The following is a 72,089-nucleotide window of genomic DNA, read 5'->3' as shown; positions in this document are numbered from 1 at the left end:
GCTCCGCTGCTGACCTGGCTCCTCGTACCGGTCCAGCCGAGTATCTAGTTGTCCTTTGGACTCCGTATTGTCGATTTTCCATGTGGCTTGGTTGTGACTGCTGTTAAAAATAGTTGTTCTTAGATTTGGTTGTGCACAGAGGCGAGGTGGACCCTCCACCTACTTCTCCATCTTGGCGGAAGTCCTTGACCATTCTTTTGAAACATTTTATTCTCTAAGCTTTCCTGAAACTACTTTCATATTTTCCTTTTTCTTCACTGGCTGCTCCTTCTCACTCTCCTTTGCAGTACCCATTGCTTTCTCTGACCATCCTCCAAATCTTTGCACACTCTAGAATTGGGTCCTTGATACTCTTCCAGGAGTGTCCAACCTGCAGCCTGCAGGCCACATGTGGTTGGTTTGGGTTGGCTATGAATGTAGCCCAACACAAACTAGTAAATTTGCTTAAGACATTATGAGATTTTTTGTGTGTGATTACATGTCAATCTATTTAATATGTGGCCCGAGACAACTCTTCTTCTTCCAGTGTAGCCCAGAGACATCAAAAGTTGGACACCCTTTTCCTGTAACTCTAACCAGTCCCATGGCTTTATGACGACTATATGTCACAGAGTCCCGAACGTATATCCTGTTTTATCCCCAACTCCGGATTAACATATCCAATTGCCTTTTTTGACTTTTCCACTTGTATGCTGAAAAAGGCACTCAAATTTAACATACTCTAAAGATAACTTTGTCTCTCCCTCCCAAACCTTGCTTCTTCTGCATTCATTGCTATCTCAGTAAAAGGTGCCGCCCTGCTGCTTCAGCCAAAACCAGAAAATCCAAGTAGTCTTCCTGATTTGTCTCTTATTTCACTACAACTTATTTCCCAGAACAGGGTACTCCACACAGTCTCAAAAACAACTGTTTCCTATTTGTACCTTTAAACCAATGAAATATATTTCACGTACAGAAGAATATAGACACTGTATTATGATGTAAATACCCACATACAGCTTTAGAAATGGAACACTAGATGCAAAAGAATTACATTGGACTCTCTACCTCGCACTATATACAGAAAGTAACTAAAAAATTGATCAATGATCTGCACTAGAAAGTATAAAACTTTTTGAAGAAAATATAGGAATCTTTGTGTTCATGGATTTAGCAAAAACTTCTTAAATATGACACCAAAAGCACAAGCAACCAAAGAAACAAGTTGAACTTCATCAAAATTAAAACCTTTTGTGCTTCATAGAAATGGAACATTTTCAGTGTCTCATATTCTCCCCCCTTCAAGTGGAGATATGGCAATCCTTTTATTTTTTTAAATTCTTTCACTTTACTTCAGGTTTCCAACACACACACACACACCAAGCAATGTATGAGGGGGACCTAAAAAAAAAGGGAATTATCTTCTGGTGGGTGTGCCCCTTTTAGTACAGCGGTCCCCCAGTCTATGTGAGTGTTCTAGGAACCCACTGGCATCAATGCACCAGCTGATATTGTTGTGAGATGTTGTGTTCCACTTCTGCCAATTTTTTTGAAGATTCTTCAACATGTTTGCCCATTTCATGATGGATGATTTACATGTGCACCTGCCCACGCCATGCTGAGCAGTGAGCACTCGACAAAAAACAACATGACCCCTCTGCCCCATCCTCCCTATTCACCCAATCTGACCCCTCACCCCAGAGTGATTTTTTTCTGTTTCACCAGATGAAAAATGTCCTCAAAGGGAAATGTTTTGCTGATGTGGAAGCACTGAAACAAAAAACAGCAGAAGCACTAAAAGGCATCAAAATCAACAAGTTCAAAAACTGTCTTGTATATTGGAAAAAAGTTTTGATAGACGCATTTCATCAGATGGAGAGTACTTTGAGGTGACTAAAGTTTAAACATGTAAGAATGAATACACAATTTTCATAAATAAATTCCATGTTTCTTTGTGTCCCCTTCATAATTTAGTTTTATCAGTCTTGAAATTATATGAATGGAGTCCCACTGTATATATTTTTTGTGACTTGTTTCTTTTTGCTCAATGTATGTTTGTGAACTTCATCCATACTGAAGGATGTAACAGTAGCTCTATATAAAATTTCATAATATATCATAATTAATGCAATTAGATTACACTATTTATGGACTAGGGGATGTTTTCAATTTCTAGAGCTACAATGAACATTCTGATACATGCCTTCTTGGTACTCACATGGAAGAGTTTCTCTAAGACACATACCCAGGAGGATGTAATATTGGACTGTCTAATAAACGTGAAGGTGGGTATGCTGAATTTTCCAAAATGGGTATACCAGTTTACCACTCTGACCCCTAGCGGGTGATTTGTCATTGGTATTGACAAAGTTCTTTGGTATTGTTATACATATTTTTTTCACTTTTTTCAATCTGGTGGCTTATACAGGAATTTTATTGTGGTTTAAATTGTATTTCCCTGGTTGATTAATGAGATTGAATATTTATTGTGTTTATTGGTCATCTGGATTTCTTCTTTTGGGAAACTGCCTACTTAAATGTTTGGCTAATTTTTCATTTTTTTGTTTTTATCATATTAATTTGTAAAAGTACTTTTCATACTCTGGACACTAGTCTCCGCTAGTTATTTGCGTCACAGATATTTACCCCAAATTTATGGCTCCATATTTATCTGTTCAAAATGCTTATCAAACCTTACATTCTTGCTTAAAGACTTCCAGTGGCTTCCATTGCGGTCACCTGTAAACGTTTATGATCCTCAAGGCCCCATATAACCTAGTCCCTGCCTACCTCTTTGTCCTTATCTCCTTTCTCCCTAAGCTCCAACAATACTGTCCCTTTTTTCTGGTCCTCAGTTACGTATGTGAGACAGACTTGAGCTCCCTCTCTTGTGCAACTTGGAAAAGTGCCAGTTCTTGGCATATATTCACTTGTAGTTAGAAAGGCCCACCTGCGAGATGAATAACACTAGCTCTGTTAAAAAAATATTTTCTTATAGCTGTGTAACACCAGAAAACAACAATAACAAAAACAATTGCAACTACAAAAGAGGAAGACAGAAATAAATTTGGGTAATATCTATTGTTAAAGTTTATATCCAATGAAAAATTATCAGTTTAATTAGTGGACCAGATGTACATGTAAGAAAAATTATAGAAATCACAAAATAAGGCCCTGCCTGGTGTAGCTCAGTGGATTGAGTGTGGGCTGTGAACCAAAGGGTCAACGTTTGATTCACAGTCGGAGCACAGGTTTGGGTTGCAGGCCAGGTCCCCATTGGGGGCCACGTGAGAGGCAACCACACATTGATGTTTCTCTCCCTCTCTTTCTCCCTCCTTCCCCCTCTCTCTAAAAATAAATAAATTATTTTTTAAAAATCACAAAATAAGCCCTTCAGATGAGACAAGATCCTACCTACTAGGGGCTGAAGGTCTGTTGGTGGCCGTACATGTTGAGTGGCTTGTAGCCTAGGAAAAATGTGCATTCCTGGGAGAGAAAGAAACAGGGACTATCACACCTGAAGATACAGTGTATTCCTCTATCTTTTATTAGAAGTTCTGGAATTGAGTTTTATACCCTTTGTTAATACATGAACTATCACTAAGGTCTGCTGTGAGAATTATCCACTGAATCTGACCCACTGAATTAAAAAACTCTTGTGATTCATACCAAGTTTGTCTAGACCCAAGGCATTTGCATGTACTGTTATTTTAAAAAAAAAACAGCTTTGAGATATCATTCATCTATTATACAATTCACCCACTAAAGTATATAGATTTTTAGTATATTCACAGAGGTGTAAAACCATCACCACAGTAAATTTTAAAACATTTTTATCACCCCCAAGGGACCTCGTTTCCATAAGCAGTACTTTCGCTCTTCTTTACATTTGGAATGTGAGTCCCCAAATTTCCTAAGACTGGCAACTACTTCTTGAACAAGACTCAAGTAAAACATGACCATCTCTAGTGATATCACCCTACAACCCCTTTTAATTATTCCCTGACTCTCCATGGATGGCAGTATTTATTGCTTACAGTCATTTCCTCTTGCCTTGAGATCAAGGACCATCTCTTGTTTGCTACTGCACCTGAAGTATCTTAGACAGTACCTGGGATCTTGTCAATAGACAATAACTATTAGTTGAAAATGAATGAATGAACAATTCTTTGCTTTCTCTTTCTCTCACTTCCAATCCTTTGGTAAATCTATTGGTTCAGTCTTCAAAATATATCTAGTCTAACCATCTCTGGGCTACCATCAGTGCATGTCCAGGTTGGAAATGTTGTCTCACCTTCCTGTTCACCTGGTAAATTTCTCACTTCCCTTCTTCTTATCATTTATTCCACTTCTATGGAGGTGCATGCAGGATACTGGGCTGCCCTCATGAACCATACTCTAGCGGAGGAAGTGGGAGAAGTATACTGATACAGATTACTACTGTGCAAGAAATGGGAGGTGCACAGGTGGCTATGTATGGTGGTTTGGGCAGATGGAGATCCACAGTCTTTACTTCAGTTGTTCAGTACACTAGATGAGAAACGAGAAGCCACTCTATGCTCTGTGCATGGGTGGAGCATTGGGGTGGGTAGAGAAGGGGCCAAGCAAACCCTTGTATCTGTTCTTCCCCTCAAGTGATACTACAGACAAAAATAACCCCTCAGTCCAGAGTGAGTATGCATTGTCATAATCTCTCCTCTTGTATATTTAGGTGGGAGGGATAAGCCAGCCCCAGTTGACAGAGACATTGAGACTCCACAAGGAGAAGCCAGCGTGCATCATTCATAGTAAGGCTACAAGCAAACCAAATACTTTTCTGCTCAGGAGCATTTCACATTTCATCTTTCTAGAGCAGAGGCTCAATAAATAAGAGTTGCTTTCTCACCTCCCTTTCTGGTCTCTTCTGAGAGGCTTTCCTGTTAGAGATGGGGAAACTGAGAAATGACTTGCAAGGAATGACAGAGCAGACAGGCTGACCCGCCTGAGGACCTCTGATTCTCTTCATAATAATGGCCAATATTTATGGAACATTTCCTATGAACTAAATCCTGTCCCAAGCCCTTTACACATAGTATCTTTCTCCATCTTCTAGAAACCCTATTATCGGGATGGGCAGGGTAGGACAAAATGGCGGCTGAACTACAACCCGGAAAAGATGGCTGACGTCAAACCAGGGAGCCGAAGCCAACGGGCTTTGCCAAAACGGATATCCGCATAGCAACCTGAGCCCGAGGAAAGCCACCAATGATATATTGCTGCTTTGTTCAAAGGGGACCAATCCCCAGCTCGCACGGACAGCCAACAAAAATAAACCCCCACCACATTCCCTGCTTTGGCACGGCTTCTTCAGCCGCACTTTATGGACCTGAGAACCTCACCTGGGTGTGCAAACCCCAATAAAGCTCTGTACTGTCTAACTTTGTGGTTGATTGGCACTTCTTCCTTGGTGGAGCCTAAGAAAACCTTTCACCTATATGGTCAATTTCTTACCTATACTTGGAAGTCCCCAAATCTCTGAAAACCAATAGGCTTTCCCCATTATTTGCTCCCCAGACTCTTTTGGTAACAAAATTTTTGTCCTGAATGGATGTGAGATTATTTAAGTTATTTATAATTTGTAAAGAATTTTTTATTCATAAAATTAAAAAATCAGGACATAAAGGCATGAATATCCATTATTTCCTATTGCTGTGTAACAACATTACCATAAACTTAGTGACTTAAACCATTATGCATGTACTATCTCTAAGATTCTGTTGGTCAGGAGTCCAAGCAGCATTCCTCTGCTTAGGGTCTTGCAAGGCTTCAAAGTGTCAGCTGGGACTGCTGTCTCATCTGGGTTTAAATGAGGAAGTATCCACTTCCAAGCACACTCATGTTACCAGCAGAACAAAAAGATCAAGGGGAGGGGGTTAAAAAGTTCTCTACGTTCAGACAAGCACAGTCCATTCTGATAAGGCAAGTGATGGTCCAGTGTGCATTATCCTGGTTTAGTCATCCTGGCTGCACGTCATCCCAGCTCCGTGTTTGAAGTTCAGCAAATCTCCCAGAGCTGAGATGCCTGAAGGTTGAAGTCTGTATCTCTTGGAGTTAGTTCTTAGGATTCTTATACAAACATGCTGTTTATCTCTAAGCTACATATTAGTCAGTCAGATTTATAGAAAAAATGTCAAAAGAGGAATGGTGGGGTAAGTTACAATTCCCCACTGTTACAGAATGGTTGAACAAATGGCCAGAACAACAGACAGCTAGCTAATAAATCACAACACCCTATGCTCCTGAACTGAAGATGCCTAAGAGTGGATGATTTAAACCACCATTGTCAGGGAGGAAGATAAAAAAAAAGTAAGATCCAGATTAATCCAAGAAAGAGGTAAAATTAACCAGAGAATGACCCCAAAGCTCATTATACCATCATTATAATAAAAATTGACACCACAAGTAGAAAGGGAGCCATGGGGGACAAACACCAAGACATTTCCAGAATGGATCATTTTAGGAAGAAGACCCCCTCCCAACCAGAAGGCTAAGTCAGAATTTGGTGCCACAAAGCTTGGAGACAACCCTCCCCACCCTGGAAACACTTAAAATCTCAAGAACTAACTGACCAGGTGTGCAATTCAGGTGAGTTGGCCCACGTCCACTCAGACGCATACTTTTGGCTTCTTTCACAGTGGCGCCTGTTCTCTCTCACATCTTTCTTCTTCTCTACCTGAATAAAAGTTTCTTTGTTCTCACTCCAACCTGTCCTTGGAATTTTTCTTGGATGAGTCAAGAACCCAGAGGTTCTTGGTTCTTGGGTTCAAAGGCCCTGGATCAGACCAGACCAGATGAGACCATACCAGGCAGGGCTGATAACAGTACTGTATATTATCATTTGACAGATGAAAAAACTGAATTACCAAGAAGTGATTCAGTCTGAGGAAAACCTACCACCATGTGTTTCCCCTCTATTCTCAATACTTCACGACTATACTACTTCACTTCTGACACCAGCCGTGTGGGTCTTCCACACGTTACCGAGCACATGTTTTGCTTCAGAGTCTTAATCTTCCTTCTCTCCTAGGTCTCTGGCGGTTAGCTCCTTTTTATCCTTCGTATTTGTTAAATTAATTAAATAAGGAGGTGATTAGACAGCTCTAATGCCATGGCGGCCTACATAAGTAAAATAACATCTAAGCCTGTAAATGCCTCAAGGTTACAATATCAAAACACTTAGGGCAAGCAATCACAAATAGCCAAATAGGCTTGAACTCAATTCTGACACTGTCTACCTGGAGATAGCATCAAATCTACCTGGAGATAGTAGTTCAGTCCCACAGGTCCCCTCCCCACCCTGTCCCTACTTCAGATGCCAATCACAAGCCCAGGTTGTTACCAGCCTTCTAACCTACTGTCTAAAAATTGGAGGTTCCCATGAACCCCTCCTCAGGTTCAATTTATTTGATAGAGCAGCTCACAGATCTCAAGAAAGCATTTTACTTAGTAAATTACCAGTTTATTATAAAAGAATATATCTCAGCAACAGCCAGATGGAAGAGATGCACAAGGCAAGTTTTGTAGAAAGGGGCACAGAACTTCCAGGCCCTGTCCGGACACACCATTCTCCCCAAATTTCCAAGTATTCACCAAACCCTAGAAGCTCTCCAAACCCTGTCCTTTGAGATGTTTATGGAGGCCTCACTACAGAGGCCTGATCGATCAAATCATTGGCCATTGGTGAAAGACCTAACATCCATCTCCTCTCTGCAGAGGTGAAGGATGAGACTGAAACTTCTAACCCTCTAATCACAAGGTTGGTTTTCCTAGCAACAAGCCCCTGCCATCCCTAGGGGTTCTCCAAAAGTCACCTCATTAACATAAACTCTGGTTTGGCTGAAAGGGGTTTGTTATGAATAACAAGACACTCCTTTAACATTAATGGCTCTGGAGCTATTTCAGGAACCAAGGACAAAAGGCCAAATACCATAACAAAAGATGTTCCCATTGCTCTTAGGAAAGTCCCAAAGTTTTAGGAGCTCTGTGCCAGAAACAAGATGACCAAATATATATTTATCATAAATAACATCACACTCACCTTAGGCAAAAATAAGGGTTCAACTTTCAGGTCAGAGTCCAAGATTTCGGCCACATGAAGTTTCCATGATTCTGACATTTAGGAGTCTGTGATGCAGGGATTCCAAGAGCTATTGTTGCCATGACAACAGCTGAGGATTGAACGCATCAGGGTCCCAGGTAAGGAGGTCCTATAGACGTACTTGCTGCTTACCACCAGTCCAGAGAATTCTTTCCCTGGAGGGTGCCTTCCACCTGCTCATGAAGTGGGCTGAGGATGCTAGATGGGAGCTAAAGAGAGGTATAGCTTTGGGGGAGGCCACCACCAACCAGGCTCAGCTCTCTTTAACACATGCTGTGAGTCATTCCCCACAGCCCCCTCCATTCTTAGCACTGCAGCCCAAGTGATATCAATCCCCTTTAAATTTTCAATATTTTCTATCTCATTCTGAATAACATTTAAACTCAGACCTTTGATCATCAAGGTTTTACCTGATCTGGCTTTTCTAATCCTACTTCCTACTATTTACCTTTCATTCAGCCACACATAACCACCTTCAATCCTTCAAATTTTACCAAGCACATGTTTTGCTTCAGAGTCTTAATCTTCCTTCTCTCCTGGGTCTCTGGAGATTAGCTCCTTTTTATCCTTCGTATTTGTTAAATTAATTAAATAAGGAGGTGATTAGACTGAGGCGGCTCTATGCCATGGCGGGCTACATAAGTAAAATAACATCTACGCCTGTAAATGCCTCAAGGTTACAATATCAAACCACTTAGGGCAAGCAATCACAAATAGCCAAATAGGCTTGAAGTTACAGCCAACCAAATAATTTCCTTTCTTTGCTTCTACACTTTATACTTCTCCTTCTCCTTTACCCCCACCTCACAACATTGTCTTTGCAGAGTGCCCCCACTTTAGGTTTACAAGGGAATTCCACTCAAGCCAAAGTGTGGGTGTACCTCTGAGATACTGCGCGTGCAATCCCAGACTGCTGCGGTAAAGCAAGTATCACAATGAAGCCGGTCATAATCTTGTTGCTGGTGGAGGATCTTGCCTTCAGCTTATAAAAAAAACCCTAAACACCTGTAAAATGCAATGAAGCAAAGTCCAAGAAAACAAGATACACCTGTAATCCCTCTCCATCTCTTCCCTTCCCCCTCTCTCCCCAATCCTATCTTTTTCTTTATAATCCTCATCTCCACATAGTTTTGTTTGTATGGTTGTTTTTCTGTAATATCTCTCACACTAAAACGTAAACTCCAAGAGGACATGTTATTATTTTGGCTCAGAGTAAGCTATTGTTCTAATTTTCAAAATGTTCGTCATATTTAATTGCTTTATCTAAAACTCAGTGTCCTGTTTGGAAAATTTTCACTCTTGTCCCTTTTTATTCTGGGCCCTAATGGACTAACTTTATAAACTGCATAAACTGGGGATCCTTGACCTTTAACTTCTCATTGGATTGAAGCTCTAAGAGGCACCAGCAGGTCAGCAAGAGGAGGATGGAAAAGGGATTATAGTATTTGTCCTTCAAGCTCCCTCCTGGCTGGTTTGCCACAGACTGGCTATGTCCCTTTACTGACCCAAAAGCCATAGCTCCTTTCAGGTGGCCACTCTCCCCAGGTTTTGGTAACTACTCCCTCCTCATTCTTTCAGAACCAGGAGGCATAAGTGTTACCGAACGAGAGGTCCGAGGGAGGGGCAATACAATATTTGGGCCACCTAGGGATGCCAGAAACTGCTAAAGAACAGGGGCCCCTCCCAAGGACAGAATACTAATATCTACTGGGGCCTTCTGTCTGCCGCCAGTTGGAAAGACATCTCTCTATGCCAGAGATTTGTGAAAAGGAAACAAAATGTTTATCTAATGCTATTCAGGCCTAATGCCTCCACTAAAATATCAAAATCCTTTAGGGTATACACCTACACCCACACAGCACTCCCTTCTCCCACTGTCCCAACTCCGGGTACCGTAAATCAGGAAAAGAGCACACATCTTTGTTACAGGCTGCTGGCACCGTCAGCTGTGTCACTGTGCAGGATCTCTAGCTAATCCAAAGTACTGTGGTACCCTCTCATGGTCCACTGGCAAGAGTCCTTTGTACCCAGTTCCAATCAAAGTCTCTCTTGCTTTTCAGGCCCCGCGGCCAAAGGGGGCACCCCAAAGCCGTGTGGGCCTCTTCTACCAAAGCTGCAGGGGTTCGCACTCCACCAAAAGCATGTGGCTTTCTTCTTCACCTGGCTGCAGGGATCTCCATTCTGGCAAAGCTGCGTGGTTTTCCCTTTCACCTGTGCAGTTATTCCCTCTTGTCCCGGAGCCAGTCTTTTCCAAGCTCTCACACAGGCCTTCTCACTCAGGAGCACAGCCCCTAGAGTTTCATCCTGGGTCCCAGCCACTACCTTCTCTCTGGCTCAAAACTTGGCCACAGCTATTTAACATATCTATGAAATTAGTTAAAGGTTATAGATATGTTAAATAATCATTCCAGAGGTTAGCTGCAAAACTGTTGCTATGCAAAATAGCTCTCAATGGCCCTGGCTCTATTCATCCCTCCCCCCTGGGGGAGGGGGGTGAGGACATCCTATATGTCTCTCCAATATTCCTATACACTTTGAATTCTGGACACCATTCCAAATATTTTTTTGCCCCCCGCCCCTTGGCTGCACCCTGTATCATAAGGGCTCCCTTCTATTGCTATATAGATCCGTCCCTACCCCTACTTTCCCTTAGTTCTGCCCATCCCTTGGTAAACAGCCTCTTTATTAATGTCCTTGCTTAACCTATTTGAACTTGGCCAGCTTTCTCTTGCTTGGATTTTGAGTCATACTGTTGTGGGAAATGAAGCGACCAAACACCGAGGGATTTTGGAGTACGAGGTTTACTGTTTAACGTGCACGGGCCCAGAGGAATCATTTCCAAATTCTGAGCAATGAACAAAGGATTCTTGGGGTTTTTATAGTTTACAGGGTCTTCTTGTCTACGTGGCAAGGCGGGATACAGAAGCGGAATGCGGAAGTTAGTTCTAGCTAAGGGGCAGAAGCAGGGGACAAAGGCCAAACTTGAAGGTCAGTTTTTAACAGCAGGGGTGTTAATCTCAGTCCTAGCTAATGCACTGTTGTTTACTTATCCTAGACAGCCCCATCATTCTCCCCAGGGCGCCTGGGGCCTGGGCAAATAAAGGTTAAACAGAGGTTTTTCAAAGTTTCCCATATCATTCCCCCCTTTTATGCTAAACAATACGTTGCACAAACTCTTGACAATTTGAATACATGGGTCTGTAGTGAAGGAAACCAAAGTTTTGCCACCCTGAGGCTGCTTTTTGGGATATTGGTTTTAAGTTGGTTATTAAGAAACAAGACTCAGAACCTTTGAACTACCCTCTTCTTGCCTAAGAGATTCCAATGGTAAGACCTACTCCAGGCAGGGACATCTTAGGATGTTCTCCTTAGCCTGAATAGCCTGATTTGGTTGAAGTATGGTAAATAGGAGGGCTTTGGGAGGAGCCTGTTAGCTAGATAACCCCTGTGTCCCATTGTTTCTGGGTTGCCTAACAAGGGTTTGCTGCCATGTAGTTCTGTTCTTCCTCAACTACTTGTAATCACCCATTTTCACTTTTGAAATATAATACCTTACCCCCCTTTTTCCTTTGTTCAAAAATGTCATATATACCCAATGTTGCTTCACTGTCTTTGGAATTTTCTTGTTTATGTGAATTCATCATGCACATGTATTAAAATTTGTTTTTCTTCTGCTAATCTGTCTTTGTTCATTTAATTTTTAGCCCAGTAGAAGAACTTAGAAGGTGGGAGAAAAATTAAGTTGTTTAGCCCCCACAATAGCCTAGAATCAAATTAAATCAAGGACCCAGCCAATGAAAAATTTTAACAATGCACAAGAATTCATGAGCATGGACACTACAGTTTCCAATTTAGAGTAAAACATAATATGAGATATTTAAAAAACTAAATAAAAAGAGCATGTGTTATCTTCACATCAGCACAAGTTAAGGACACTACCACTTGGAAATAACCTGTACATTCTGGCTTACCTTTTCTGTTTATCTTCAGCACTCCTCAGAGTTATAACCTAAAGTTATAACCTAAAGATGAACTTTAAAATTATATATGGACCAAGAGATTGGAAAACCAAGGTTCTAGTCCCCTCTTTGCCATTTGCACACATCTTGAAAAATCAATCAACGTTTTCTGAAAGTTTCTCAAACTGTGATATCAAGTTGTTGGAATAAATTATAGCCAAGATATCTATTAGCTCTAAATCTTTGATATCTACTGGTGCATTTTATAATTGTGAAGATGGTCCAGTATTTGATCTAAAAACATAAAGGTAGCAATATTCATAGACGTGCTTAAGAACCCAGCTCTGCATCCTAATTGTTTGGTTTTCAATCGCAGCTCTACAACTGACTAGCCACGTGAGCTTGGGCATGTTTCTTAATCACATTGCACCTCTGCTTTCTCATCTGGAAAATGGGCGATAATGGTAAAAATACCTACCAATCAGGGTTACTTTGAGGATTAAATAAATTAGAACTTTTAAAATGCTTACTGTGTGCAAGACATTATTCTAATCGCTCAGTAAATGTTCACAACTATCCTTGATAACTGTCGAAAAAAATTTCCACAGACAATTTACTAATCTAGTAGGATTTTATTCAGCGATTCATAATAAGACAGCATCTAATCCAGCAGATAGAAAGGAGCTCTGAAGTACTGTACAAGCCATGAAATGTTTACAGACTTAAGAGAGAAGGAAATTATACTGGGCATTTGCTGATTGGTTAAAGCAGGGTTACTTTCCTTATATGGAGCAAAGGGAAGTGTAGAAGTGGAACCAGGTAAATTATGCTGAGCAGGCAAGCATTGATTGGTTGCCTAAAGACTTCCTTTTCTAGGAGAGCAGGAGCACAGAAATTTAGTCTGTTCCAGTTTGCAGATTCGGGGAATAGTATAAGTGACTCTGGCCTAGTCTGGGCACTTAACAAAACCCCACTGAAATGATTTGTGATTAGTAATAGATGATGATGTATATGTTATACTGAATTGAAAATTCATATTAGAAGAGCAATTGCTATTTTGAATCAAAATACGAACAGTATGGCTTAAGAGTGAAGAACCTTACTTGTAGCTTGTTCTCATGTTTTCAGATATGATATATAAAGTTGATTCGAACAACAATTTTTGCCATCTACTTGTGTGTACACACATTCTTATTGACCTAAGATTGTATATATGTAATATATATATAGTGTAAGAAATATACTTAGTATACTTAATATATACCTTTCTTATATACTTTTATATACACAAACACACACTAGGAATGAGCAGCATTATTTAAGAAAAGTAATTCAGAGGAACAAACTATAATAAAGTTTTCTTTGCTTAGTACCCAGCGTAGAAAATGGAGAAGGTTCTGAGCTAGAGAAAAATACAGTAAAGTGGGAACAGCAAGCAAAGAAGTGAGAAAGGAAAAATGACATCCTGCCCTTAGCCTTGCCCTGTCCACAAATCACTTACCATGTAGCAGAAAAGACTTTTGCTCTTAACCTTGCATTCCAAGATAAACCATGAATAACAGGAACTTCCTAAAAGTCTTGACTAACAGGAAATCCCAAAAGCTTTGCCTCCCATGATAAGCCACAAGAATAATAACATCCTGTTTTCCTTTCCAGAAGACAGGAACATCTTGTTCTTAGCCAATCTGAACTGTCAACTGCCATATCTGAGCTGTAAATATCTGTCCTATCATGTGATCTATAAATTCCTCTTATTCTATTTAATGAGCCACTACTTCTGAAAGCCTGGTTCCCTGAAACAGCTAGTCAAAGTGTTTTCCTATATTCATATCTGAATTTTATTTGGACAGAGAGTTCCTGAACAGTCAGTAGTTGGAACTGGTTGTCTTTGAGAAGTCCTGACCTTGGATGCACCAACAGCCATCCTTAGGGGTGGGCCACTTGTGCAGCTGCACAGGGCCCTGCTTTGGCTTAGTGCTCTGCTGTCACCATCTTGAAATTCTTCATAACTCTTTAAAAGGGGGCTCTGCAAGTTATATTTCTGGTCTCGGAGGCACCATAAACTCCTCTCCTGAGCACCCAAAATGGGCTAGAAAGCACATGGTCTTTGGAGTCTGACAGATTCTTCTCAGCATGAGTCTGAATAGAAGCAGTAATTCATTTGCACAAGTATTTATTGTATGAGGCTACTTATTTTTTCATTTTCTCGCTTCCCATTCATTCTTCCCGTTACAATAAGACTGCATCCTCCACCACCACCTCAATGACTACCAATGACTTCCTTGTTGCTAAATCACCTTCAAGTGTTATCTTACCTGCCTTCTCCACAGTATACATGTTGATCGTGTTTATCTTCTGTAGTACCCTAATATTTCTTCCCTACCTCTTTGGGTGCTTCTTCTCAATGTCAATCGCCAGCCAATTGCTGTTCCTCAGCTCTCTCATCCAAGGTGGTTGTCCTCACTTTACATACACCTGTTGGGTGAGCTCATCTATTCCTATACCTTCAATTTCCATCTATATGCTGGTGACTCCTGCTCTGAATTTGTAATTGTTAGGGTGTTTTTGATTGCTAGATACAGAAAATTCAAATCCGCTGATTTTACAACAATGAAGGAGATTAACTGCATTATATAACAGAAAGTAGTGTTGAAATACATTTCTCGGCCCATAATGGAGCTGCCTCTGCCTAGGGTGCCATGTCAGCAAACCAAACCTTGGACAAGTTTCGCGTCCCAGTAAATGCTCTGCTTGACCAGAGGTACAGTATATTTAGCCAGCCAATACCCAACTGCCAAGAATCCATGATTTCCTTATTCTCAGATTTGCAGCCCCAGTCTATTAGCTTCAGCCAAAAACTATTTGCTTATTCCCCAACTAACCTGCTAGCCTTTTGTGGAAACTTCCAACCTCCTAGCCAGTCATGCGTTTCCTCATTGCTTCATTCTGTAAAACCTGCTCTTGCCCAAACATCCCTCAAGAAGAGTGCTCCAGTGCTTGTGAGACACTATACTCCCAGTCCATGAATTGTTTGCCCTTGAGTAGAGGATATCAAACTTGTGGCTGAAGTGTTTTATTTTTGTTGTTTGACAGTAGAGAGGAGGGGGGTTTTCACGAATAGTTCAATCAGAGCTGTTCTCCCGAAATTCTCCCGAATTTCTCTTTCTGTTTTCCTCTGCTTAACATCATTCAACATGACGATGCTGAGAAAAGACAGTGTGCTGTTTCACAAAACAGTGTCATAAATTTGAGGAAACTTCTTTCCCAGAAATCTTCAGCAAAACTTTTTCTGCTTCTTACTGGTCCCAAAAGGGTCACATGCCTACATGTGCCCTGTCTTGAACCCATCCTTGTGGCTGAGGAAATATTACGACTTCCCGATTGGTTTAGGCCCGTCACTCCCTGTATCCATCACTGCAGCAATCACTGATTAGCTTAATCTTATCCCACCTTTGAAGATGGGGTCAGTTCCCCAAACTATAAGACTGCTATAAAATAAGGAAGGAATGAAATGAGCATGGCAAGGCAACCACAACATACATCAGATGTATCTTATTCAGTGGCAAAAGACTCAAAGTAAATTCTTTTTTTAAACAAAACAAAACAAAACAAAACATTTTATTTATTTAGAGGCACACTCCTAACTGGAGACTTGGCCCACAACCTCGGTATGTGCCCTGACCAGAAATTGAACTGACGATCCTTCAGCAACCCAGTGTGCCACACCAGTGAGGGCTTGAAGTAAATTCTTGAAACAGTTATGCTAAGTATGCTGGTGTGTAGACATCACTGGCCCTAAAACCTGCACGCAATCATTGTAAAACAAGTTCTAAGAATTGTAATATCATGAGGGCTTACACATCTTTGACCTTTGAAATAATTGGCTAGAAATGATGAGGACTTACATTGTTATATAACTGATATTTTTTTTAAATGAAAAAACACCCAGCCATGATTACTTTTTTTGGCTATTGAGAAGAATACATGCACTCGAAGCTGAACAACTCATAATATCAGGGTAAGTGACCTGGATTTTTTTGGCCTTGAAGAATCAAGTAATCAATGGGAAGATCAAGATAGACAGCTGGGCAGCACTCAAGCAGGCAGCATTCAATGGATAGGAAGGACCGTGAAGTTCTGCCCTTATCTGCTCTGTCAAGGTCATCCATGGTCTTCCAAGGTATAATTTGTTCCCAGAGCAACAGAGGATTCTTTAAAAAAAATTACTGTATTCATAAGTAAATTCATGTACGGTCACTACTATTTCACCAAACCAGCACAATTTCCAGATCTATAGTCCCAAGACTTTGTTTTCCACAGACACTTCAATATCCATATGTCCAAATTTTAAATAATACCCCCCCTTCTAAAAACATCCCTTTAATCCTCTTAGCTCAGTAAACGGCACCATCATATGATACCCAATTCTCCAAAGCCAAAACCTAGAAATTAGCCTTGACTCTTCAGTTTCCCCAACCCAAACCGAATCAATTTCTAAATCCTATCAGTTCTACTTCCATTACCTCTTGAATCTGTCCATTCCAGTGCTATTACTTTAGATACCATCAAAGACTCCCAGGGGGGTCTCTGAACCTCCACCTGTGATCTCTACAATTCCCTAACCACTGAAGAGCTTTAAATTTCTTTCTAAAACTCATCTATCCTATGCATGCTCTATCCTTGCTTAAAATCTATCTATGACTCTGCCCAAAGTCCTCTAAATAAAGCCCAAATTGTTTTACATAACACAGACCAGCAGGCCCTATTTTAGCTTTCCAGATCAGGAGAGGGCAAACTGCCAGGCAGCCAAATTCAGCCCACTGCCTATTTTTATACAATTTAAGGTTGTTACATTTTTAAGTGGTTGAAAGAAATTAAAAAATGAATATTCTATGACATTGCAAACTATAAAAGTCAAACTTCTGTGTCCATAAATCAAGTTTTATTGGAACACAGCCCCTCCCATTCATGCTGTCTATAGCTGCTTTTGATGTATAAGCTGATTAGTAATGGCTAAACCAGTATGGCCTACAAAACCTAAAATATTTATCATCTGGCCCTGTATAGAGAAAGTTTGGCAACCCATGCTCTATGCTCATCTCTCACCACTCTCCACTGCAGCCATCCCAAACTATTTGAAGTCCCTAACAGGTCACCCTTTTCTCTTTGACTTGCTTGTCACACCCCTCCATTGGTGCTCTCATAGAACTAACTCTACCTTAGCACTTAACAATTATTCTGATTGGCCTTTTACCTGTCTGGTGTAAGTGTTCACCACCAAATCCTCAGCACCCAGCATAATCCCTGCTCTCCTTCAGTGATTCATAAACGTGTGTTGATGAATGAATAAGCAGCATCCTGAAGAGGTGAACAGCCCTGGCTGGTGTAGCTTAGAGGATTGAGTGTGGACTGCTCAATCCACTAAGGGTCACCGATTCAATTACCAGTCTGGGGGCATGCCTGAGTTGCAGGCCAGGTCCCCCCGTGGTGGCAACATGAAAGACAACCACACATTGATGTTTCTCTCTCTCTCTTTCTCCCTCCCTTCCTCTCTCTCTAAAAATAAATAAATAAAATTAAAGAAAAGAGAGATGAACCAGACTGGATTCCAACTTTCAAGAAAGGGAAATCAGTAATAAAAATAACAAATTAATCTACAAGGAAAGATGAAAAAGCACTAAAAAGTAGCATGTACGCTGCAGCATATCCAAGGACTAGGGAAAGCTGCCCCTCCTTATGAGGAAAGACTAAAGAAATAAAATGGAATCACTATGGTCAAGTTGCTAAATTTTAAAATCAAGTAGGTTGAGGTATGACAAACAACACTGTTCTTGCTTTAACTAGCCTGGGAACTTAAATGTTTGAACTTTTCCATTGTGTCTGAAGATAAATATATATATAATACTTTATATTTACTATTTTATAATAAACACAAATATTTAACATCGAATATTATATAGTTAATTATTTATATTTGTTATTTTATAATATAAAGATTTATAATGAATAGTTATATTTATTGTATATATTATATATGATATATAAATATACACAAATATATATTTATATATAAAATATAAAGTACATTTCTTTTGGTGAAAGAACATCCAGCCTAAAAGAAAGTCATATAGGAGGTTTTTTGTACTAAATCGACAATTGCCAGGAAGCTAAATCTCAACAGATTGAGAAAATGCTCCAGAGAATGGTACTTACGCAGCTTTATTTTATACATTAGAATCAAAGGAGAAGTCATAAGGAGGGTTAGGGAGGCAGGAGAAAGCAAAGTGGGGAATCTCTGAGATGGGATAAAAAGCAAAACATAGAGATACAAACTTCTTTTATGCTGGTGGGTGCACAATAATTAGCAGTCCCAGCACACAGAGATGGTGTGTGGGCAGTAAGACAACAAGGGGTTCAGTGGTCTCTGGCTCTGGTGCCCAATGTTGTGCCTTTGAGAGGTCTGGAAAAATGCTATTCTGACATTTCAAAGGTATTTTATCTTAGATACACAAAGACAATAGACAGTTTCAAAGGCAAGGATTGACCTTTGTCAAGGAAGCTACAGGCCAAAGGTGCAACCACCCACCATGACCCGCTTTTAACTAGGAATTTTTACATTCAGACCACCCTGTGTGGTTACCACCAGTCTCTGGGTTTGTGAGGCCTGCGTGGGCCTCCCCTGAGCTTGTCAGGTTTGCTAAGTGGCCCCTTCTATATTCAAACCCTCTGAAGAATTTAGGAAAGAATGTTCACATCTCCAGACCACCTGACATCCATCACCCAGACCACTTGACAGCTGATTACCATCTTGAACAAATCCAAAGGCTGAGAATGCAGGGCTGTTTCTTCTCAAGAATGTGATTTATTATCATAAAACCTTCAGCTTAAGATTGCAATAATTTGGCACAGTGACAGATGGTTTCTAGACTTAATGTGGTGATCATATCATAAGGTACATAAATGTCAAATCACTATGCACACCTAAAACTAATATATCGAATGACAACTATAATAAAAACATTTAAAATATAAAACTTTCAGCTTTTCTTCTTCACATCACTATGGGTAATGCCTAGTTTTGTTTCTGACTTGACTGTTTATCATATATTTCTAGTCAAATCCTCCTGACTGTACTGGGTGGACATTTAGAAACCTTTCTGATTTGAACATAAAATTCCTGCCTCCATGATGAAATTCTTACAGATCTTTTTTTTTTTTTGAGCATATAATGTCCTCATTTGTAAAATTAGGCTCAATGATTCCAACTTCACGGGATTAAATGAATAGTGTTAATTATCGAAGGCACGTAGGGCAGGGTGCACTTCACCGAAAGTGCTCGGCAAAACGGCAAAACGCAGTCCTCCTGCGATACTACAATGCTCCATTTAACGGTAATGGAGCCTGGGTCCAAGGGGCTTCCCAGAGTGCACTGCCAAACATATGGCCCAGCATCAAATGCATCCTTGTAGTGAGTGCAGCGATTTCTCAGTAATGCGTGCAAATAAGACTAGAAACATCTCAGCAGTGCGCGACTGAAGATGCACCGGGCTAGGCTGGGCGTGGGGCTGGAACTGCCAGGAAACCGCCCAGAGATACAACCCGCCAGGTGGAAGAACTACAACTCCCATAGTGCTTCACGCGAGCTTAGGGCTACTCTTTCTTTATCATTTCAGCCCCCAACGTGGAGCTCTCAAAGACTCCGCCCCAAGGGTTCTCTCATTGCCTATTCAGTCCGGAGCGGGTCGTCCCAATCACCGGAAGAAACTGTATAACGTCACGAGGCCCTAGGCGTGTGTGGGGAGGAGTTGAAGGGCGGTCTCTGCCTGGTTCCGGCGGCCCTGGAACCGCGGAAGAGGCTCTTGAGGACCGTCGCGATGCGGCGGGTCCATAAGCTCCTGGATCTGTGAGTCAGCCCTGTCCCCGCCTCCTCTTCACCCCGGCTCCACCACCTCCCCCAGCCCGGCCAGGTGCTGTGGCTCTCCCTCTCCCTTCCCACCTCCTGGGTTCCTGAGGTGTCGTCTGCTCGTGGCTGACCGTTGTTTCCGGGCCGGCTGCTGGGTAGGTTTGCCGCGGTGTCCCCTGCCCGGAACGTCCCCTGCCCGGGACGTCCCCTCGATGGGTGTCCGCTCGACGTCCGGTAGTTCCTGGCCGCGGCCCGTTTGTGAGGGGAGTTGAAAACCTTGGCAGAACAAAACACAAGATGGGGCTGTCAGAAGCCTTCAGCCACGGTCCAGCCAGTGACAGTAACTGGGATAAACATGGGTTCTTTGAGGCGGCGTGGATTCTTGACCGCGATAACTGGGTGCCGATAACTGGGCGCCGCTCTCGCCTCTGCCATTCACCGGCTACGTGAGCGTGGGAGAGCGGCGGCCTCTCTGTGCGCCACCCCAGGGCTCGGTCAACAAAATTAGTATAACACTACCGGCCTAGTGCAGTTGTAGTGAGGAAGAAATCTGACGTGTATAAAGTCCCTGGAAGTCCCTAGAAGGATACCCGGTGTTAAAAGAAATTTCAGGGAGCCTTACTTGATACGAATATTTTTTTTTGAAGGAGAAACAAGGCGCTCAGAGACAGGTAGTTAGGATGGCTTATAAAGTGAGAGTGAGGAAGCTGTTCAAACTTCAGGATGGTTTTTACAATGCAGTGAGACACGGGATTGAATAAAAGTGATATACTGTTTCATTCATTTTAAGTTTATTTTTACTTATTTTTAAAATATGTTTTATTTGTTTATTTTTAGAGGGTAAGGGAAGGAGAAACAGTGGAAGAGAAACATCAATGCGTGGTTGCCTCTCATGTGTCCCCAACTGGGGACCTGGCCTGCAACCCAGGCAGGCATGTGCCCTGACTGGGAATCGAACCAGCGACCCTTTGCTTCACAGGCCCGCGCTCAATCCACTGAGCTACACCAGCCAGGCCTTTAATTTATTTTTAGAAAGCAGGGAAAGGAAGGGAAGGAGAAAGAGATGAAGAGAAACATTGATGTTAGAGAGAAACATCTTGGAATAGAATCAGTGACCTTTCACCTTATGGAAGGATGCCCAACTAAGCCACAGGGCTAATAAACTAGGTTCTGATGTGTGCAGCACATTGTCTTCTTTTGGAGGGGAATCACAGAACCTTTTTGGACCTAGTGAAAATAAGCCTTTCAGTATTGCATTAGTGCCTATCATGTTGAACTATGTCATGATTACTTAGGATAAACATGAGGATGACTTATTTCAATAGGAGGCAGTGTTAGCAGTAAGTTCCCATTTAAGTTAGGCCTTTACATGGTATAAGCAATTAGGTATTTAATAAAAAAGAACTTCTATGAAACAAAAAAAGGACAAAGATTAATAGTTAGTGCAATTATAAACTCAGATCCAGAGTTGAGAGCAGCCAGTCAAGAAAATTTCTGAATTTGAGCTTGAATCTTTTAAGTAATAGAATGAGGATGACAATTTTAATCTGCTGGATTTTCCTGATTTGCAGTTTGAATGTCTTTGATGATGTCAGGTGTTCTGGTGAGCTTTCTGAGTGGTCCACACAGAAGTAGATATGAATATTATTTACACTCAATCTGTTGTGGTCTCAGCTCTGCCATTATAGTGTGAAAGCAGCTATAGACATGGCTGTGTTCAAAGAAAACTATTTACAAACACAGGCAATAGGCTGGATTTGGCTGATGGGCCAGAGTTTTCTTAGCCCTGGTCTAACATAAGGATAACAGCTTTCACATTGCTCTGATCAGCCCATACTGCAGTCTCATTGTATCTTCCAAAATTCTGATTCAGCTGGACACCCATTGAATACCATCAGCTTTCAACTGGGTGTTCCCTTTCAGACATTTAGGGAAACTTCTGTGAATCAAGGGCCCTACTGAGCCAATGGCTTTGCTTCAGGTGGTACGAGTGGTAGATAAAGTGCCCCCCAAAGCTGTTACTTTTCCACAAAAAGCAAAGATCCCTCTAGAGCCAGGCCAACTGTGATTAAAAAAAATTTGTAACATTAATCATATTTGTTTCAGGTGTACAACATAGTGACTTGACACCTGTATACCTTACAAAGTGACCACCACGAAAAATCTAATAACTGTCAATGTACAAAGTTATTACTATAGTATTGACTATATTCCCTATGCTATACATTACATCCCTATGACTTACTGATTTTATAACTAGAAGTTCGTACCTCAATCCTCTTCACCTTTTTGTCCTTCCTTTTACTAACCCCCCCTTTGGTAACTACCAGTTCTCTATCTCTGAGTCTGTTTCTGTTTTTATGTGTTTGTTCATTTCCTGTTTTTTAAATTCTACATAGAGGTGAAATCATAGAGTATTTGACTTATTTCACTTAGCATAATACCATCCATGTTGTCCCATAGATGAGTAAATATTACATTGTGTGTATATATGTATGTATGTATGTATATATATATGTGTATGCTGTATCTTATATATCCATTTACCAATGGACAACTAGGTTGTTTCCATATCTTACCTTTTGTAAATAATCCTGCAGTGAACATGGGGGTGCATATATGTTTTCAAAAGAGTGTTACTATTTTCTCTGAATAAATACCCAGAAATAAAATTGCTGGGTTGTATTGTAGTTCTGTTTTTAATTTTTTTCTATAGTGGCCATACCAGTTTATCAACTTGAATATACCATTTCCATATGATCAGCAAGTCCTTTAGGTCCTTCTCATATCAGTTACAGAGTCTAAGTTGGTCCATGTCAAATTAAGGATATCAGGTCATATAGTCAATCAGAAGATCTCATTCTCAGGCATTCAACAAGAGCTTATTAACAGGTTAATAGCTGCCTTAAAAAATATGTGGTAGCAGCTGCATCAGGCTGGTAGTAATGTTATATAGGCATACCTCATTTCATTGCCCTCTATTTTATTGTTCTTTGCAGTTTTTACAAATCAAAGGTTTGTGACACCCCTTTGCTGAGCAAGTCTGTCAGTGCCATTTTCCCAACATTTTCTCACTTCGTGTTTCTGTGTCACATTTTGTTCAAACTCACAATATTTCAAATTTTATTATTATTATATTTATCATGGTGATCTATGATATTTGATGATACTATTGTAATTGTTTGGGTCCTTGACAAACCACATCCAGATAAGACGGCAAACTTGATTGATAAATGTGTGTAGTCTGACTGTTCCACTAACTAGCTGGTCCCCCTTCTCTTTCCCTCTCCCTGGGCCTCCCTATTTCTTGAGACCCAGTAGTATTGACATTAGGCCAGTTAATAATCCTCTAGTGGCCTCTAAGTGTTCAAGTGAAAGGAAAAGTTACATGTCTCACTTTAAATCAAAAACTAGAAATGATTAAGCTTAGTGAGAAAGGCATGTCAAGAGCCAAGATAGGTCAAAAGCTAGGCCTCTTGCTCCAAACAGCCAAGTTGTGAATCCAAAGGAAACATTCTTGAATGAAATTTAAAGTGCTACTCCAGTGAATACATGAATGCAAAGAGAGTGAAACAGCCTTATTGCTGGATGGAGAAAGTTTTAGTGGTCTGGCTAGAAGATTAAGACAGCTACAACATTCCCCTACACCAAAGCTAATCTAGAGCAAGGCTATAACTCTCTTTAATTTTATGGAGGCTGAGAGAGGTCAGAAACCTGCAGAAGGAAAGTTTGAGACTAGCAGATGTTGGTTCATGGGGCTTAAGGAGAGAAGCCAAATCCATACAAGGTAAAGCAGCAAATGCTAATGTAGAAGCTACAGCAAGTTATCTAGAACACCTAGCTAAGATAATTAATGAAGGTGGCTACACTAAACAACAAATTTTCAATGTAGGCAAAACAGCCTTCTATGGAAGAAAATGTCATTTAGGACTTTCATGGTTACAGAGGAGAAATCAATGCCTGCCTCCAATGCTTCAAAGGACAAGTTGACTCTTTTGTTAGAGGCTAATGCAAATGGTGCTTCCAAGTAAAAGCCCCTGCTCATTTACCATTCCAAAAATCCTAGGGTCCTTGAGGATTATGTTCAGTTTTCTCTGCCTGTGCTCAATAAATGGAACAACAAAGCCTGGATGACAGCACATCTGTTTACAACGTGGTTTATCAAATATTTTAAACGCACTGTTGAAACCTACTGCTCAGGAAAAGAAAGTCCTTTTGAAATATTACTGCACATTGACAGTGTACCTGGTCACCCAAATTCTGTGATGGAGATGTACATGAGATTAATGTTGTTTCATGCCTGGTAACACAACATCCATTCTGCAGCCCATGGGTTAGGAGTAATTTAGACTCTCAAGTCTTATTTAAGAAATACATTTTGTAAGGCTATAGCTGCCGTAGATAGTGATGGTAGATGGTAAATTATACATGGATCTGGGCAGAGTAAGTTGAAAACCTTCTGGAAAGGATTCACCATTCTAAATCTATTCATGATTTGTGAGAAGTCAAAATATCAACAACAGGAGTTTGGAAGTTTATGGATGACTTCAAGGGGTTCAAGACTTTGGTGGTGGCAATAACTGCAGTGGGGTAGAAATAGCAAGAGAACTAGAATTTTTATTTATTTATGCATATATTTATTTTTGAGAGACAGAGAGAAACATCGATATGAGAGAAACATTAATTCTTTTCCTCCCACACACATCCTGACCAGAGATCAAATCCACAACCCAGGTATGTGCCCCTACTAGGGATGAAACCCATAGTTTTTTGGTGCATGTGACAAATGCTCCAACCAGCGGAGCCTCCTAGCCAGGGCAAGAGAACTAAGATTTTAAGTGGAATCTGAAGATATGACTGAATCGCTGCAATCTCATTAAAAATAACTTCTACAGATGAGGATTTGCTTCATATGGAAGAGCAAAGAAAATAGGCATTGAGATGCCTATTTGAGATGGCATTGACTCCTGGTGAAGATGCAGTGAAGATTACTGAAATGCACATTTTTTTTTTAATTTTAAGGAATTACCTATGCTCACTGCTTCAGCAGCACATATACTAAAATTGGAATGATACATAGAAGATTAGCATGACCTCTGCACAAGAATGACATGCAAATTCATGAAGTGTTGCATATTTTAAAAGAAAGAAATAACTCGCTGAAGCCACCTCAGTCTTTAGTGACCGCCACCCTGAGCAGTCAGCAGCCATCAACATCAAAGCAAAACCCTTCAGCAGCAAAAAAAAAAGTTACAGTCCACTGAAGGCCCAGATGATGGTTAGTGTTTCTTTTAACAATAAGGTACTTTTATACTAAGGTGCGTAAATTTTTAGACATAATATTACTGCACAGTTAATAAACTACATTATAGTATAAAGTTTTATATGCACCGAGAAACCAACAAAATTCATGTGACTCACTTTATTGCAATATTCATTCTATTGTGGTGGTCTGGAACTGAGCCTGCAATATCCGCAGGGTTTGCCTGTACTTGAAAAAGGCTTCTCTGAATGCTCTGGTAGCTTTAAAGTTTTTAAAGCTGTGATTTCTCTTTCTCTTCTGATTCTATATTGTTTCTGCTGTACTCTTCAGCAGAGGACAGAGAGGTAAGTAGGTGAGGAAGCTACTTACATGTTCCATATTACACCTCTACATGTGACTGTTCTAAACAGGAGAATCAGCTCTGATGCTTATGTACTAGGGAAATATAACCATGTAACACATTTATATCAATTATACATGCAGTAGCATAAGCTGCATAACAATTTATTGATAGAACCAAAGGGCTCCACCCATAAGATCACTTTAGCTTCTCTTCCTCACTGAGAACTTTACCCAAACTCCATCAGTTGAATTTGGGTGCCTTTTCAGGTGCCTTTCTCTGATACCGAAGGTATCAGAGACCAGAAGCTTTTTAAAAAGATTTTATTTATTTTTTTAGAGAGGAGAAGGGAGGGAGAAAGAAAGAAAGAGAAACACTGATGTGCAAGAGAAACAGCAATTGGTCACCTCTAGCATGCCCCAGCTAGGGACCTGGCCCACAACCCAGGTATGTACCCTGACTGGGAATGAGATCTGCGACCTTTTGGTTCACAGACTGTCGGTGACCTCACTCAGCCACACAAGCCAGGGCAGAGACCAGAAGCTTAATGTGTAAGTCATGAATTACAGCAATAGTCAACAGGAGACTGTTATTCCATGGCTATCAGTGTGAGGAGTGCAGAGTGGTCGGAGAAGCTAGCTCACAGGGAATCTTTGGAATGTCGAGGCTGCCTTTTTTCTCCCTTGGCTGCCTAGTCTATAATTGGTACCACAGCATAGGCACTGCTTCCTCCTCTGGGTACCTCCCAGGGATCATTCCAGCTCAGAGGTCCCTTTCTTTATGCTCCACTGGATACCACTGCATTTTATCTTACAGTCCTTGGTAATGTTGGCCATCTTTATGCTCAGCACACCATGATCCTCACCAGTAACAATGGACTGTGGTAGGAGCAAGATACACAAGCAGCTGGCTTTGCACTATTTGGCAAGGATTTGTTATTTCCTTATGTGTTTATTATTTCCACAGGCTGTTCCCTGTGGCTCAACAAGATAAACTTCTAATGGTTTTGATTCACACAAAACTGTCAAATAGCAAGATCCTCACTACTGACACCATTTATTTCAGCTTACTTCAGAAGCCACAATGATGTTGCCATTTAACTAAAGCCACAGAGTTTGCTGCCCTAATTGTCATAATAACATTCCTTCCTCGTCTCATATAGAGGAGAGTGAGCAACAACCAAACACCACTCAGGTGGCTTATTTCAATCCTATTTCTCATCACTCAGCCGTATCAACACGGAGGACAGTGGACAACTCTTACTCCTTTTGCATTTACCCACCAGTGGGGTGAGAGCATTTGCTTCCAAACCTCAGAGAGTCTTCTCGTATCCCCAAATCTTCCTGACAGGACTTTTCCCCTTCCTTTTCTATAAAGCTATGTTTTGGTCAGCATCCAATTTCATTACCAAACTGTCAGATCTAGGGTTTGATTTTACTTCACTTACATACTAACAAATTAGACTGCTACTGTGTCATGGATGCTAGCAGAAGACACTAGATTCCTGGGCTAGAGACAAAGGACTTTGTTACAGTATAGTAAGTAGCATGAGCATTAACATGTTTGCCTCTGTTCCCCTTCCCTAAATCCCATGGGGGTTACACAGAGGTCTCAGGTGGATGCTTGCAGCATATCTGTGGGTGCATTACAGAAAAGGAACACAGAGCTTGGATAATATACTGTTTTATAGCAAACAATATGCATACTTGCTCTTTGTCCTGGAGGAAGACAACACCTAATCTCTCAGAATTGCTTGTTGCAAACACAACCAACCTGAGAAATGACCGAAACAAAGAGCAATCAGGGCCTTTCATTTGTGGCATACTCACAGAAATGTGAAAGACCTAACTGTGACCAAAAGGCAAAATCTGGGAAATTATCTCACTTCAGTTTTTAACCCAGTTTAACAATTTATAGGGTTTTTAAAATATACATCAGTATGTCTCTCCCCCATGCCTCCCTCCCTCCCTCTCTCTCTCTTTCACATATACACACACAAACACATCCTTTCCAAAAATTGTTTAGAACCTTAATGAGATGGAAGAACTTTGTACTCAAAAGTCAGCAAACTTAAAATGACCATTTGAAAAGAAATTGAGTATGTATTTGAAATAAAAGGAATCACAGCATTTCCTATTAATGGGATTCAGATTTCTGTTAAATGGATGAGAAGGTTGATGATATTTGGAAGACTTATAAAATGGCAGAATGAGAAAGTTCTATGAACCTGCTCCCCAGTAAAATAAGCATGAAGTTGAAAGTTACAAAACAAAAATTACCACTTTACCTCTCTGGAAATCCTCCTGAGAGCATGCAGCAAATAAAGAAACATTCATTCAGGATAATCGATTAAAATTCAGAACAGTGAGACTCTGGCATTTCAACTATACCTGCTCCCGCCCTGCAGCACCTCCCCCACCCCAACTTGACTGGAAACTTCACTCCAGGTGAGTGTACTTCAGATAATGAGGCTACCTCTCCTCTAAGTTCCCAGTTGAAACGGTTCAATGTCTTCCTGAGAAGGGCAGGATGCCAGTGCTTCTCATCATCTCCCACCCCAGGTACATTTTCTCAGGCTAAATTTTAGTTAAGTATGGCTAAGAGGTTGGGGGTGGAGGGTGCTACTTCCACCTACCCCACACTCATAGGGCAGAGGCATATCTCAGCATGTTATCCTGAGTATACTTGAGGTCTTAGTTTCCCTCATCTGAGCTCACTCATGGGTGAAGTTCCCATCCTAGGAGAGGCAAGCCAAGACCAGAGGTTATTGCTCAACATCCTGCTCCTAAACCAGGGTGTCACTCACAGAGAAGCAGTCATTATCTATTAAGGTGGTCAGTGACACGGGCTGTGAAAGAATTCACAAAGAGAAGAAATTATAGAGAGTAAAGTTTTTATTCACTCTCCAAGAAAGGAGAGGGATGTGGTGTGGAGAGATATGCCAGCCTGGAGAAGTAGGGGCTTTGAGCTTTTATTGTATTATAACTGGATTATAAAAGGGTGGTGGTTGCTATTGTAAGGCCCCTGGGCTATTGAGAGTATTGTAACAAGAGGCTGCAGTTTGTTTTCTTTTGCCTGTGGCTGTAGAGAGTGGTTAGTCACATTCTGTTCTTGCTTTTCAGTAATTTCCAGTCCTGGGGATAAAAGCTCAGAGGGGTAAAATGGCAGTCATGTTTACCAAGGTTATAGGCCTGCTAGGCAAATGGTGCCAGGACTTTATTCTTTCATTATCCCTGTACTCAGCTCTGAGATTGTGGCTCAGAGCTTTTTTTTCCAGAGGGAGAAGCTGGCTGCAAAACAAAATACCAAAGCTCCCAAGAAACTGACTTTATTTGAACAGAGGGTGGGTGAAGTTCAAGCCTAAGAGCACACAGAAAATCAATGGAGATTTTGGCATTAAGTAATTGCAAAGAAACTGATAGCTTCATGTGAGATACAAGATAAACATAGGCCAACAAGTTTATTAGAGAAAACCTAGGAAAGAGACATCTTACAAGAGTCTGCCTGGAGTCAGAACAAACCTTAGAAAGTAACACTGCAAAGGAGTCCAAAGTGAATTAGATGACATTGTGGAACAATTTTTGCTCCAGGCATTGTTGAAAACATTAGAGCAATCTGCAATAAGTGAATGCTAACAGTTGGCTTAACAAAATAATGAAAGAAAGAGATAGTCAAAGAGAGCCCTGCCAGAATCACAGTCATTCCAGCGTGACAGTACTTACATCCAAGGCTATGCATCACAATACAAACAACACAAGAATACTGCAAAACTACTTGTGCAGAAAGAAGAGTTAACAATCAAAACTTACAAGGCATGAAAAAAAGGCAAGAAAAAAATAGCATGAAAGAGACTCAACGGAATAAGAGAATTGATTTTAGGGACAGTGGATGATAAAACAATTTGAAAGATATTTTAAAACAAATAGAAATGTTAAACCACACCTAAAACAAAAGCAAATTAAGAGGACAGCTAGATCAGGAGTGAACCATAGAAATGAAGATCACGTGGAGGGTTAGCAACAGGGGAGTGGGAGAAGGAGAAGAGGGGAGAAGGCACAGAAAATAAGTAGCATAGACAGTAGATAGAAAATAGATAGGGGGGAGGGTAAGAATAGTAGGGGAAATACAGAATCTAAAGAACGTGAGGCACGTGTTCATGAACTAAAGGGGGGGAATGGTGGGGGAGGGGTGTGTAGGGTGGAGGAGAACGGAGGGGGGGAATAGAGCAAATGTAATAGCATAATCGATAAAAAGGAAGGAAAAAAATTATAAACCCCTTGCAAAAAAAGTTAAAAAACAAAGGAATAGTTATTTTTTAGGGAAGAACACAAATAAAAGAAGATTTAAAAAAATTAGAAGCCCTATGAAGAAAAAATACAGTTTTTCAAATAATATGTAAATTACCTTGTATGTCTCATAATGGATCATAGACTGGACTTTGATACATCCTATCTATCTAAAATAAGACCTACTGGTTCCCCTTTCTTTTATACTTACGCATATATGATAAGATGAGTCTGGGATGCTGGCGGTAACATTGAGGTCATACTGTGGATTGGCCTTCTTCTACTACTTGGCTTACTATTGATAGTAGCCTTATTTAAATGCTTTAAGAAACAAATTGAACAGATTTTATTTCAGCATCTCTTGGTCAAATTATCTAAGTAGCTGACAGGGTGACATATTTATATAAATATTTGAGTTTAGCCAAGAACATGGATAATTGGGATGGATAGTTGGGAGAGGCAGTCTTCCATGGACTGGTACATTCCTGTTGGATATGCCCAGAGTGCAGGGCCCTGGTTGCACTTTACCTAGTCCATTTCTCAAGGTTGCATTTGCAGCAAGTAACCTTAAGAGTGAAGTATTGTCTCCTTCCAAAAAAAAAATCAGGCTTGCTTCAGTTCGCTGTAAAAGTGATGAGTCCGCAAGCTCATTGTTCCTCTCCTGTAATACAGTGCACTCCATGGGAAAGCATCCATCTGAGCCCAGTGATATTATACTGTAGGACTAGGAGGCCATGGGAAACTAACATTAATATGAAACTCTGCATACTGCTCTTGTCGTGAGTAATAAAGTTCTTTTTCTCTGATCCAGCAATGTCATGTCTTCTCTCAGCATTCATGAAATGATAATAAGCTAATTTTAAGTAGCTTTAAGTAGGGTAAACTCTCAGACCCTGCACATTTCCTGAAAAATGCAAAACTAAATTACTGGTAGTTTTAAATCAAAAAGTAAAAGGTAAAACAATAAATTTAGTAAATTTTTTTCTAGAAGAGAACATAGGATAATGTCTTTATGAACCAAGGACAGTAAAAGTTTATACACAGAAAAAACACACAAGAAAACTTGTCATAAAGAAAAATATATCAGTATTGGGCCACATTAGGATGTTTTTATTTTTCAGCAAAAAACATGATTAAGAAAGTAGAAAGGCATTCCACAGAATGGGATATTTGCAATATCCCATTTGCAAGGTATATTTGCAATATATATAACCCACAGAAGGCTCGTGTCCAGAATATAAGAGGAACTCCTACATATCAGCCAGTAGAATTGTAAACTCAAAAGAAAACTGGGCAAGATACTTGAATAGATATTCCAAAACAGGCCATCCAAATTAAGTAATAATCAGGTATTATAATTTAAAACCACATTGCATGGCTACTATATAAGGTCTGTCAAGAAAGTATCCAGACATGTAGTGTGAAAAATAGAAACATTCACTGAAGAAGACACAACATACGAGAAACACTGTACATAGGACAATGACACCTCAGTCCCCTTCACAGTAGGCACCTTGGATCTTCACACAGTTCTAATTGCCGTCAACTCCCCATCATATTTTCCTGAATCTCATTGATGGTCTAAAATCTCTTCCCTTTCAAAGGCATGTGTATATATGATTGGGTGATTTTAGTTTTAGGAAAAGCCAGAAATCACAGAGTATCAAACCTGGGCTGTAGTGCGGTTAAGTCACCTGGTTCATTCAATGTTTCACACAAAAAAACTGCATAACATGTGAGTGGGTGCATTGTCCATACACAGCTGTCTACATCAATCCAGATGACTCTTGCAATGTATTAACAAAGGAAGCCAAAGATGAGGGAGCAATATTAAAGCCAAACTGAGAGAGACCCAGAATGGTGGAGGAATAACTTGAAGCCACACTAACCTCCTCCTAGTACCAAACTGGAATTATAGAAATTGTAGAAAAACAATAATCAACTGAATAGTAACTAGAGAGAAGCCTTATAACTATGTACAGATAGAAGAAGCTACATACTCACAAGCCAGGTAGAGTGTATGGAGGAGATGCAGGACTGCTGGCTCGCTCTCATGGGCAGCAGCTGAAGTCCTGGAGAGAGATTTCAGTGGCCAGGTGGTTACCCTGGAGAAGTGTGAGGTATAAACTCCAAGCTAAGCTCCCCAGTCTTCAACACCAGAACCAGGAAAGGAACCCAAATAACATATGGCTGTCAAAAGCAGTGGAGTTTCTTGTCTACCAGGGGGAGAAGGCCGGAGCTGCAGAGAGCCTCTTAAAAGGCCAACACACAAAATTCCATTTGCAGCCACTTAAAACCTGGGCTCTGGCAGAGGGAGGGTAGAGTGGATTAGCAATGCATGAGGAGAGTCTAGGGATGGTGGCTCTAGGGAGAGAACTGAAGGAACAGCTACCAGGATCCCTGTGCTGAGTCATTCCCCATACTTTGGGAGCCATCTTTCTCAGGCAGAGCAGTCCTCTGCAAGTGGCATCAGTCTGAGAGGAAGCAATAGGAAGTAATTCCTCCACAGGAATTACTCTGCCCCACCCTGTGTTGCTTAAGCCCTGTTGTTAAAGAGTACAGCTGGAAGACTTCTACTCCTTAAGCCTAAGAGAAAGCCTTCAGGCAGAGTTAAATCTCTGGGAGCTGAAGCATTAGCTGACCCTCCCACAGGCCGGATGCTGGTAAAAGGTGGCCTTGGTGTGCAGCCTGGTTCTTTCTGCACATACCCAGGCCCAGCAGAGGAAAACACAAGCTATATGGATTGCTGATAGCTCAAAACATGTTGCCCAGGGCCAGTTACAGACAGGGTTCGTCTTCGTCATGGATGAGTCTGGCAGTTCTACCTAACACGTAGAAACAAACACAAAGAGGCAGCCAAAATGGGGAGACAAAGAAGCAGGCCCCATATGAACAAATAAGAAAATTCTCCAGAAAAAGAACTAGAAGAAATGGAGGCAAGCAATTTATCAGAGTGTTTAGAGTAATGATTATACGGATCAACAGCATGAAAAAACCACAGAAACCATAAAAAGAAACCATCAGAAATAAAGAATGCAATATCTGAATGAAACAAATAATACACTGGAAGGCATAATCAGTAGGTTAGATGAAGCAGAGGATCAAATCAGTGATTTGGAAGAGAAGGTAAAGATGCCCAACCAGAGCAGCAAAAAAAAAAAAAAAAAAAAAAAAAAAAACCCTCACAGAATAATTTTAAAAATAGAGAGAGAACTTAAGAAATTCTTGGACCAATGTGAAGCATAACAACATCCACATCATGTGGATACCAGAAGGAGAAGAAAGTGAGCAAGGGATCAAGAACCTATTTGAAGAAATCATGGCTAAAAACTTCCTGAATGTGCTGAAGGAAAAAGATACACAAGTCCAGGAAGCTCAGAGAGTCCCAGTCAAGTTGGACCCCAAGAGGCCTGCACCAAGACACATTATAATGAAAATGGCAAGGCTCAAAGATGAGGAGAAAATCCTAAAAGCCACAAGAGAAAAGCAGATTGTTACATGCAAGGAAGCACCAATTAGACTGTCATCTGATTTCTCAACAGAAATATTTCAGGCCAGAAGGGAATGACGTGAAATATTCAAGTTGATGAAAAGGAAGGCCCTTCAACCAAGGATACTTTACCCAGCAAAGCCATCATTTAAAATTGAAGGATAAATAAGAAGCTTCCCAAACAAGAAAAAGCTAAAGGAGGTTGTTAACACCAAACCAATACTGCAACAAGTGTTAAAGAGCTTGCTTTAAAAAGAAGAACAAAAAGAAAAACAGGAAATATTTTTAAAATAAAATGGCAATAAATATTTATCAGTAATCACCTTAAATGTAAATGGTTTAAATGCTCCAATCGAGAGACATAGGGTAGCTGAATGGATTAGAAAACAAGATCCAGCCCTGGCTGGTGTAGCTCAGTGGATTGAGCGTGGGCTTGTGAATCAAAGGAGTGCAGTTCAATTCCCAGTCAGGGCACATGCCGGGGTTGCAGGCCAGTTCCCAGCAGGGAACATATGAGAGGCAACCATGCATTGATATTTGTCTCCCTCTCTCCTTCCCTTCCCCCTCTAAAGATAAATAAATAAAATCTTAAAAAAAAAAAAAAAACAAGATCCATATATATGTAGCCTCCAAGAGACCCATCTCAAGTTGGAAGATACACATACACTAAAAGTAAAAGGATGGAAAAAGATTTCATGCAGTGGAAAGGAGAAACAAAGCTGGAATAGCAATACATATATCCAACAAAATAGACTTTAAAACCAGGGCTCTACTAAGACACAGGATACTACACAATGATAAAGGGAACAATCCAACAAGAGGATATAACCCTAATAAACATGTATGCACCCAACGTAGGAGCATCTGAATATGTAAAGCAAATATTTATGGACATAAAGGAGAGATCAACAGAAATATAGTTATAGTTGGGGATTTTAATACCCATTTGACTTCAATGGCTAGATCTTCCAAACAGAAAATCAACAAGGAGACAGCAGCCTTATACGACACAATAGATCAAATGGATTCAATTGGTATCTTCAGAGCATTTCGCCCCAAAGCAGCAGAGTATACATACTTTACAAGTGCGTGTGGAATGTTTTCTAGGATAGACCACATATTATGACACAAAACAAACCTCAATAAATTTAAGAAGATTGAAATCATATCAAGCATCTTCTCTGACCACAGTGCTATAAAACTAGAAGCCAATCATAAGAAGAACACTGAAAAACACATAGTGACATGGAAGCTTAACAACATATTATATAATGAATGGATCAATAATGAACTCAAGGAAGAAATCAAAAGATACCTTAAAACAAATGAAAATGAGAACACAACCAACCAAAATCTGTGGGACAGTGGGATAGCAATCCTAAGAGGGAAATTCATAGCATTGTAAGTCTATCTCAAAAAATAAGAAAAAACTCAAGCAAACAATCTAACTTTACAGTTAAAGAAACTTGAAAAAGAACAAGTAACAAAGTGAATAGAAGGAAGGAAATAATAAAGATCAGAGCAGAAATAAGTGAAATAGAGTCTAAAAAAGCAATTCAAAGGATCAGTGAATCCAAGAGCTGGTTCTTTGAAAACATAAACAAGATTTACAAACTTCTAACCAGACTCATCAAGAAAAAAAGAGTACCCAAATAAATAAAAAGTGAAAGAGGAGAAATAATAACTGACACCAAAGAAATACAAAGGATTGTAAGAAAATATTGTGAACAACCATACACCAACAAACCATACAACCTGGACAAAATGAGTAATTCCTAGAAATGTACAGTCTTCCAAAATGAAATCAGGAAAAATTATAGAATCTGAATAGACAGATTACATCTAGTGAAATTGAAGCAGCAATAAAAAAACTCCTTACAAACAAAAGCCTTGGAACAGATGGCTTCACAGGTGAATTTTACCAAACATTCTGGGTGGAACTAACACCTCTCCTCAAACTATTTCAAAAAATTTAAGAGGAGGGAAGCCTCCCAAGCTCATTTTATGAGGCCAGCATTATTCTAATTCCAAAACCAGATAAAGACACTACAAAAAAAATTAGCCCTGGCTGGTGTAGCTCAGTGGATTGAGCGTGGACCTGTGAATCACACGGTCACAGTTTGATTCCCAGTCAGGGCACATGCCTGGGTTGCAGGCCATTTCCCAGCAGGGGACCCAGGAGAGGCAACCATTCATTGATATTTCTCTCCTTCTCTCCTTCCCTCCCCCTCTAAAGATAAATAAATAAAATCTTTTAAAAAATTATAAGCCAGTATCTTTGATGAACATAGATGCTAACATCCTCAACAAAATATTAGCAAACAAAATCCAGCAGTGCATCAAAAAGATCATACATCATGATCAAGTGGAATTTGTTCTGGGAATGCAAGGTTCATACAATATTTACTATTCACAAATCAATAAATGTGATTGACTACTTAAACAAAATGAAGGATGAAAACTATATGACATATCAATAGATGCAGAAAAAGTATTTGATAAAATCCAGCACCCATTTATGATAAAAACTCTCAGCAAAGTGGAAATAGAGGGAACATACCTCAACATATTGAAGACCATATATGACAGACCCACTGCCAGCATCATACTCAATGGGCAAAAACTACAAGCATTTCCCTTAAGATAGGGAACAAGACAGGGATGACCACTTTAACATCTCTTATTCAAAATAGTACTGGAAGTCCTAGCCACAGCAATCAGACAAGAATAAGAAATAAAACCCAGCAATGAAAAAAGAAATCAGGGAAGACACAAACAAATGGAAACATATACTGTGTTCATGGATTGGAAGAATTAACGTCATCAAAATGTCCATACTACCCAAAGCAATATATACATTCAATGCAATACCTATTAAAGTACCAATGGCATATTTCACAGACATAAAACAAACACTTCAAAAATTTATATGGAACCATAAACGACCCCGAATAGCAGCTGCTCTTTTGAGAAAGAAGAACAAAGTAGGAGGGATCACAATACCTGATATCAAACTGTATTACAAGGCCACTGTAATCAAAACAGCCTGGTACTGGCATAAAAACAGGCACATAGACCAATGGAACAGAACAGAGAGCCCAGAAATCAACCCAACTCTACAGTCAATTAATATTCGACAGAGGGGGCAATAACATAAAATGGAGTAAAGATAGCCTCTTCAACAAATGGTGTTGGGAGAACTGGACAGCTATGTGCAAAAAAATGAAACTTGACACCAACTTACACCATACACCAAAATAAATTCAAGGTGGATGAAAGACTTAAATATAAGCCGTGACATTATTAAAATCCTAGAGGAGGACATTGGCAAGAAAATCTCAGATATTCCACGCAGCAACATTTTTACCGATATGTCCCCTAGAGCAAGGAATATAAAGGAAAGAATAAACAAATGGGATCTCATCAAAATAAAAAGCTTCTGCATGGCTAAAGAAAACAGTATTAAATTAAAAAGACAGACAACTGTATGGGAAAACATATTTGCCAATGATACCTCAGACAAAGGTTTAATCTTCAAAATGTACAAAGAACTTACACGACTCCACTCTTAAGAAGACATCTAACCCAATTAAAAAATGGGAAAAGGACTTGAACAGACACTTCTCCAAAGAGGACATACAGAATATCCAGAGACACATGAAGAGGTGCTCAATATCGTTAGCTATCAGATGCAAATTAAAACCACAATGAGATACCACTTTAAACTGGTCAGGATGGCTATCATAAACAAAGCAACAAACAACAAATGTTGGAGAGGGTGTGGGGAAAAGGGGTCCTTAGTTCACTGTTGGTGGGATTGCAGACTGGTACAACCATTATGGAAAACAGTATGGAATTTTCTCAGAAAAATAAAAATCAACCTGCCTTTTGACCCAGCAATTCCACTGCTAGGATTATATCCTAAGGATCCTAAAACATCAATATAAAAGAACCTATGCACCACAATGTTCATAGCAGCACAATTGACAATAGCCAAGAGCTGGAAGCAACCTAGGTGCCCATCAGTAAATGAATGGATCAAAAAATTGTGGTACATATACACAATGGAATTCTATGCAGCAGAGAGAAAGAAGGAGCTACTACCCTTTACAACAACATGAGTGGAACTGGAAAGCATTATGCTGAGTGAAATAGACCAGGTGTTGAAAGACAAATACCATATGATCTAACCTTTGACAGGAAGCTAAACAACAAAACAAACAAGCAAGCAGAATAAAAATAAAGACACTGAAATAGAGAACAAGGGGACAGTGACCAGAGGGGAGAGGGAAGGGAATTTAAGGGGGAAAAAGGGGAGGGATTTGGAGGAACAAGTATGAAGGACACAGGAATGAGGACTAGGTGGGAAGGAAATGGGAGGGAGGTGGGGAGCACGGGGCGGGGGGCTGGGATGGGGGAAATAGACAAAAAACTGTACTTGAAAAATAACTAAATTTTTTTTAAAAAGAATAAGAAATAAAAGGCATTCAATTCAGAAAGGAAGCAGATGACATGATACTGTACATAGAGAACCCCAAAGATTGCACCAAGAAACTACTGGGACTGGTAAATGAATTCAGCAAAGTAGCAGGATACAAAATTAACATTCAGAAATCAGTTGCATTTGTATGTCAATAACAAACTAAAAGAAAAGGAAATTAAGAAAACAATCTCATTTACAACAATGCTTAAAAAAGAATAAAGTGCCTAGGAATAAATATAAACAAGGATGTAAAAGACCTGTACTCAGAAAAATATAAGACACTGAAAAAAATAAACAGAAGAAGATACAAGTAAGTGGAAGCACATATTGCGTTCATGGATAGGAAGAATTAGCATCTTTAAAATGTCTATACTATCCAAAGCAATTTATAGATTCAATGCAATTCCTATCAAGATTCCAATGATGTATTTCACAGAAATAGGAAAAATATTTCAAAAATGTGTATGGAACCACAAAAGACCCTGCACAGCAACAGTGATGCTGAGAAAAAACTAAGTTGGAGGAATCATACTACCTAATATCAAAGTATACTATTATGCCATGGTAATCAAAACATTATGATACTGGCATAAAAACAGACACGTAGATCAATGGAACAAAATAGGGAGCCCAGAAATAAACCTACATCTTCGTAGTCAATTGATATTTGACAGAGGAAGCAAGCACATACAATGGGCTAAAGACAGTTTACTCAATAAATGGTGTTGGGAAAATTGGACAGATACATGCAGAAAAGTAAAACTGGACCACCTTCTTACACCACACCCAAGAATGAATTTTAAATGGATTAAAGACTTAAATGTTAGACCCAAAACCATCAAAATCTTAGAAGAAAACATAGGCAGAAAAATTTCAGACATGGCTCATAGCAATATTATATATCAGATATCTCCCCCCAGGCAAGGGGAACAAAAGAAAACATAAACAAATGGGACTATATGAAACTAAAAAGGTTTTGTGCAGCAAAGGAAACCATCAATAAAATGAAAACTCAATGCACTGAATGGAAGAACGTATTCACTACTGATATGTCTGATAAGGGGTTAATATCCAAATTTTATTTTTAAAAAACTTACAAGACTCAATACCACAAAAGCAAACTATCCAAATAAAAAATGAGTAAAAGACCTGAATAGACATATCTCCAAAGGGAAGAAATTGATGGCCAATAGACATATGAAAAGATGTTCAACATCACTATCATCAGAAATGCAAATTAATGCCACAATAAGATATCATCTCACACCTCTCAGAATGGCTATCATCAGTCCTGGATGGTGTAGCTCAGTGGATTAAGTGCAGGCCTGAGAACCAAAAGATGCCTGTTTTGATTCCCAGTTAGGGCACATGCCTGGGTTTCAGGCCAGGCCCCCAGTAGGAGGTGTGAGAGAGGCATACATTAATGTTTCTCTCCTTCTCCTTCTCCTTACTTCCCTTCTCTCTAAAAATAAATAATCTTTTTAAAAGAATGGTTGGCGTCAATTAATTGACAAGCAACAAGTGCTGGCAAGAATGTGGAGAAGGGGGAACCTTTTGCACTGTTGGTGGTAATGGAGACTGGTGCAGCCACTGAATGAAGCAGTATGGAGATAACCTCAAATAAATTAAAAATGGATCTTTTTGACCCAGCAATCTCACTCTGTGGACCTATCCAAAGGAACCCAAAACTAATTTGAAAAGAACATAAGCACACCTATGTTTCATTGTAGTGTTATTTACAAGTGCCAAGATATGGAAGCAGCCCAAGCATCCATCAACATGAGTGGATAAAACAACTATGGAACATTTACACAATGGAATATTACTTAACTGTAAAAAGAGAGAGAGTTTTACCCTTTGCAACAGTGTGGATGGACCTGAAGAAGATTATGCTAAGTGAAATAAGCCATTCAGAGAAAGACAAATACCATATGATTTCACTTATATGTTGAATCTAATGAACAAACTGAACTAACAAGCAGAATAAAGACAGACTGTAGATAGAGAGCAGGATGACAGCTAAGGGGGGTATGGAAGGAGTGGAGGGGTAGGGCTTAAAGGAAGAAAGGACTCATGGACATGGACAACAGTGTGAGGAGGAGGGGGGCATAGGGAACTAAATGGTAATGGGACAAAAATACAATTTAAAAATCATTAAAAAAAATCTGCCCTGGCTGGTGTGGCACAGTGGATTGAGTACCAGCCTGCAAACCAAAAGGTCACTGGTTCAGTTCTCTGTCAAGGTACATGCCCATGTTTCCAGCCAGGTCCCTAGTTGGGGGTGAGCAAGAGGCAACTAATTGATGTTTCTCTCATACATAGACATTTCTCTTCATCTCTTTCTCCCTCTGTTCTCCTCTCTCTGAAGATAAATAATCTTTAAAAAATAAAACAACAATAATAAGAATAAATAAAATCTTACATACTAAATAATAAAACATTGAATAGAATCCGAAGTGAAAAACATAATATGGACAGAGAAAGGCTTGACTTAATGGTAAAAAATATTTCACAAGAAGATATAATGATCATAAATTTGCAGCTAATACCATAGTCTTATAAAAAAATTATCATAAGTCCCTGAACAGTTGATAAATTCAGTTATGTAGAAACTTAATATACTACATTTTATGAATATAGAAAACAGTACTCCCATGTTACTTATGGATCTCCTTTAGTATTAATAGTATAATAAAATCATGGACAGAAACTTTTTAAAAACTTGGGGTAGAAGTTGCCTCTGCAAAGGGGGATCAAGGGAGTAAGCCTGAGTATTCAAAAGAGGCTTGAATTTTATCTGAAATATTTTATGTTTTAAGAAAGATGTCTAATACAATGTGATGAAATAGTAACATTTTAAATTTCTAGGTTTGGGGGTACATGAATTTACAGATTTCTGTTTAATTTTTCTGTATTTTTGAAAAATTTTATTCTAAAACAGTAACCAAATGAACTAGCCAAAACAAGTACAGATGAAAGGGAAACATTCAAAATACAAGTATTATAAACTAGGAATTCTATAGATTTCATAGAAAAAATAAACAGAATTATTAATACCATCAATAAGCAATCATATAATGTCTGTCCAGAAGTTATCCAGCCATTTAATATGAAAAATAGAGACATTAATTGAAGAAGATAAAATATAAGAAACATTGTACAGGACTTGTAGTTAAGATGGTGACAGGTAAACACGGCTTGCCTCTTCACACAAATACATAAAATTAGCCATCACTCAGAACCATCAGAAATCAAATTGAAAAGAAGCCTGAATCTATGAAATTAAAGAAACCACATTCATCTAGACTAGTAATAGGGGCAGAGACACAGAGAGGGCTGGTCCCACATCCACATGTGGTGGGTAAAAAATCAGGAGGGATACCTCAGGAGCAAGGAGTCCCAACCCCACACCAGGCCCCCTAGCCCAGGAATCCAGTGCCAGAAAGATAAGTCCCCATAACTTCTGGCTGAAATTTCCAGCAGGGATTGAGATGGTGGAAGAAATTTCTGGAGTCCCAATAGTTCCCCTTAAAGAACCCACATATGGACTCACCTACTCAGACTTGCTCCCTTTGAGCTGCAACACCAGGGAAGCAGCTTAAAAGGCACCAGTGGCATACAGGGAAGAACTGAAGTGTCTGCATCACAGCGGGAACTGGGGGAGAGCTTTCTCCCAAATCGAAAGGCAGGCAAAGGCCATTGTCCCTTTTCTGAGCTCTTCCCCTCATAGGGCCATAGGGCCAACAGGAAGGGGCCATTTCTGAGACTCTGTCAGCCAGGCTAACACTTTTTGACCTGCCCTGGAAATCCCCTGAGAATCCTTCCCATCCAAAATATGGGATTCACAGCTTGGCTTGACCTGGGAATCTCTAAGCCAGCACAAGTAGCAACCATCTCAGTTTGCTTTATAGCTCATAAGGGAGGCCCCAGGCAGAACATAGGTGGGGGCTGACTTTGTCCTGGAACACCCAGGAAACCCCAGAGCCTGCACACCCAGTGGACAGCTACAGATCACATCAAAGTACCACTACACTGGCCCTGCACAACTGATACTCCACAGAAGGTAGAGATAGTGGTCAGTGGTCACAGCCAGTCATTGTAGCTGACTGGCCTGGGTAAATCCTTCCCATTAACCTCCCAACAGCAATCAAAGCTCAACTATTAGAGGAGGGTGTACTCAGCCTACATGAAATGTATACCTCAAGTACCCAGCTTGAGTGATGGGGAGGCTGTTCCACTACATGCTACAGGACACCTACTACATTAGGCCACGCTACTAAGACGGAGTCAAAGCAGCTCTACCTAATACACAGAAATAAACACAGAGAGGGTGCCAAAATGAGGAGACAAAGAAACATGGCCCAAATAAAAGAAGAGATCAAAACTCCAGAAGAACTAAACAAAATAGAGATAAGCAGTCTGTCAGATGCAGAGTTCAAAACACTGGTTATAAGGATACTCTAGGAACTTAGGACCTCGACAGCATAAAAAATTCTAATCAAAAACAAAGGATGCACTAATCGAAATAACAATTTACAGGAAAACAACAGTAGAATGGATGAAGCTGAGAATCAAATAATTTGGAACATAAGGAAGAGAAAACAATCAGACCAACAAAAAGAAAAAGGAATCCCAAAAATAAGAATAATGTAAGCATCCTCTGGGACAACTCCAAGCTTTCCAACATTCACACCATAGGTGTAGCAGAAGGAGAAGAGAGAAAGAAATTGGAAATCTATTTGAAAAAATAATGACAGTAAACTTCTTTAACTTGGTGAAAATAGATATGCAAGTACAGGAAGCACATAGAGTCCCAAACAACATGGGTGCAAAGAGGCCCACTCCAATACACATCTATAATATGCCAAAGTTAAAGATAAAAGAGAGAATCTTAAACACAGCAAGAGAAAAGCAGTTAGTTACCTATAGGGGAGTTCCCACAAGACTGTCAGCTGATTTCTCAGTAGAGACAGTGCAGGCTAGAAAGGATTGGTAAGAAATATTCAAAGTCATGAAAAACAGGGAGCTACAGCCAAGATTGCTCTACCTAGCAGATATCATTTAGCTTCAAAGGGCAGACAAATAGCTTCCCAGACAAGAAAAAAACTAAAGTAGTTCATTACCACCAAATGATTATTATGTGAAATGTTAACGGGATTTATTTAAGAAAAAGAAAATCAAAACTATGAACAATAAAATGACAAAAAACAAATCTATCAACAATTGAACCTAAAAAACAAACTAAGTAAACCAGAAGAACAGAGACAGTTTTATGGATATGGAGAGTGTTTTGATGGTTGCAGATGGAAGGGTTTGTGGAGGAATAGGTGAAGAGGTGAGGGGATTAAGAAGTACAATTAGATAGTTACAGAACAGCCATGGGGATATAAAGTACAGTATAGGAAATGGAGTAGGCAAAGAACTTATATGTATGGCCCATGGATATTACCAATGGTATGGGGATTGCCTGTGTGGGTGAGCAGTGCTGTGTGGATCAGGAAAAATTGGGACATCTGTAATAATGTAACAATAAAATGTAATTAAAAAAAAAAACCTCCAAAAAACCCCCCAACATTGTACTTAGGACAATGATGCCTTAGTCCCCTTCACAGTAGGCACCTTGGGTCCTCACCCAGTTCTCCCAGTTGCCATCAGCTACTGCATCATATTTTCCTGAATCTCATCAGTGGTCTGAAATCTCCCATTCAAAGGTAATTTTAGTTTTGGGAATAGCCAGAAGCTGCAGAATGCCAAAAACTTGGCCGTGGGCGTCTGAGTCACCTGGGTCATTTGATGTTTCCAAAAAAAACCTCTACAAAAGATGAGAGTGGGCTCATTGTCTTGAAGCTGCCAATCACCAATTGCCTATAGCTGCAGCCTTCTGAATCATCTGAATAGGTTCTGTGGAGGAACATTCATATTTAACACAAGATTTGATGCACATTTGTTGTTCTACTCACTCATTTGGATTGCCATGGCCACACAGTACTTGTACTCAGTCAGTGGTGTCTACCACCTCCACTGAGTAGTACAGTGAAGTCATCATTGTTCATGCTTGCACATTCCAGATCACTCTCCTTGACTGCCAGGTTACAGTGATGTTGCACAAACTGCTTTCATTATATTAACAATGGCTGGACTTTTTCTGGACATAGCTCGTATATTCACATAATTAATTTATGTGCACACACATACAAACCTATTTAGACACACACATAATAGAATGCTACATCTCTCAAATAAAGAATATACATTCTTTGAATATTTATAGAGCATATACAAATTCAGTCATGCATTTGGCCACAAAAACATCTCTTACAAATTTAAGTCAAAAATACCAAAATGGACAAAGGCTATGAATAGACGATGTAGAGAATAGCATGTCTGTATAGCCAGCAAATGCATGAAAAGATGTTAAATTTACTAATAATTAGAAAAATACAAATTAATGAGATGGCCCTTTTTACCCATAAGATCTTATAACGTTTAAGAGTAAATAAATCTTAAAAACATAATGCTGAGTGAAAAACTAAAGAAATCTATGACAAATATAAAGTAGAACCACATGCCTACAACAATCATATTTAAGGGACAAATACAACAGAAGGAAACATATTGACATTAGAATGGTTTCCCAGAGTGATGGGGGATGGAATCAGGAAATGGAGATAATGGAAATAAATGGTAAAATAAATAAAATGAATAGTAATATCTACTGCTTGAGGGTTGTAGAGGAAAAGGAACCCTTTAATACTGATGATAGAAATATGAAGTGTTACAGGCTTCCTGGAAAACAATCTAACAATATATGTTAACATATCCTAGAAACAGTGGAATGCTTATCAATAGGGGAATGACTATATAAATCATCCACACTGAAATATTAGGTAACCATTAAAGGAGAATCAAAACTGTACTTAATGCTTTAAAGATGCTTTAAAGATGCTCATTTTATTAATAAGATATTGAATAAAATAAGGTGTAGAAATATAAGTATAGAATGCTGCCATTTTAGTAAACTGTGATCTTCCTTTCACCCTTCAAATGTATATGTATGTGTTATCTGTACAAGCTCAGAAAAATATGAAAAAACATACACTAAGTTAGCTTGAAGAATTAAACTAATGAAAGGGGGAAGGATAAGAGGGAATGGCAGAGGCAACCGAAAGAGGACAAGAAAAAAATAAAGATTACACCAAAAAAAATTCAAGTGAATGACCACATTTATTTATGACTGTAAAATTATGTATTTAGGCAGGTATTTGTAAGCACAAATTAAATAAATTTTATATTTGTTTTTTTTTAAATATGAGTTTCTCAGATAGGTGGAATTTCAGGCTACATATGCATATGTTGGTCATATGGATCTTGGTTGTTGCCTGCTCTGATAACTCTCCATTAAACATATACGTACAGTCCTGGCACTAAGTTTGTTTTCTCTGTGATTGCTATTTGTGGAATCTTGGTGCTTATAGTTCTCTTTAGTGATTGCATTACCTCTATAACTTTTTAAAAAAAATAGTGAAAACAAATTTGGTACATTAACAGATAAAACGTCAATTAGTAGGCCCTAGTTTAATGCTTTCTTAGGAATATGGGACTGAAATCTTGTGTCTTGAAAATTAGAGAGATTGACTTAGAAAGAACACTTTTGGGGGGGGGTCATTGAGAATGCATTTTAGTAAATGAGGTATGCTGAGAAAAAAAGTTAAATTTTTTTTAACTTTTACATCAGTTAAAAATCACTTTTAAAAGGAAGAACAATTGTCCATTACTAAGCACAGACTAAGCTTTGCATTTTATGAAGCTTAAGTTGTAAATATTATTATAAAATGTACACCCTCTGCAACAATGTAATGTCTATGTGTGGAGCCAGGTGAGTACTGGAAATATTAGGGAAAACACTTTGTGAAGTATATGATTATCTAACCACCATGTTATACACCTGAAATTAATACAAAATGGTATTAAATGTAAACCGTAGCTGAAAAATAAAATTTTAAAAAATGTACTTTTTGCCCTGGCTGGTGTAGCTCAGTGGATTGAGCATTGGCCTGTGAAGCAAAGGGTCATCAGTTTGATGCCCAGTCAGAGCACATGCCGGGGTTGCAGGCCAGGTCCCCAGTCAGGGACACATGAGAGGCAACCACATATTGATGTTTCTCTCCCACTCTTTCTTCTTCTGGTCCCCTCTCTCTAAAAATAAATAAATAAAATAAAATATTTTTTAATGTACTCTTTTATGTATGGACTAAGTACTAATAAAAAGCATTAAATAAATTTTAAGTTAGTACTGGTACAGTATCATTTACTATATTATTATACGTTTGTATTTCAGGTGCCTTTGGTACTTTACGAAGAATATTTCCAGATATATTGCAGACATTAAGCTTTTGCCTCCTGGCATAAAAGATAGACTGATAAGAATAATGAGTGTGAAGGGGCAGATAACAGATTCAAATATAAATGAGGTAAGAGTATGTACAACTATAAAGTAAGCATATTACATTTTACTATTTGGATATGGTTTCAGGTTTCTCGAGCAATGATATATAGTCAGATTAGTAATAATTTTAAAATGTAATAAAGCTTCAGGGTTTATTTTCTACAGATAACCAAAATGTTCATGTGGAATAATTCCTAAAAAATCTTCCCCTACCATTATTTCAGTTACTTCCATTGTCTTCATAGGACTAGCACCCTTGATCTCCACAATTTCAAAAAGTTTTAAACTTCCTAATCAATTATACCTCAATAAAGCTGGAAGAGCTAAAAAAAAAAATTAAATGCAAGGTTAATAAACCTAAAAAAGGTTTAGGCACCAAAAAAAGACCTATGGTAAAAAATTTATGTTACATTGTGACTCTAGTACACAAACCACACTTAGCTGAAACAATACAGCAGGTCCTGGAATAACAGCATTTTTTTAAAACATTGATGAGATGCCACAGGAACTTAACTCTTGTTTATATCAAGGAGCCTATGGTAAAATTGATTTCAGTAGATGTCATTTGGCTTAAAGTCACAGAACCTATCAATGGCATTAAGTGAGGACTCACTGTACTATATGCAGTACACTTGGATATTCTCTATTTTATTCTCTTATGTCGTATTTCCTTTTAAAATATTGATCACAGCCTACTAAGTTGATTTTATCCATTTATGGATAACAGTCAGCAGTTTTAAAAAATCACCTTTTTAAACTCTTCTCATTCCTCTTTTGGATACCTAAATCCTACTAATTTATACTTACTCCCTCCCTACAACTAAGCTAAAATTAGCTACTCTTTAAGGCAGTAAATATAGTTAGCGTCTCCAACATGAATTAAAATCCTAGCTTTGCCACTCTTTCTGACATTTAACCTCAGGTTGCTTTGTTTTGTTTTGTCTTTTTAAGAGACCTTTACTTTTATTATTTTTTTTAAAGAGGAAGAGAAGAAAGAAGGCAAAGACTCAAAACAGGAAAGATACTGAAAAAAAGTTCCCCTATCCCACTCATATCCCCAAGACAGTTTTCCAAAGTCCCTTGTGTGTGTGCGTGCACACGTGTGCATGCTGTGTGTGTGTATGTGGGGAGGACAGGCCTCTCACACCATGAGAGCATCCAAGGGCAGATCCAGGTGCTGTTGTCACTGTCTGTGCCACCTGCTGTCATGTAAGGTGTATGTGTGTATGTGTTGTATGTGACAGTCTTGGGGTTGTAGCTGTCGTCACTGTCTACAGAGACCAGAACTACAGCAGTTTATCCCATCTGTGGGATATGTTCCAAGTTTCCTGGTGGATTTCTGAAACTGTGGATGGTACTGAACTCTATATATACCATCTTTTTTTCCTATATGTACATACTTTTTCACTTAAAGGAAGCACTTTACAGCTTCTCTTTGTTATATCTGAATTGCCAGCATCACTACTTTTGTGCTTTGGGACCATTGTTATATAAAATATGGGTACTTGAGCACAAGCACCTCAAACCTGTGACAGTCACTCTGATCACTGATATGGCTATGAAGTGACTAATATGTAGATAGTGTGTAAGTGTGGATACACTTGACAAAGGGATGATTCACAAGCGGGACAGGATGGAGTGGGGCAGTACAAGGTGTCATCATGCTACTTAGGATGGTGCACAATTTAAAACTTACTGATTCTTCATTTCTAGAATTTTCTATTTAATATTGTTAGACCGTGGTTGACCACAAGTACCTGAAACTATGGAAAATGAAATCACTGATAAGGGGGGACTACTGTACTAATTGCTGTTTTTGCCACACATTCTCCCCAAAGCCTGTGATCAAGAGAAAGCAAACTCTGATGATGACACTCCACTGTCTGACCATCCCTGTGAGTTCACATTGTACTTGTACTTCAGTGGATCTTAGCATTTCTTCTAGCATTAACCTTTAATGCTTATTTTCTTCATGTTAGCTTGCATTTGAACACAGATATTTTAGTGTTGTAGACTGCTTAGTTCTGTGGAGGTAGAATAATATCCAGATTCTTACTCTTGATGGTTCCATGGATATGTATAATTTACGTGTGGCTCCCAGATGAAACATTATGACACTGCAGAAAACTGGTGAGTTTCTTCTCTACTGTCCTCATTTCATTCCATCTCTTTAGTCCAGCAATTTTCAATTTCTTTCGTTTCATGGCACACATAAAGTACTGAAATTCTGCAACACAACAAAAACAGTCTTTGCCAATCTGACAAAAGATACGTATAATTTTGATTCATTCAGAGTGGACAGTTATTCAGTTGACTATTGTCATTTTTAAATTTGACAATGTAAGGAAAAGAAGTCAATATCCTTGAATAAATAATCAGGTATTGCAGGTTTTAAAAATTCTTATGTCATACCAGTGTGCCTCTTGCAGCACACCAGTTAAAAGAGGTGATTTAGTCTATATTCCAGTGACTTAAATTTTTGTTCTATGGCAATCTTTAATATTCATTTAAACCTAATTTTACTTGAATAAAATTTGAATAAAAATTGGCTAAGGTGATAAATGAGATAGAAAAAACAAAAGCATGATTTTCCTTGGTGCTCTCTCTCTAATCCCCATCCTTGCAAGAGCCCTTCTTATGAAACCAAGTGTGACTTCTGTTGCAAAGTTGCACATATCTTTGGGTGTCTCTTTTTGAAATATTTCCTAAATCTTTCTATAGTTTCTGGATGGAGAAGACCTTTTTTAACATGGCACTGTGAAAGAAAAAGAGCAATATGGAGTTGGTATTGTCAAGACAGCAATCTAAAATGGAGCAGGAGGCCCTCAGGAAGCTGAGCTAACACAACCACTCCATATGAAGTTGAACTTTGGAAGTAGGCTAAATCACAAATGACTACATCCTGCTATACAGTTTCTGGAACTGGCTCTGCATCACTGAACTCTCTCTTAAAAAATAAAATTTTCAGCCCTGGCTGGTGTAGCTCAGTGGATTGAGTGCGGGCCTGCGAACCAGAGTATCGCGGTTCGATTCCCAGTCAGGGCACATGCCTGGGTTGCAGGCCAGTTCCCAGCAGGGAGCGCATGAGAGGCAACCATACATTGATATTTCTCTCCCACTCTTTCTCCTTCCCTTCCCCTCTATCGAAAAAATTAATAAATAAAATTTAAAAAAATTAAAAAAATTTTTTTCACCTGTCGAAAGACAAAGCAACAATCACATACAGATAGCACAGTGTAAGTCTGCTTCACAGCACCAATCACAGCTCTTAGAACAACTTGTGTGACCCCTCTTATAGTGCCCCTCTTTCTGTCTTTATAAAAGCTCTCTTTCCCCCTTAGAACACAGTTGGATTTCTACCCAAATTTGTAGCATCAGAACTGTGGTTCCTAAGGATCCCAAATAAAATTTTTTGCTTTGCAGTTCTTGGTCAAAATTAATTGACAACACCAAAGTTAGAAACCAAGAAGATAAAAGATTGATGTATTTGATTACATCAAAATATGAGCTTCTTTATGGCAAAAAGAAAAAATAAGAAGCAAAGTCAAGTAATTAGGAAAAATATATGCAATACATATGAAATTCTGTGGGTTTTTTTCTTAACAATATAAAGAATCCCCACAAACCAATAAGAAAAAACAAAACAAACAAATACTAAAATAAAAGAATCAGTAAATAATCAAAGTAAAGAAATATAAGTCACCAATAACATGTGTCTCAATAAAAGGATATTTAACCTTATTAGAAATAAAAGTCAGTATCATGATACAGAGAGTGTTTTGATGGTTGCCAGATGGGATTGGGCTGTGGGGAACTGGGCGAAGAGGTGAGGGGATTAAGAAGTACAAATAGGTAGTTACAGAACAGCCATGGGGATGTAAAGTACAGTATAGGAAATGGAGTAGCCAAAGAACTTACACACATGACCCATGGACATGAACAGTGGTGTGGGGATAGCCTGAGGGAGTGGGCGATGCTGGATGGAAGGGGCAAAAAGGGGGAAAATTAGGACAATTGTAACAGCATAATCAATAAAATATAATTTAAAAAGAAATAGAAGTCACAGTTTGTCGTTTAATTTTGCAAAGACTTAAAAAATAGGAATACCCGGTGTTGGCAATGGTGTGGGGGACTGTCACTTTTATCCTCTGCTGATGAGAGTGGATATTAATAAAAGCCTTTTTTAGTAGGACAGTTTGGTACCATCAAAAGTCCTGAAATTTTACTTACCATTGACTGAACAATTTTACTTCTGGTATTTTTTCCACTTTTATTGAGTTGTGATTGACATGACATTGTGTAAGTTTAAAGTATTAAAACACACATGATTATTTGATACTCATGTATTGCAAAATGATTACCACAATAGGGTTATTTAGCATCTCTGTCACCTCACATAATTATCATTTACTTTGATACTAATCTCAAGAAAATAATTGGGAAAGCATACAAGCATGGTCATGATATGATATGTCATTTATGGTAATATAAAAATAGTTGACAGTTATATACATCATATACTATAATAAACAAGGTAACTTTATTTCTAACAAAATATTATCCTTGTTTAATAATGACAATAGTGGGGCACAAAAAACCCAGAGTTTTGTCATACTCATAGTGGGTTTTTAAAAATTTTTTCATACTGTTAAACTCAGTCTGCTTCCAGAGTACACATTCTTAATCACTGTACCATATTTCCTCCTAGATCAGCCTAAATGTTCAATGTAAGTGTTTGCCAGTGTAAGGTGCATTTAATAAGTTACGGAATAGTATGCAACCACAATTATTTTTGTAAAATTTGCTCCTAAGTATGTGTGTATGTGTGTGTGTGTATGATCTCCTTTTTCTTCAGAAGACTTTTTTCATTCAAAAAACATCAAAACATGCTATGTTTTTCTTTGGGTATGTGTATTATGAGTGATTAAAAGAGTAGCCTTTGAAATTAGGCTACTGATTTCAGAGACCTGGTTTCCATACCCAGCTCTGCTCCTTTTTTGGTTGTGTAGTTTGTGTTGCTCTTTCAACTCAACTTGGGCATCCTCAACTGGAGTTGAGGATGCATCAACTCACTCATTAAAAAAATGACAATGGCCAGCCTCTCAAGGGTGTGTGTATGTGAGAGAGAAAGGGCAAGAGAAAAAATATTAAATGACAACGTATACAGCATACTTAGTACCCTTCCTGCTAAGTACCCAGTAAGTAGAAATAGTTATTTCTACATTTGTATAACTTTTCTAAATTGAAAAGGGCCAGGTAGTTCCAATGGTTAGAATGTCATCTTAATATGCCAAGATTGTGGGTTCAGTCTCTGGACAGGACATATACAAGAATCAACAAATTAATGCATAAATAAGAGGAATAACAAACTGATCTCTCTCTCTCCCCCTTCCTCCCACCCTTCTTCCTACCTTCCTTTATCTCTCCCCCTTCTTCTATTTCTCTAAAAATTAACAAATTAAAATTTTAATATAAATAAATTGGGCGAATGTTTCACAATAACAATGCATTACTCTTATATTCAGAGAAGTCATTTTTCTATTTTGGAAAAAAAAGAGAAAAATACTGTCAGAGAGCTCAGAATGCTTTAAAACTGATCCGCTATTTGTTGCCCTCAAGTGAGTATTCAGTATTACTAGGTTGGTTTGTACTAGGTCCCAAAAATAAGAATGAAAGAGGTAAATGATCAGCAATGCTACTACTCTATAAGTATTTGGTATATACAAGGCACATAGCTAGAATTTCTAATAATAGACAGGAACTACTTACTGGGACAGAAGAAGCACCTCCACCACACTGCTTCTGCTTCCCAGGTCCAGTGGGACTTTACTCTGTACCCAGCCGTGGGTTCTCAGCAGTGCTATTTGTTCCATTAAAGACATTAGAAGCATTAGAAGGTACATCTCCATTGGGAAATAGGCTTAGTTTTATCACTTTATGTTATCTGTCTCCATACAGACATGCTTCTATATTTTTGCTGTATTTTCTATCCATCAGTTGTCTGTTATGACCACCAAATCATTTATATTTATAGGAAAAACTAGTTTTTCAAATCATATATTTATTACAGATTTTACATCCTGAAGTCCAAACTCTATATCTGCAGACCTGTGATATTTCGGATACTGCTCTCCTGCACCTGTGTAACTGCAAAAAACTGAAGGAATTAAATTTAAATTCCTCAAAAGAAAACAGGGTTTCTATAACCTCAAAAGGTATGTTTGTTATGAATTGGTAGATTACTATTCACCATCTGGTATAATTTAGGAGAAAAAACGGGGAAAATATGTCAAAAGAAAGTATGAAGATGTCAAAGAAGTAGAAACTATAATTATCAACAAAAATATTAAAACTAAGATAAAGAATCTAAATTAGCTTTCTTGCTTATAAACAGTGCTGACAGTTAAGAAATACACTGGGTAAGTTGCTACCCTGTGTTTTAAACATGTATTCAAAATAAACATGGATAGATACCTCTATATTTTAAATGTTTTGCCTGACACAAGGGAACAAGAAATAACTAGTTCACACTTTGTTAAGGCTTTTGGGATCTAACATTAAAACAGAAAGTTAAGTTATCATCATATTAAATTTACCAGGCACTCTCCTATCAGTCTGCACAATGCATAGTTTTTAAACACAGCCAGACAAGTGCATTTTTCAGTGTCATTAATATGTGAATGGTTGGATTTCTACCTTTGTTTCAAAATAGGATTTTTAAAAACTTTTTCTTCAGTATAAGAAAGAAGGACTTATTTAGCTAATTTCTGGAAATTTTTGTGGATCAGCTATATTTTATAATCATCTTGGTTAACAAGTTAGGATTTTCACAATATTGCAAAGAATTGTAAGTTTTTAAATGCTTACACAAATAATGACTCACTAGAAAGAACTTGTTATGTTCAAAGATGAATTTTTAAAAAGCTCTCTCTTAAGCTATGAAACAAGAATTACCTACACATAAATTTACTGTCTTCAAATTTTGTGTATTTTGTCCATAAAGGTATCTTTTCACAATAGACTAAAGGGCGTAGAATCCTGAAGTACAGTTTTATTTATGTAGCATTTTCTCATGTACCAGTCTCCCAGTGTGCATTTGTTTTGGTTTAATTTGATTTAAGGACTTCTTCCTTCTTGACCCTCAGTAAGATTGGTCCAGGGTAGCTCCGAAGGAGCATGGCGGTAGAAAGGGCAGAGTGAAGAAGGGAAGAGAGAGTTCAGAGACAGGGATGATTCCTGAGGATAAGCTTGGGAGCCTTACTTAAGACATTTGGGCAATTTAGCTTGGATTTTTCTTCAGAGGTAACAAGAAAATTGAATTTATTACTTTAAAACTTCTGTTTTAACACAAAGGAGATTCGTTTACTATTTAATTACCTAATATGGTTCTGAATGACTTGGCTATTTCCTAAAAGCAAACCTTCTCTCAACTCATAAACAACACAGGCTGACTATTAGTGGCAGTTATTCTCAAAAATATACTACAGATTGTCTAGAGAATTCCTGAAACATTCCAAAGACTTTTAAATAATTACAGCATCACTGGAAAATAAGTATATTCTCATAAATGGACTACTTTGAAAAGGACCATCATACAAGTAAATATATCAGTACTAGTGATCACTAAAATGAAAATCAGTCACATTTCTCATATATATACATTTATAGCTCATTGATGTGTAATTGTGTTTGATGTAATTGATATAATTGTGTTTTCCTCCAGGAATAAAAGCTGTGGCTTCATCTTGCTCATACCTTTATGAGGCTCGTCTGAAAAGATGCTGCAATCTTACTGATGAAGGAGTCCTTGCCCTTGCACGCAATTGCCGTCTGCTAAAGATTATCGATTTAGGTGGCTGCTCACGCATTACTGATGTGTCCTTACATGCATTAGGAGAAAACTGCTTATTTTTGCAATATGTTGGTATTTCAGCTACTCAGGTAAATGGAATATAGACTTGAAATATAGAGGTTGTATGTGTTTGCCCAATGTATTTTCATTGACTCTTTAGAAGAACATGATTACTTTTATTGAAATTGTTGATTATTTCATGCATCGGTGGTTAGATAATTGCAATATAATTTGGCACATTCTGCTCAATTTTTTTAAGTAAGGGTGGAAGGTATATATGGCTAAAACACATATTCATTGCGTGAGAGGTGATAAAGCTATATGTAAATTACTAATAATACTTAGAAAAATTTACTTCCGTCATCTCCATTTATGTACTGTGCTGCTTTTCCCCTTTGCTTAGGTGTCTGACAGTGGTGTGGTTGCGCTTGTCAGTGGACCCTGTGCCAAGAAGTTAGAGGTAATTTACAGATCTCTATAAAGATGATGCTAACTAAATTTTTGTATTATCCTCAGAAATTATATTTTAAACCTAGCAGACAGCCAATGCCTTTTTATCAATTAAGTATTTCCATAGATTTTTTGTCTCTACCTCTTTATTCCCAGAGTAAATAAAAACTGGTAAAGTAGGAGATAAAATATGCTTTAAAATAAAAACCCATTTTACTTTCAATGAAAGTTCTTATTTTCCAAAAGTTTTAGCTTCAAACATATTTAAGGGTAGTCTTATTTTGGATGAAGACTGAAAATGTATCAATGTAAAGTGATGTTCTTGAGTTTTTATGTCTGATTGATATTTTCTACCAGGACTACTTATTCCCTTGTCATTATAGTTTCTGGATCTATGAAGGGATCCTTAAAGGATACCACTATGGCATTAAAGTTATTTTTAGCTGAAGATTTTTGAGAATCACCCCATGAAAAAAGAAGCTTTGTCTTAACTACAATGCTTGCCCCATCTACCTAAAAGCAGAGCCTTCCAAAAGAATTCACTTGCCATCAAATCCCCTCCAAGGAAGACTCCCCATACAGCAGACATCACTCCTGTCACTGGAGAAGTCAGATGAGAAATCACATAAACAAAAATTGACATAAGACTCCCATACCCCCATGTACTCTCCTAAAAGCCCATTTTATCTTTCTCAAAGTCATTTTTCTCGAAGTCTCCTTTACCTCCATCCCTTTTACCTATCAAGATTGTATATAAACTCTAAATTCTAGCCATTTTTGGAGCCATTTTCTCTGTAAGCATGTAGGCAAATACACTTTGTCTTTTTTTTCCCCCTTGCTTATCTATCTTTTGTCAGTTTGATTTGCAGGCCTCCAAGGACAGAACCTAAGAGGATAAAGAAAAGGTTTCTCCCCAATAGCTACAGTGTATAACCATTTAAAAAGATCTTAGATTAGTGTTCAGTCTTTAGATTCAATAATGTTTCAAAATATATTTATATCCCTGGCCAGGTAGCTCAGTTGGTTTGAGCATTGTCTGGATGCACCAAGGTTGTGGGTTTGATGCCCACTCTGGGGCACATACAGCCAATGAGTGCATAAATAAAAGCAATAAATTGACATTTCTCCCTCTCCCCCAATCCAAGTCAATTAAAAATATGTACATTTGAGAAGCCTTTTATCCTGTGATTTGGGGTTCTTCTTTCCCAGTTTATAGTCTTTTTGGAATGCATTTTCTCATTTTTTAAGTTCTCATTAGAGGATATGTTTTTACTGATTTTAGAGAAAGAGGAAGGGAGGGACAGAGAGATAATACCGATGTGAGAGGAACACAGATCGGTTGCCTCCCCTATGTGCCTGCAACCTTCTGGTTTTCCTGGTGACACTCCACCTACTGGAGCCACCCAGCCAGGCCTGTAGTGTTGTTTGGGTTTTTTCACTCTTATGTTTAATGTTTCTGTGCTTGTCAACAATAAGTCACACCAGATTCTATTTGGAAGTAAACATGCTATAAATGAATTGTAAATATTAATAATGAGTATTATAATAGAATGGCAGTGATATGTTTTTGCCAAATATTTCCCTTTGAGTTGAGGCCCAAAGAGATTATTTTTTTGTAATATTAAATATATCTGCATCCTGCTTGTATGTGTCTGTGTGTGTATAAAAATAGAATATATTTATTTTTAAAAACCTTTTGATTAAGAAATTACCATCTTTTCCTTATGCCAAGTTCCAAATTCTAAATTGCATGCTAACTGTAGGGGCAATAAACTCTGCCAAAATTTTTACTGTTTTAAATACTAACATTGTTGAATACTTAACTATATTTCAGCCTTCAGGCTACTGCCTTATATTCATTAGGTTATTTAATTCTTAGAACAACATTATTCTATAGTCAACCATCATTTTAAATAAAGTTCTCAGTTAACCTAATTCATTACTTTCTAATGAAACCACCAGGAAATTAGTTGCTATGCAGTGACAGGAAATATACCTACATAGTTACTTTAGTGTGTTAAAATTGGAGCACTGACCTAATAAGCAGACTTGGGAAAATCCAGTAACAAGTGTTGACACTTACAGTGCTATATCATTGAAATTTTCATTTTTCCAAAACTCACTGCTGTAAGTGCTTAAATGGAAAACTATCTAAAATTTGTCAGAATTTAATTTTGTTCCTTCAAGTAGGTAGAGTGAACATACTTTAACCTTTGGCTCACTGTGCATTTGTGTTCACAGTTTCAGAGAAACTGAAATACAAACTCAACTGATTCTTCTCTTGTGGGTGATCCGTATGCCTATCTTTTATCAGATGCCCTCTTTCAATCTGTGGCTTTTAATTTGTTTTAGTCTGGGAAATTAAATGATCAATCTTGCTAAATTGTTTGTAACTTGAAAATAAATTTAATAAAAGTTTAAGGATCATCAAGCACTTAGTGCAAACTTATGGTACAGCATTTACTCAATGTCATAAATATTTCTGAAATCTCTGTTTATCTGAGTTCCCAGTGAGCAGGACCATTTTGTCATCATTTCTATTGTTTTAAGCATTTTATTTATTTGTTTTTAGAGAAAGGGGAAGGGAGGGGGAAAGAGAGGGAGAGAAACATCAAAGTGTGGTTGCCTCTCACATGCCTGCAACTGGGGACCTGGCACACAACCCAGGCATATGCCCTTACTGGGAATTGAACTGGCGGCCCTTTCGTCCACAGGTCAGCACTTAATCAACTGAGTTATACCAGCCAGGGCCATTTTGTCATTATTTTATTTTTAGGTTTTACTGCAATTACAGGCACCTGTACTCAATAAATGTTCTAATATTCTTATATTATAGTCATTTTGTAATTTTCTATAATCTTCATGATTAAAACTTTAACCTGCTGTGTAAAATTATTCATGTAGTCAACAAATATTTATTAAGTACCTGCTATGTTCTAGGCACTGGCATATCAGAGAACAAAATCTGTTTATATAATGTATCATTCTTTTCTCCAATCATTTTTCTGCTGGTAATTCAGATTATTTACAGTTTTTAGCTGTTAGAAATAGCCATATATTGGAGCATATCACTTTTTTCTTCCATTGCTGTCACAAACTCTCCAAAATGGAACAAGTAGATCATGAATTTTAGTACTGTTTTAATGGTCTTAAACTCATATGGCTAAATTATTTCCCACAAAGGTTATGTGGTAAATTCATAATTTTTGCCAGGACCTCAATTTGGCAGATAGATTTTTTCTTTTTTCTTTTACCTTAATTTATTATATTTTAAATGAAACCCGAGTCAAACACTGTTCCTTCTATCTGCTGTTCTCAAATTATATTTTTTGACTGTAGTCTTTGCCAATTTATGACATAGGATACTTTTTGCCCCAATTTTTATGAGTTTTCAATATACTCAGGTTTTCTTTATCTCTAACCTATAATTAGTTATAATATGTACATCAACTTAATATTGACTTTTCAGGAGAAAAGAAATAGTGCTACCATAAATATAATACATCAACTAATAGATAAATCTTCCAGAATTGTTAATTTTTTTACAATTATGGTCAAATATACATAATCACCTTTTGACATATGCTTCCACCTTTTGGGTACTGTTCACACTGCTATGAACATAGGTATGCAAATATTTGTTTAAGTCCCTGTTTTCAATTCTTTTGAGTATGCACCTAGAAGTGGGAAAGCTAGATCATGTAGTACTTCTGTGTTTATTTGTCTGAAGAACTGCCATACTGTTTCCACAGCAGCTGTACCATTTTATATTCTCACCAGCAATGCAAAAGTGTTCCAAATTAGAGCCTCAAACAAAGGGTATATAATATTTCAAACACATGGAGAAGTATAGAAAGTAATAAAACAGAGACCTGCAGGCTGATCACTTGAATTTTAACATGTTTATTTACTTAATTTCTTTTCAAAAATTTATGTGTTATATCTAAAGTTCCTCCCTCACTCATTCCCCCTTTCTTTCTTCAGAGGTAACCACTATTCTAAAGATGCCTGTGTATGTTTTCTTGTGAGTTTGGGTACTTCATCTTTCTCTCTATGGTATTATTCTATAATTTTACATAATACTTCCATAATGCATGTGTTTTTTTATAGTTTGCTTTTTAAGAACAGATTTTATTAATTTTTTTAGAGAGAGGGGACAGAAGGGAGAAAGAGAGGGAGTGAACCATTGATTGGTTGCATCTCAATGCACCTCCAGCCAGGGATGTGGCCCACAACCCTGTCATGTGCCCTGACCAGGAATTGAACTGGTGACCTTTTGATGCACAGGCTGGTGCTCAACCCACTGAGCAACACCAGCCAAGGCTAGTTTGCTTTTTTATTCAAAGTGTTTTTGAAATGTTCCAAGCTTTATTGAGGTGTAATTTACATACAATAAAATTTACCCATTTCAACTGTACAGTTTGATGGATTTTGGTAATTGTTATGTAGTCTTGGAACCACCAGCATATTGGGATTAGACCGTTACCATCACCCTAAGAAGTTTTCTGTCCTGCCTTTGCAGGCAGTGCCCTGCCATGGCCCTCCCCACAAGCACACTGATTTGCTTTGTCGCTGTAGTTCTGCCTTTTCTAGAATTTTAGATAAATGGAATCATGTAGTATATTGTCTTTTGGGTTTTTACACTCTTCTTTTACTTCTTTAAATTTATTTAGTTTTTGAGATTTACCCATATTGTTGCATGCATTAATATTTCATTCCTCTTTTTTTTCTGAGTGGTATTCTGTAGTCTGGCTGTGACACAATTTGTTCTTACATTGACCATTCAATGGACATTTGGGTTGTTCTATTTTGGACTATTATAAACACCACTGTGAACATTTGAATGCAAGCCTTTATGTATACATGTTTTTATTTATCTTGGGTAAACACCTGGGAGTGGAATTACTGGATCATAGAGTACATACATGTTTAGCTTTATAAGATATTACCATGCTGTTTTCCAAAGAGTTTGAGGTAACATTGTGTTTGAGATTTATGTGATTCTATTATATTAATGAATCACCATTTATTTACCCACTTCTTTACTATTACAAATAATATTGCAGTGGGCATATTTATAAACCGTTTTCTTGCCCACATACGAGAGCTTCTCTCTAAATAACGCACATCTGCAATAGGAATTGCCGCATTCTAAGGTACACTCATCTTCAGCTTTGATAGACATTGCCAAATGGCTTTATAAAATGGTTAGGCATTTAGCTGATAAAGCTGCTATACTTTCCAAATTACTGCATACTTACATTGGTGCTTTCTATAGAGTTTTTCTTTTGTATCAGAGTATTTCTCAAAACTTGCTCATGCTGTTACTATAAACCTATTTTTTCTTTTGATTGTCCTTTATTTTTAAATAGGAGATTCATATGGAACATTGTGTGAATCTGACTGATGAGTCTATAGAAGCTGTCATTACTCGCTGTCCTCAGATACGTATATTACTGTTCCATGGGTGCCCCCTGTTAACAGGTTAGTATGAGAAACTGCTCAAGTTCAAATCCTGGTTTTATCTTTTAATAACTGTATGACCTTGAGTGGAATTTTACCCATTCCATTATTCAGTTTCCTTATCTGTAACATCAGTATAAGCTACCTCATAAACTTGGTCATGATGATTATCTGGCAACACTATTCATGGTGCAGAATACATAGAGAGGGCTTGGTAAATGTTAATCATGGTGGTGGTGGTGGTGGTAATGATACTAAACACAATGCTTTATGGGGACAATAAAAAGTTTATAATATTAGATCTACCAATAGGCTAAGTGACCTGTTATCTATAATCACATCAAGCTGTAGCCATTGAGATTCAGAATAATTTGTAATGTAATACTTCACTGAAGGAGAACAAAGTAGTAACAACTCATTTGGCCTGTATAGGAGCCAAGATATCACCATGCTCCCGAAACCACAGCGCCTCGCCCCCTTTGTATTACTCCTACCCATGCCAGAGTGTAACCCGGATCTCACCTCTAAGTCCCAGTCCTTCCAACAGTTACTCTCTAGACTGAGTTACCATCCCAGAAGTCCTTTTGACAACTTCTGTGTTCTGTTGTTGTTGTTTGGATTGCTGATATAAACCAAACCTTTAATGGATTATATTTGATTATCAGTGACATCTATAATGGAGGTTTTAAAAGGGTAGAAATGATGATTAATGAGAAAGAATATGCCCTGACTGGCATAGCTCAGTGGGTTGGGCATTGTCCCATGAACAGAAATGTTGCCTGTTTGATTCCCAGTCAAGACACATGCCTGCGTCGTGGCCAGGTCCCTGGTTGGGGACATGTAAGAAACAACTGATCAATCAATATTTCTCTCACACAGCATTGATACTTCTCTCCCTCTCTTTCTCCCTCCCTTCCCCTGTCTCTAAATATAAAAGAATAAAGTCTTTTAAAAAAGAATTTTGGTGAGGACTTCTTCGAAGAGTGCTGCTGTTTGACTTTTCACCTGGAGCTCACCAGGAGCTTCAGCAGGACTATTGGGTCCTGACATGGCCCTTGCACAGGCCAGCTGCTGCTGCGTTAAAATCAGCCTGCCCTCCCGGGATCTGAGGGCACATGAGTGTTGCTCACAGACCAGATGTGCGCATGATAGGGCGGAGATCCATCCAAGGCTGACGGGTGCAGGGGTGGGGGGATTGGATATTTTCCACCTTAAAATGTAGTTGGATATTTTATAGTAAGGATGATCAGAAAGTCAGAGTGTTACCAAAATGTTCATCCAGAGCAAGGGAAGAATGATCACTCAGTGAACGGAGACAAAGGAAGACAAAAATAGAATTGGTATCAACATTGTACTTCAAGAGCTGTGCTTGTTCAACATATGAGTTAAAGCACCATTATCTAAAACTGTCATGATATACTTAGAAATATTTTTAATCACAATAAAGTAATAATTATGACAAAAATAGAAATACCAGAAAAATATCAAAAAAACCATTCTCATGCCTATAGCCGATTAAAGATTACTTCTCATTTCTACAGAAAAAGAAAAAATATTTTAATATTCTGATTTATTCGGAGGTCATAACACCTGAAAACAGAATACAGTACAGCAACCTAAACTGATTCCTAATACTGAGGGACTTACCTAGCTGTTTCCTACTTCCAGGGGTTCGTATTTGGCAACTTAAAGGGCCTGTTCAGATTGCTTATTTTAGTAGAGCTGGAATTTATAGCTTTATGGACATGGCATGCTGGCAAATTCACATGGACTCTTTTCTACCTCTGTAACTACCAGAGTATATAAAAATAGTCCCAAAACAAAGCAGCTTCCTCTGAGAGCAGTCGTTCACACATATTGTTGAACAGTTGTATTCATCTGAAAGCAATGTCTCATGGTTTATTCTTTGCAAGAAATAATGTTCTGATGATGTTGACTTATGTGTGCATGTTAAGGCATGTTTTTCTCCTTCCCTCTAGTATTTTGTTTTTATCTTCTCTCTAAAAGATATGTGCTAGAACTAGATTTCAAGAAGACTCTTCGATTTTGTACCTGTACTTTGTTTCAAAAGAAATTCTATTGTTTTTTCTTTGTAGTCTTAAGTTAGTAATGAAATAAAATAACCAGTTATAGTTTTTAGCAATTAATACTTTATGGCAGCATTTCTCAAGTGGATCTCAAGACCCATTTACACTCTTAAATATTGAGGATCTCAAAGAGTTTTTGTTTATGTAGGTTATATGATTCAATTAAAAAATAAAGTTGAGACTTTAAAAATAGATTTATTAATTCACTTTTTAAAAACAGTAAACCTGTTACACAGAAAAGGGAGGAGCAGTTTCATTCAGATCATCACTTTTCAGACCATTATGGATACTCTTTTTTGATATTACCCTTAATTCATCAAGTAGTAATTTTTTTAAAGATTATTGCAGTGTGGAAGTTGAAAATATATCAGTGAAATTTTCACACACTTATTCATTTGATCTGTCTCACATTTTGAATAGATCTTTTACCCATATATGATTCTGTAACATCTAGGAGTTTGGAAAATATTGGCTCTCTGAGTGATTTCATCACAAAAATACTGTGTAGCTTTGAAGATACAATGACAACTACGAATTTTCCAAACTTCCCCTGAAAGCTAAAATTTTATCATTGGCAACAAACAATCATTTGTTTTTTTTGAAGTGATAGGCTTATTTTGCTCTTTTTCAAGAAGCAGTCTGCCAAATATCCAAGTCTGAATAAACCTTAGGTTGTTGGAGGTTCTTTCAGTCAAATAAAGTGACTAGTTCAGCTCACAATCCTGAAAGGATCTTGAACTGTAAGATCTGTATATCATACTTTGATAAACATTGCTTTACAGTAAAGAAAAATTATCAGTCAATCCCTTTCAAATCTCTCTTTATATTTTCATGTGGCTTATGAAGCAGTGGAAGCAGACATTGAAGTGGCAGGAACTCAGAATATTTTGAATATAATAATAATATTTTTGATCTGGAAGGTAACTGAATCCAGCATTTACCGCCTGTATTACTGTTAAATAAGTGAGCTATTGGATGGCTCTATATGTTGAACCGGTATTGTTTACTTCTTCACTGCAGACTGGTTCTATGCACTCAGAAGCCCTCTGGTACCAAACTCAAATTTTCACTCATCCATATGTTTCAGATATAATCTAAATAAGCAGGTTCTTAATCTATCCATATAGAGCCTGGCTCCTTTGCATACCATGAAAAAATGTACTCAACATTTATTACCCATAGGTAAGATAAAACCCAGGGCTATAAAAGACCCCAAGGTACTCTTGACCTTGGCGCTCTCTAACCCAGAGACTCCTTATTTTGACACTACCCTACTTTTGAGTGGTGTTCCCCAGTAGGCCCCAACACACACACACATACACACACACACCCTTTTAGAGGGCCTCCTCATGTGAGGGACTTCCTTTTCATACAAACCTATCAAAGCACAGCCCAGATAAAGTTTCTTGTGTTTTACTGCCACCTTGTGGTGATATTTTTTTCTTTGCTCTGCCCCCAAATCCCTGGAATTCACTAACAACAGATTACATTCATGGTATGATGTTCTAAAAGACATCAGAGGTATAGCATAAAACAAATGTTCATATGTCAAAAAAGTTTGGGGAATGCAACACACCACTATAGTAAATATTAATTTATCAAAGGCTCTGAAAATACTGTAGCTAAGAAACTTAAATTTATTTATCCAAGAATTTCTCAAAAATATTTTAGCACAGAATACTATGGTATATTATTTTTCTCCTTTAAAAGATTTTATTTACTTATTTTTAAAAAGAGAGGAAGGGAGGGAGAAAGAGAGGGAGAGAAACACCAGTGTGTGTTTGCCTCTTGTACGCTCCCAAATGGGGACCTGACTCACAACCCAGGAACGTGCCCTGACTCAATCAAACCGGTGACCCTTTGCTTTGCAGGCCGGCACTCAACCCACTGAGCCACACCAGCCAGGGCTATATTATTTTTCTGATCCCTGACTTTACAGAATAGGAAAGTGAGATACTGAAATGTTACTTGCCTGTCGTGACACAGGTTTTAATAATAGTACCAAGACTAAACTAAAACCTGAAGCTGTGGTGAATGAGCACCCTATCCCCAGTTTCCTGCCATCTCTCCAAATGTTGAATAACTTCTCTTTTATGGACTTCAACTTTCCCTTATGTATAATTTTCAGTCATACAGTTGGAGGATCTGATAAAATGCAAGAGTTTATACACAATGTTCTTTTATTATTAAAGTTTCTTAAAGAGAAAACGCTAAAGTTTTTCAACTACTAGATCATCTGTCCTCTCCCTGCTTTCCCATCAGCACAGCTACCATCTATATCTTTGCTGCCATCATTGAATGAAAATAAAGTGGGCAAATATATTCACCTTATATTTAATTCATAATATTTTTCTGTAAAGAAGACAAATGCTGTTTGTTTGTTTTTTTGGCTTGAGAAATGAAAATTTTAGCCCTGGCTGGTGTAGCTCAGTGGGTTGAGCATGGGCCTGTGAACCAGGGAATCGCGGTTCGATTCCCAGTCAGGACACATGCCTGGGTTGCAGGCCAGTTCCCAGCAGGGGACGCACGAGAGGCAACCATACAATGATATTTCTCTCCCTCTCCCCTTCCCTTCCCCTCTAAAGATAAATAAATAAAATCTTTAAAAAATTGGAAGTTCTTTCTTCTTTTATGACACTGTATATAGCATGCCCTCCCTTAGATTTATTCTTAAGTATTTTTTTCTCTGAAAATATTTTTAACATGTTCACTCTTGTTTATGTATTCATGTGTTTGCTCATATATGACTATGTAAGGCGATACAAAGGATAGTTTATAGAAAGAATATATTCATGTACATATGTTTGTACAATTCTGTTATTACATTATCTTCACAGCAACCTGACCCCCAAATTTGGCAGTGCCCACTGTGGTTACCCATCCCAGATTCCCTGAATTAACAGGTTTATCCTCTATACTGTATTTCTAAATATTTATGAAATTTTTTTTATCTTAACAGTCAGACTATAAACAGAACTCCACATCATAAATTAGGTCTTGAAACTTTTAGAAGCACTGATTTTATTTCTGCAGAAGAGACAAAACTAAGCTGATATTTTAAAATATATCATAGACAAGAGACAGGAAGATAATTTTTAAAGTTATAAAGTTTTTAATTATGTCTATAATGATTATCAATAAGTTCAACTCACACTTTTGTTAATCTTCCACAATGGACATGCATTTCGGTTTCTCAGAGCTGTCTGAACATTTTGCACTGTTATCACAGGCACAGAGATTTATATTCTAGAAGGGCAATAAAGCAATTAGACAGTTTCAGAGTCCTTGGGTTTACACTGAGAGGCAAAACCCCAACAGGAAATCTGTTACTTTGAACTGACTGGAGTTTCAGCTATATCTGAGGGTTTGTTCAGCCTGCTTACCTTACAAGCAAGTTCTTTGCATAGATTTCTAGGGGGTAAGATTGTCAAGATTTACCACAAAAAGCCAAAACAAAAGTATTTTAAGACCCAGGTAGTTTGCTTTAGTTTCCTTGTAATTAAGCTGATTCCTTACTTAAAGGACAACTCTCTTTTATTTCATGTTTTCCATTTTCTAAATCCTGTATTATGCTGTTAGCTCATTCTTATTTATTCATTCATTACTAATCCAGAACAATAGGACTTCTTGTGAAGCCTTAGAACTCTGGTCATTGTGCAAATGTGCTCAGCCTCAGTTTTTTCCACTGTGCATTCTACAAGAATGTCTAAATTACATTTTCCTTGACCATTAGAAAAAATTAGTTTGTTAATTTATATTCCCCATGGTTTCTTACTTTTGCTGCTCCAAAAGCTCCTACCATGAATCACTTTCAGAAAGTGGCCTTCATCTAGGTTACTCATAGGTTTTTAGAGAGATGGTGAAAGTTTCCTTCGAAGTCACGAAAACCACTCCCCTGTTTTACAGATAAGGGAACAGATAAGGGAACTTACAATGAATGTAAGTGGCTCACCCCAGATCTTAGAAATAGCTGCTAGTAGAACTGGAAGTTAAAACCTAAGCTACCTGCTCCACAATCTCTAATTCTTTCCCCAACAAAGCAATTTCCTATAGCATGATAAACTCACAGGCATTGAATATTTCTACTTGAGTAATGTAATACTGTCATTTACATAAAATATTTTTAAAGATTTTGTTTATTTTTATTTTAGAGAGAAGAGAAGGGAGGGTGGAAGAGAGGTAGAAAAACATTGATGTGAGAGAGGAACATTGGGACTGAACCCACAACCCAGGCATGTGCCCCAGCCAACCAGGAATGAAACTGGTGACCTTTCGCTTTGCGGGACAGACACCCAACCAATTGAGCCTGGTCAGGGAAAACTTTTTAATTATGCAAAAATATATTGTATGCTTACTATTGGAGGGAAAGTATCTTCTTATTTATGTTCAACAGTAAATTCCTACAGAAGAGTGACATAGAGTCAGAAAACAAATATGTATATATAGTTTGACAACTATATTCCAACTAACGAGTAAAAATGCCAAAATAATCCTAGAAGCACCAACTAAAATGAAACTCTTTTCCAATTTTGTTCTTTTTCAAAATTGTATTGATTCTTCTGGGTCATTTGAATTCCCATATAAATATTAGGGTCATCTTGTCAATTTCTTTTTTTTAAAGGAGATTTTGGTAGGGATCACATTGAATCTGTAAATTTGGGGAATAGTGCCATCTTAATATTAAGTCTTCTGATCTATGCATATGGATGTCTTTCCATTTATTTAGATCTTTAATTTCAACATTATTTTATAGTTTTTAGAGTGTAAGTTTTTCACTTGTCAAATTTATTCCCAAGTATTTTTTTTCTTTGTGATAATATAAATGAAATTATTTTCTTAATTTCATTTTTCGACTATTCATTGATGGTGTATAGAAGCATTTCATTTTTAAAATTATATTTTATTGTTTATACTATTAAGTTGCCCTTGTCGCACATTGCTGCCCAGCCCTTCCCCCACCCCTCAGGCAATCCCCACACTGGTTTCCATGTCCATGGGTCACACATATCTGTTTCCTGGCTACACTGTTCCCTACACAGTACTTTACATCCTCATGACTATTTTATAGCTACCTAGTTGTACTGGTTAATCCCTTCAGTTTTTTCACTCATCCACCGAAATCCCCTCCCATCTGGCAACCATCCAAACATTCTCTGTATCTATGATTTTGTTTCTGTTCTGCTTGTTTATTTTGTTTTTCAGATTCAATTGTTGATAGATATGTACTTATTGCCATTTTATTGTTCATAGTTTTTATCTTTTTTCCCATTAAAAAAGACCCCTTTACTATTTCATATAATACTGGTTTGGTGGTGATAAACTCCTTTCGCTTTTGCTCATCTAGGAAGCTCTTTATCTGCCCTTTGATTCTAAATGAGAGCTTTGCTGTGTTGAATAATCTTGGTTGTAGGTCCCAGCTTTTCATCACTTTGAATATTTCTTGCCAACCCCTTTTAGACTTCAAAGCTTCTTTTGAGAAACAGCTGGCAGTCTTATAGGAACTCCCCTGTAGGTAACTAACTGCTTTTCTTCTGCTGCTTGTAAGATTCTCTCTTTGTCTTTAACCCTTGGCATTTTAATTATGATGTGTCTTGGTGTGGGCCACTTTAGCTTCATCTTGTTTGAGACTCTCTGCACTTCCTGGACTTGTATGTCTATTTCTTTCACCAAGTTAGGCACGTTTTCTGTCATTATTTTTTCAAACAGGTTTTTAATTTCTCTATCTTCTCTATCCTCCTTCCAGCACCCCCATGATGTGAATGTTGGGATGCTTGAAGTTGTCCCAGAGTCTCCTGATACTATCCTCAGTTTTTTGGATTCTTTTTCCTTCTTTCTATTCTGATTAGTTGTTTTTGCTTCTTTACATTCTAAATCACTGATTCGATTCTTGGCTTCATCCACTGTACTGTTGATCCCCTGTAAATTGTTCATTTTAATTAGTATATCCTTCATTTTTGACTAGATCTTTTTTATGCTGTTGAGGTTCTCACTAAGTTCCTTGAACATCCTTATAACCAATGTTTTGAGCTCTGCCTCTCATAGATGGCTTGTCTCCATTTTGTTTAGTTCTTTTTCTGGTATTGTGATCTGTTCTTTCATCTAGGTCATGTCTCTTGTCTTCTCATTTTGGCAGCCTCCCTGTGTTTGTTTTAGGTATTAGGTAAAGCTCCTATGTCTCCCATGCTTGGTAGAGTAGCCTAATGTAGTAGGTGTCCTGCAGAGGCCAGTGGCACAGGCTCCCCTATTACCCAAGCAGGGTATTCAGGGTGTGGCCACCATGTGAACTGTGTACATCCTCCTGTTATAGTTGAGCCTTGAGTGCTGTTGGCACATCTAAGATCAGCCACCAGTTGTATTCTGTTCAGGGTCACACAGCATAAACTACAAAGCAGTCTGCAGATGGCAGCTACTGGTACTGGGCTTGGAGGTACCCAGGTGAGGCCAAGCTGTGAACCAGGGCTGGCTGTTGCTAGTGCTGCACCTGGGCAACTTAGCAAGAGGTACAGGGCTTGCTGAAGCCAGAGGCTACTTGTTTGAGGGAATTTAGGAAAATCTGAAGTGTGGTCCAAGACAAGCCATTCATATGGAAAAGCCACAGGAAACAGCTGGGGTGGGCCCAGTAGTTGGGTGGGGCAGGGCCTCAGGAAATCACCAGGGTGGGGAAACAGCATGAGCTAGGTCGATGGAGTCTCAGATATGGAGCCCACCTGCCCGCTTTGTGGTTCTGTGCGGGGAGGGCTCACAAAAAGAACAATGGCCTCTGCCAGCATTTCTGTCTGGGAAAAAGCTGCTCCATAGCTATTGCCCTGATGCTGAACAATTCAGTTCCTCCCTATATGTCTCTGATGCCTTTCAACCTGCTGCTCCTGTGCTGGAGTTCAGAGGGAGTGAATGTGAGTAAGTCTGTGCATGGACCCTTTGAGAGGAACTGCCTGAGACTCCAGCACTTTCTGTCTTCCACAGCCTCAATCCCTACTGGTTTTTACAGCCAGAAGTTACGGGAACTTTTCTGCATGGTTCTGGAACCCTGGGCTGTGGAGCTTAGTGTGGGTCTGGGAGCCCTTGCTCCTGAGATATCCCTCCCGATGATTTTTATCTGCCAAACATGGGTGTGGGACCAGCCCATTCCCCATCTCTGCCGCTCCTACCAGTCTCGGTGTGGTTTCTTTAATTATATAGTTGTAGGATTCTATTCAGTTCATTCTTTATGGTTCTGAATGATGGTTGTTCTATAGCTTGGTTGTAATTTTGATGTGATTGTGAAAGAAGGCAAGTTGTGTTTACCTGTGCTACCATCTTCATTGGGAATACATTTGATTTTTGTATATTGATCCTCTACCCTGCAACCTTGCTGAACATGTTTCTTATTTCTAATTTTTTAGAGGATTCCTTAGGACATATTATACACAATATTAATAATCTACAAATTTAGTTTTACTTCTTCCTTTCCAACATGAATGCCTCTGATTTCTTTTTCTTCCCTAATTTCCATGGCTGAAACCTCCAGTCCAATGTTGAATAGAAGTGGCAAGAGCAGACATCCTTGTCTTGTTTCTTTACTTAGGGGGGAAAACAATTGGTGTTTCACCATTAAGTATGATTATTAGCTGTGGGGGTTTTTATAGGGGCCCTTTGTCAGGTCGAAGAAGTTCCCTTCTATTTCTAGTTTGTTAAATGGTTTTATCATGAGGATTGGTTTTTGTTGAATGCTTGTTCTATGAGTATTGAGGTGACTATGTGTTTTTTGTCTTTGATTTTATTGATATGCTATATGTCATAGGCAGAATAATGCCCCTACCCAGAGACGTCTGTGTTGTGATGCCCAGAACCTGTGTCTGTGTTATGCTATATAAGGTTGCAGATTTAAAAGGAATTTAAAAGTTGCTTATCAGTTGACCTTAAAATCGGGGAATTATTCCTGATTATCCAGGGGCCTAATATAATCATAAGAGTCTTTAAAAGCGCAGGAGGGAGACAGAAGGAGAACGCTAGAGATGAGAGTGTGAGAAGGGTGCTGTCCAGTGCTGTTCACTTTGAATATGGGGAAAGGCAAGGAACGTGGTGGCCTCTAGAAGCTGGAAAAGTCAAGGAGGTGGGTTCTCCCCCAGAGCCTCCAAGAAGGAATGCTGCCCTGCTAAACCTGATTTTAGCCCAGCGAGACCCATGTCAGAATTCCGACTCCAGAACTCCACAATAATCAATTTATGTTGTTTTGAGCCATTGAGGTGGTGGTAATTTATTACAGCAGCAATAGGGAACTAATGCAATATGTTAATATGAATTGATTTTCAGATGTTAAATCAGTCTTGCATTCCCAAGATAAGTTCTGGTTGATCATGGCATATAATCTTTTTTATATGTTGCTAGATTTGGTTTGCTAGAGTTGTGCTGAAAATTTTTCAGTGCATATTGATAAGAGATGCTGGTCTGGGGTGTGTGTGTGTGTGTATGGTGTCTTTGTCTGGGTTTGGTGTCAAGTTAGTGCGGGGAAGTGCTATTTCCTCTAGTATTAGTATAGCCACTCTAGCTTTATTATAGTTGCTGTTTACATGATATATCTGTCCATCCTTTTACTTTCAACCTATTAGAAACCTGTCTTTAATCTAAATTTCCTATGTAATAGATTTCACGTTGTTCTGTTGTAGTAACTGCTCCCTCCTCTGACACTTTTTAACGTGTTGCAGCTTCCCAAGGTGCTTTACCGTACCTGTTGGCTTTCTTTAATCCTGCTCACTCCTTTGTAAATAGATGTTTCCTCAAACCCTGTTCAAACGCCTCCTTTTAGTGTGTCACCTATTTCCTCACAGGAGCCTGTAAGAAAAGCCATACACAGGTTGATAATGAAATTACTGCATTACTCTTTGGTGGAATTACAAAGCAATGTGTGTGTGTGTGTGTTTTAAGGTGTTACCATGGTCCTGAATGGTGTGGCTCCATGGGTTGGGAGTCATTCTACAAAGGGAAAGGTCACAGGTTCAATTCCTTATTAGGGCACATGCCTGGGTTGCAAGCCATTCCCAGTTGGGGGCATGCGAGAGGCAACCAATCATTGTTTCTTCCACATATCAATATTTCCCCTTTCTCCCTCCCTTCCCATCTCTCTAAAAATAAATAAGTAAATAAATTAAAAAAAAATATTACTATGATATGTGCACTGCAGCTAGTAGTAGCAAGGGTCACCATTAATTAATTGTATTTTTAGTTGTATATTATACTTTTTCATTGTATTTTACTGTTTATGCTATTACAGTTGTCCCTGCTTTTTCTCCCTTTGCTCACCTCCACCCAACCCCTTTCCCCTCTCTCAGGAGTTGTGTACTATCATCTCATTTAATCCTTTAAACAATCCTATGAGATATAATAGTTATCATCATCCCCAGTTTATGCATGAGGACACATGAAATATATCTGATTACTGTGAATTAATGTATTGTCACTGTTTCCTTTTGTAGATCATTCCCGAGAAGTCTTGGAGCAGTTAAGAGGCCCAAGCAAATTAAAGCAAGTGACGTGGACTGTTTACTGATGCTTATTGAAGCCGTGCTCTCCATACTATCGGGAAATGGTGGTCTTGGAGACTGACATTCCAACACACAGTGTGGTTTGTGATTTACCAGGCTTTTAAACGCTTTGATAGTGTTATTATTCTGTGTTTGTTTGATGAGTCATTTTGTTTTTGAATGGTAATGCTAGCATGCCTTCTGATGGGTTTGGGGTGGTGGGGGTGAGGGCAGTGTTTGTTTCTTAAATAACAACGTTTGTAAATAATCTGTTTTCCATGGAGATTTCCTTTTCCTACCTAGATACTTGAGCTTTTGTAAAAGAAATGCACCAATATGGATAAATTCTAAGTGAAGGTATTTCTAAAAGCATAATTACCTTTCTAGCTATTTTCTGGTTCCTACCTTCCTGATATGTTTCAATGCCCATTGGCCAAAAGCAAAGGTGAAC

At 38.4% G+C, this 72,089-nt stretch overlaps 1 protein-coding gene and 1 non-coding gene across 4 annotated transcripts; both read left to right on the top strand.

Moving 5' to 3' along the window:
- The first annotated feature begins 19,838 nt into the window (after positions 1 to 19,838).
- Positions 19,839 to 71,780, top strand: AMN1 (antagonist of mitotic exit network 1 homolog). 3 transcript variants are annotated; one of them, XM_037139737.2, is made up of 7 exons: positions 19,839 to 19,978; positions 46,179 to 46,311; positions 52,357 to 52,501; positions 54,010 to 54,227; positions 54,542 to 54,598; positions 59,961 to 60,072; positions 71,591 to 71,780. In XM_037139737.2, the coding sequence occupies exons 1-7, from the start codon at positions 19,950 to 19,952 to the stop codon at positions 71,662 to 71,664; spliced, it is 768 nt and encodes a 255-aa protein (XP_036995632.1). In that variant the 5' UTR covers positions 19,839 to 19,949; the 3' UTR covers positions 71,665 to 71,780. The 3 variants fall into 3 exon arrangements, with proteins under 3 accessions (XP_036995632.1, XP_036995634.1, XP_036995633.2); XM_037139739.2 differs by lacking the exon at positions 19,839 to 19,978 and adding an exon at positions 20,047 to 20,133; XM_037139738.2 differs by lacking the exons at positions 19,839 to 19,978; positions 46,179 to 46,311 and adding an exon at positions 47,819 to 48,181.
- LOC119045136 (U6 spliceosomal RNA) lies at positions 25,017 to 25,119 on the top strand. The gene has a single exon (XR_005081737.1). It is a non-coding gene; the product is annotated as a U6 spliceosomal RNA (small nuclear RNA).
- Positions 71,781 to 72,089: the final 309 nt, after the last annotated feature.

Source organism: Artibeus jamaicensis, unplaced genomic scaffold, assembly GCF_021234435.1.
Source record: "Artibeus jamaicensis isolate MK-2021 breed Jamaican fruit bat unplaced genomic scaffold, CSHL_Jam_final contig_233, whole genome shotgun sequence".
In the NCBI taxonomy this organism is placed as follows: Eukaryota; Metazoa; Chordata; class Mammalia; order Chiroptera; family Phyllostomidae; genus Artibeus; species Artibeus jamaicensis.
The sequence above is the reverse complement of the archived record's forward strand: the minus strand, read 5'-3'. Positions and strand labels throughout refer to the sequence as shown.

Coding starts and splice junctions, on each gene's coding strand:
- AMN1 (XM_037139737.2), top strand. CDS start 19,950: ATGCGGCGGGTCCATAAGCTCCTGGATCT. Junction 54,599..59,960: donor CCTGTGCCAAGAAGTTAGAG/GTAATTTACAGA, acceptor ATTTTTAAATAG/GAGATTCATATGGAACATTG. Junction 60,073..71,590: donor TGGGTGCCCCCTGTTAACAG/GTTAGTATGAGA, acceptor TTCCTTTTGTAG/ATCATTCCCGAGAAGTCTTG.